At 41.5% G+C, this 61119-nt stretch overlaps 3 protein-coding genes across 5 annotated transcripts; 1 reads left to right on the plus strand and 2 right to left on the minus strand.

Annotated features, from left to right (window-relative positions):
• The first annotated feature begins 2665 nt into the window (after window positions 1-2665).
• tlx3b (T cell leukemia homeobox 3b) lies at window positions 2666-8385 on the plus strand. The gene is made up of 3 exons (XM_030793050.1): window positions 2666-3119; window positions 5745-5982; window positions 8172-8385. Exons 1-3 carry the CDS (start codon window positions 2666-2668, stop codon window positions 8383-8385), a joined length of 906 nt encoding a protein of 301 aa, XP_030648910.1.
• A 2248-nt stretch (window positions 8386-10633) lies between these two features.
• On the minus strand, window positions 10634-15650 carry npm1a (nucleophosmin 1a). Its single transcript, XM_030792452.1, is given in 11 exon segments — window positions 10634-11472; window positions 11589-11663; window positions 11861-11980; window positions 12128-12208; window positions 12329-12391; window positions 12480-12521; window positions 12810-12904; window positions 13451-13544; window positions 13763-13882; window positions 13990-14069; window positions 15569-15650. Coding segments are annotated over 11 exon segments (861 nt in total). The 5' UTR covers window positions 15609-15650; the 3' UTR covers window positions 10634-11421.
• Window positions 15651-18792: 3142 nt separating this feature from the next.
• On the minus strand, window positions 18793-43372 carry kcnip1b (Kv channel interacting protein 1 b). 3 transcript variants are annotated; one of them, XM_030792572.1, is made up of 8 exons: window positions 43285-43372; window positions 21087-21211; window positions 20434-20503; window positions 19809-19879; window positions 19592-19699; window positions 19240-19344; window positions 18998-19060; window positions 18793-18840 (listed from the first exon to the last, which is right to left on the minus strand). In XM_030792572.1, exons 1-8 carry the CDS (start codon window positions 43370-43372, stop codon window positions 18793-18795), a joined length of 678 nt encoding a protein of 225 aa, XP_030648432.1. The 3 variants fall into 3 exon arrangements, with proteins under 3 accessions (XP_030648432.1, XP_030648434.1, XP_030648433.1); XM_030792574.1 differs by lacking the exon at window positions 43285-43372 and adding an exon at window positions 30906-30963; XM_030792573.1 differs by lacking the exon at window positions 43285-43372 and adding an exon at window positions 28050-28107.
• Between the last annotated feature and the right edge of the window lie 17747 nt (window positions 43373-61119).

Raw genomic sequence — 61119 nt, forward strand, 5'->3', positions numbered from 1 at the left:
CTTTTATATGTAAAACATATAGAGATATTGCATTCTTTTTATATATAAATAAAAAAATGCGAATCAAGTGAATAAAAAGTTTAACTCCATTCTCAAACTTGTGAGACACTCTCTTTCGAAAGAAATCCTCATTCTCTCTGCCCTGCATGGGTTTAACTCTCTCTCTCTCTCTCTCTCTCTCTCTCTCTCTCCCTCTCTCTTGCCCTCTCTCTTGCGACAACACAGAATACTTAATGCAGTTACGTAAAAAAATGCGAATTTATGTTTCTAAATATTCTCACAAAAATCCTCGAGGTAGGCTACATGCAAAAGAGGGGAGCCAAATACGTGCTCTTTGGTCAAATACAAATAAAACGGGGTGACGTAAACGTCTACAGCCACTGGACAACCGTTTGTCTCTCAAGGGAGTAAGGCTTTTTAAGCATCAGCGCTCACTAATGGTCTATTAAAATATCAACTACTTCAAAGTAAACGGATTTTCTCCTCACCAGCTCCAATCCCCTGAAGCTAATCAAACGCAGCGGCTATAGGCCAAAAGAGCATAATCGTTTTTATGTGGCGGATTACAAGGAACCACTTAGATCTGCTGTCAGCAGATCGGGTGTCCCAACGCTCCTGATTAAGCGCATAGAGTGGATAGTGTTTTCCCGGCATGGATGAACAGTGGCCATTTTTATGATACGCTGCAAAACACCGAACAGAACACGGGTTTAGTGTGAAAACACACGAAAAGCTTCAAATTAATTCAGAACAGCAAGGGACAAATCTATAGCAAATATAAGTGGGAAAGGTTTGCTATCGGCTATAATCCCGGACAGATTAGCAGCTGTTGGTCACGCTTTATTGCAAATATTTGTCAAAAAGGTGCAACAAATGACATAAAGGTTACGGTACTGCTACAATAGTTAAGAAAACCCCTTTATCAGGTAAAACATATTTACGCGTGTGTCTTATGAGCTGTGTATGGAAAACATCATTTAGGATAGGTGCACTATCTGCAAAAACCACTTATTAAAATTCAAGAACGTCATTAGTTTTTCTTAAACATACGCGCAAATCAGTTTTAATACAATAACCATCAACCTTTCAAATCTATCAAAAATATTTTTCAGGAAAATAGAACCTTTGGATTTCTGGGGAGTTTTGAAACCTTTAAATAAATGCAGTTCTGTGCTACACTGGGCCATAAGAACATTATTAGCAGATCAGGCTACTAAAATGACAGTGGTGATGGTGACGATGATGACGGTTATTATTGCTATTTTTGCTATTGTTGTTATTATTATGAATATTACTATTACTGTTACTACTACTACATATACTACTACTATTGATACTACTGCTGCTATTATTATAATCATAATTATTATTATTATTATTATTATTATTTATAGCGTTGGGACTAGTAATGGTAGTAAAAGTAGCCTACTAGCAGGAATATGAGTAGTGGTCGTAGTATTGACACTGTTGTTGCTTTTGTGCATTTTATCGCTATAATATTTTGATATTTCGATTACTTTATCACAGAATCAGTTCATTTTAATAAAAGACATATAACGACCTGATTCTGATATCAGTCATGTAAAAGGGCAGTGACTGAGTGACAACACTTTGAAGGTAGTAACCAGTAATATGGTAATGAATTTATATACGTTTAAGACAGTGAAGCGGAGTTTCAAAAGTTCACAGATAGCCTATATTAGGAAAGAGGTCGAAAATGGGCATCCCTGGTTTCGTTGCTAGAGGCAGGTAAATTCTGCATTGCTACATCCATAGATGACTAATGCTGGCGCTCGTTTTTAATACACACCAGCTCAGCTTTTCAATGAAGATCAGCATCTAAAATATTAATACTCGAATTAACATGTCCTCAAAAGAGTCCCTAGCTCAAATATCTATTTGTAATATCGATGAGGTTACTGTTTTCCGGTTATGCAATAAATAAGTAGGCCAATAGTAAGTTACAGTTTTATTGAATGCTTATGTTCACATATTCAAATCGTGGAAAGCACGCAAGAAAATGTACAGGGGGCGTCCTGACAACTTATACATTATGGCGTTTTGTCAGCTGGGGAGCCATTTATTTGGAATGCATTATTACAGTAATTTCTGCAGCAGCATCACGTAAATGGCTAATGAACAGAGGATAATATCAATGCCGAAATCGATGTTTTAATAATGAAGAGATGGGTTGTACTGGCTGGACAAGACAGCTAAGAGAACAGACACTGAGGACTTGTTAATGATGTGCGCTTCATAAGAATGATGTCACTTTGGAATGTGATCTCTGTTTCGCCGGTTACAATAAAATATCAGCCAATGAGAAGAGAGGAAACAGTCTTGACCAATCACAACAGGGAAGAAGCGAGTTTGCTTTCTGTAGCTGTGATCAGAGATCTGTCCCGCAATGCCACTGTCCAAAAGATGCGAAGTCCTTGAGCCAAAACTTTTCACTGACTGACTAATCCGTCTGGAGAAGAATTTTCTTTTAAGAAGAATATTTTGTATCACGGGAGCCTGTAGGCTACTTCAGATAAAAAAAAATTAGAAAGATATTTTTAAAAGTTTCATTTAATAACTTCATCGCCCTTGGTTTTTCAATACTTCTGTCCAATACATCCAGAACGTGCTTGCGATAGAAAGTCAGACGGAACAGGGCGCGAGGATGGATCGGGCCTCAAACACAAGTCCTGGTGACAGCAGCGGTACTAGTCAAACATCGCAGCCTGCTCAACACGAGCCCATCAGCTTCGGCATTGACCAGATTCTGAGCGGCACCGACCAAGACAGCTCCCAGCAAAACAATACAAGGAACAGTTCGGATACAAGCAGTAATACGAGCGGAGGTAGTTATCATCTTGGAAGCCCATCCGGAGCGAGTGCAACGCCTTACACAACACTGTCTGGCTCTTTCCACGGTATTGCCGCACCTTACGAAGAGTCCAGCTCGTATGGGATGAATCTAACTCTCGCACCTGGAGGGGTGATACGTGTCCCAGCGCACAGACCCCTGGCTGCAGCAGTGCCTCCACCTATGGCCAGTGCTGTACCTGGACTCGGAAGCATAAGCTTCCCTTGGATGGAGAGCAGCCAACGCTTTGCTAAAGACAGGTTCGCAGGTAAAGAGGAATAAACAATAGGTAACTTTATTTGGCTGGTGTGGGGAACAAATGGGAAGGTTTTACAGTGGATACCTTGTTTCGCTTGAAATCGATAAATCATAGATTCAAAGGGATAAACATACCTCTCAGTGTAATTAAATGCTTTAACCAACTTAAACTGTGATGAAACCCCGTTATCCACGACAGAACTGTTGCAGCTGTAGCCAGTAAATTATAACACCTACCATAGAAATAAATGCCATGAGAAACATTTTATTAAACTTCACAATATCGGTCAAAATATTTGTAATACACGTTCAACTTTACGCTGATAAGAGAAACTGGAGAAGAAGACTAACTTTAACACTTTTCAAAATTACATATGTTGCGGGTTTTAGATAAATATGAAAGGTCGTTTTCATTCTGGACTGAGACTTTTTAAAGTAATTTTAAAATGATTTAATGCTCGCATCCATTGAACCGATCTCTTAAAACATGTTAAATTCGACAGGAATATGACTGACAGAAGAATAAGACTATTTTGAAAAATTGACTCCTTTTTATGATCTTTGAGGCCGAAAAACAGACAGCTGTCTAATGCAACGCTGTTTTTTAAGACTCACATATAGTTGAAACCTAATAATTAATGCGCATGTTATTTTTTTTTTTATTTTAAAGTGCCTTTAGCATCATAGGAATAAATTGTGTAATATACAGCTAATACAGTATAATATCCATATTCATGCCAGATAACATATTTTGCACTGATTATTTTACAAAAACAAATAAAATGCGTTCGGTAAATCTAAGCTTCCCGGATCGTCGAGGATTGTCACGTGATTTTTTTTTAGTTTAAAGTTCACCAGATTGCTCGATTGAAAATTGAGTTTGTGGTGGCCCAGTCAACAGAACAAAGGTGAAGACTGTAAACGCAACGTACTTTTTACGGAGTACAAACGAGAGCCAAAATTAAAACAGTAAATACTCAGAGAGAAAATGAGGATTTGAATTAAGACAAAAGCTTTTCCTCCTGCCGTTCAGCATAGCCTACATAACATTTCACAGATGGCTAGTCTGAACTTTGCTGCATTGCTGAGTTGTAATGCAAATGTTAGTTCTGCGTCTCCTTCGGAAATAGCTTGCTGTATCCATCGCAAATAGCTGCAATAAAAATAGAAAAAAGGTTCAGTGCTAGTTTATGCAATTTAATACTTAACCATGTCTCATATGTGGCGTATGGGCCTACTTTCAGCATTTGTCATATATGATGTTTCTTCATGTGTGCTCTGTCGATGTAGAGTGACAAATTTGATCAAGTATCTCAATCTTTCCGACGTAACCGTCTGTTTCAGAAATTTGATCCAGTTCAGTCACTTCACACAGCAGTCTGTTTGTATTATGGCGAGGGAAGCACATAAGAAACAAAGTAAGTAAGAAAGAAAGAAAGAAAGAAAGAAAGAAAGAAAAATCAAAAGGTGGAAGTAATGAATTCGTCGTCTACTCCAAAGAACTACGTTTTTAAAGCCATTTTGCAATAAGAATGCAGAAGCTTTGTCTGTGTCGAAGTAGCCTATTCATTTGTAAGTAAAAATGAAAAAAAGAACAGAAATGTACAATGTTCATTCAATTCTGTAATATTTTTGTGTATAACTTCACAGACGAAGGGTAAAAAACTGCGTTACTCGATGTTCCGGGACTGACTGACGCTTGGCTAAAATATGCATAATACGTGTGTGTGAATAATCTTTTTAAAACCGTCAAGTCACCTGCTCTCGAGTATCTGCTCTGGTAGAAGAGCTGTCACATTTATCACGAGCCCTCTTTATCCCCCAGCCAGCAGAGAATGCAATGCAGTTATAAAGTGACATCAATATTTTAGCAGGGTTATGTATGACTGCCTGTGGGGGATTTCTTTGGTCCCAAGACTTCAGTGAAGAGACTTTCCCTAAATAAATAAACGACGGATGCAGCATATTTCTCTCATTAGCCGCATTCATTTTAAAATTTATTTTGAAACCTACACTGGAGTATGCGCGTAGTGTCAGCCCTGTGAGACATTGTCAAGGGTCTGAAATGGCATGTTTTATCGAATGGCATTCTTTAAAAAAGCGCACCTCCAGTAGTATCAATAAAAGAAAAATCTCATTAGGATTAAGCAGACATAGCTTGATGTTTGAAATTTGTAATTTTAAGGTTAACCCAGTTTACAGTCACGTACTTTGGTTTTAAGTAAAGTTACCTCTGTGCTGAGATTATTATTTATATCCATCAATTATTAACTTATTTTAAACATAAAAATACTCTTTATTGTAATAATACAAAAAATAACATCATACACTGGGGATGATACTGAGGAAAGAACCCTAATATTTGCTTCTGTCATTTAATCTTGCATAATATTACATGAATGTGCCTCCACTTTTGGTGAGGCGTCTGAATTATAGAAAATATTTTTGAAAAGGGTAGAGATACCATAAAGAAAATGCTTTTTGCCTTTATATCAAGCAATCTCTTCTTTTTACACGGACCTCTGAAAAATTCTGAGTGTGAGACAATGGCAGTCCCATGAACATGTTCTTATGTTCTCTTTTCTCTCTCCCTGTCTTATTTTAACCCTCTTCCCTAACCCCAAAATGCTCTTAGCTGCTCTGACACCCTTCACAGTCACGAGGCGCATTGGTCACCCCTACCAGAACCGCACACCACCCAAGAGGAAGAAGCCTCGTACCTCCTTTTCCCGGGTGCAGATTTGTGAGTTGGAAAAACGCTTCCACCGACAGAAGTACTTGGCCAGTGCGGAGCGTGCAGCGTTGGCCAAAACTCTGAAGATGACTGATGCACAGGTCAAAACCTGGTTCCAGAACCGTCGGACCAAGTGGAGGTGAGACAGATAGACATAGGGCAGACACACACACACACACACACACACACACACAGAGGGAAAGAGAGAGAGAGAGAGAGAGAGAGAGAGAGAGAGAGAGAGAGTCAGGATATATGATATATGGATGTGTTGTAAAGCAAACTGATGGATAATGGACTTCAAGTTTATCGTTGGTCTTACATATCTCTTAAAAGGCCCAGAGGCCTCTAATGCTCTCTATACTTTACCTTAACTCTGTTTATCCATCATGTTATAACAGCCACAGTAACAACGGTTGTTTCAAATGTACTTTCTGTATCAAGTATCTAAAACCAGTCAACCAACAACGTGGTATTATTTAATACAAACAAGTATCAGTGGAACTACTCTTATATTAAACCATATCAAAAAAATTCCAGCTATCCATCTCCTATTTCGTTGCTTCTAACTGACACAGTGAGATTCACTGGAATAAGTAACATGAGTGTTGTTTATTGTGCAGTAATATGATATTGTAAACTTGAAGCATAGCTGGTGTTTGATGATTTCTGCACTACTTAACGCCCAATTAAACTACGCTTATGTCTGAAATATTTTTTTTTTCTTAATTTCAGTAACGTTTTTACATACCCAGGCACACGGTTGAGTCTATCTGATAAATACAGTGGTCAAATTAAGAGATTGGTCGCTATAGGAATTTAGACCACCCCCGAATCAATTACGAGATTGCCCGTTGTACTGCTTAATTCACGATACCAGCTATAACAGTTAGGCTCGCTAATGTGTGACTTTGAACAGCAATATTTCTGTCAGCCAGTTTCATGACAATAACGATTAAATCAAGGATACTTTCAAATCGAAGGTTTCTTTCAAATCAGTCTTTTATCATTAATATCATCGTTGATATAGGTTACACTAGTGCTACTGTTGACCTTAAAGAGCCAGCCGACTTATGACACATAGCCTTGCCTATGTCATAATGTTAAGTTCACGCTAAAAAGCTTATATCTTTACAGCTACCTAACTTTGAAAACAGCCTGTAGCACAGGTTTAAATAGCACCGTGCAAGCCCAAAACAGCTGCCGTTAAACGATGTGCTAAATCAGTATCGGTTTATATGAGCTAAAATATGGACTGGGATGTTCGTACCCAAAAGCAATAGATCAACCGAAACAAAGAAAACGACGTAATTTTACTGCGCAGAAGATTGACTATAAAATTACTTTACACTCACTCTCTCTCTCTCTCTCTCTCTCTCTCACACACACACACACACATATACATACATGCATACAAACATACACACACACACACACACATTTGTATATATATATATAACACTTCGCGATCCCAGGAGCATTGTCTTTCTCGTCACAATTTCGCGGCAACTATTAAATCAGTCTGAATTATGAACGACGAGCGAGTGTCTCTGCTACTGGTCCTTGTTTCGTGTGAAGTGGGCAATCCCCAATGAGCGACTATACACGTTTTCTAGTATCTTCTGGGAAGTGAGTGTCAGATATTGTCCATTACTCAACATTTGTAGATTTACAGCCTGCTTCATGACAAAGGCCTTATCTCAGTGTTGGTTCATCCTGAGAAAATGTAAACTGAGGAAGCTATAAAGATAAAATATTTTGCATCTATTACATTATATCCACGAATGTTCCTCTGATATTGTTGAATTGCATTAATACACGTACATGTTGGCTAAAATTGAATGACTTCGAGTTTTCTTGATTTGTGCGAAATTGAGGGCTGAACGGTTTTTGTAATTTTTGCCATCAAATGTTGGATGCGCTGCAATGAAGCTGTCCTGTTCACAAAGACACTGATTTTCCACCTCACATCCTGCTGATTTGAGTATGTTTCTATGATTTCACTGGATCCAAAGTGCAAGCAGCACATTTTCCATCATGAGTAAACGATAAAAGGGCTGGCTTTAGCACCAGGCCTGACCAGTCTCATCAGCTCAACCATATTCTCTACGTATACAATGAAACATCTTGAACCGGGTATTTTTCATTGTGAGGTTGTGGTATGCCAGTTGGGAGGTATTTTTTTCTTCCCCCTCCGTGTCATGGTTCAGACTAGGAATGCGACTCTTTAAGCAGCTTGTGTTATAGAGATCCCACTTGGTACTACCTCTAGGCGAATAAATCTCTTGGAATGATCTACATCCTGTTCTCACTCCTTTTCTCCCCTGACAGACGACAAACGGCCGAGGAGCGCGAGGCAGAGCGTCAGCAGGCCAATCGGCTCATGATCCAACTCCAACACGACGCTTTCCAGAAGTCTCTGAGTGACTCGGTACCAGCCGACCCGCTGTGCATTCACAACTCGTCGCTGTTTGCCCTGCAGAACCTGCAGCCGTGGGCTAGCGATGAAAGCAACAAGCTTGGGGGCGTGACTGCATTAGTATGAGTGACGGATCCTGGAGAACACACACTCTCTCTCATTGGTTTGGCGGCGTAATGGTTGACAGTGTCTATATCTAATTATGAGACTTTTGTAAAGAGATTGTAAGATGGCCCCGAAATTTAATGGCATCGGCAGAGATTCGCAGCTGATTTTGATGCCCTTTTATACAAAGGCTTTCATTGTGCGTCACATCGAGTCAGGACGTTATATAGAGACCTACAGAGAGGCAAAGGTCAGAGGTTCTTTAGCTGGCTTCTACCTCTGGACCAACATATTGGCCAACTGATGGTTCACAGATTCGTTGATCTGCTCCCTCCCTCTTTCCATATGTCTCTCTTTACCTCTATCGCTCATCTCTCCATCTCTCTCTCTGAGCACCAGAGTGCAGATTTCATGAAGGGGTGAGAAATAATACAAAAGATGTATTATTCATAACATGTGCTGCATGAGCTCCATGACTTGTCCCTCCCTTGACATGCACATGGTATGACAATGGTAATGCTGGCTATAAATGTTTGCATACTGGTGGAGGGGCAAAATAAGTCTTCAGCAGTCAGTCTAACCAAGATCCGGTCTCCCTCACGCACAGGTCAACTTCGGTTTCGGCTTGGTCCGACACCTTCATTCGGAAGACCTCACTTACACCTTTATTACTCTGGGTGTTGACGTTTACATGATTTAAATAAGGTTTAAGGGCTATTCTGCTGCTTTACAGTAAACATGTACTCAGACGTTGAGTATTATCACCAAGAATTTTGCGTGGAACACTTGGAATCAGCCCGTGAAAGTGATGAAGATTACCTTAGCCGTGAGTGTCAGTCGCTCAAAGAAGGAAATCACTCGAGTATTCAAACGATCAAAGAATTTTTCGCAAGTACTTACAATCTGTCTGGGATCTGACAGTTGAGAGAGGTTAAGTTTATGACTCCTTTCAGATGTTTATGACTCCATCTCTCCAGGACTCCTATGAGATAGGGGTGCTGTTGTGTTAAAATCCATGTATCATACTTTGTATTTAATATGTAAATAACAAAAAGTGTAATAAACATGACCATTTTTGGCACACATTCTGCCTGGTTTGCCTTCTTTTTTAGGGGGGGGGGGGTGTTTGAAACTTTAACGCCTCCCTTTCCCGACAACGCAGCGTCACCCTGTTACAAGCCTTTAGTGTGTGAGAGGCTGTGGTCTCGGCATGACCGGTCATACACAGACAGATAAACTCTCACAAACATTGAGTTGGTGTTTGAATGTACACGATTATGCCTGCCACAGCAAAGAAGCACTTAAGTCTTCACAGAGATAGATGAGAGATCCTGTGGGACCATAAAAATGCCTTTATGCCCTCCGCTCCCTCATCCCCTCTGAGTGCTGACTCTTAGGAATTGACCCATTTTAAAGGGCTGGGTGGGGGTAAATGGAAGGTGTCCATTATAAAGTGATTTAACATAGTCCTTCACATTATAATACTTTTAAAGCTTCCGTAGGTGAACCTGAACGACCAGCTCGGGTCTGTTCCTGAACCGTCTGCCGGCTCTGCTTTGTGCCAGTTCCGATTTTTCAGAACTAGCCAAGAGGCAGAGGACAGCAGAAATAGCTTGTTTCTTTACTGTACAGATGGCCATTTGGGAGAGCAACCATTAATAAAAACTCCTCCTCAAGCTAATTGATACAGGAAATCTACTGACCTCCTGGACTCTCTCCAAGTCTTTTGGGAGGATGACATCACACGAAGCACAGCATAAAAAGCTTTTTTGCTATGAATGAGTGATGCATCAGCACCATCTACTGTATGGAAGGTGTAACACCACCTACATTACCAATTCCACTAAATGTTCCTCAGTCATCTACTTCTGCTTGGATCAACTGACCGTAGACACAAAACGCAGAGCGAGAGAGTCTAGTGTTTGTGTTCATTGAATAAAATATGAAAAAAAAAAGAATCTTTCTACAGACATTCTAGTACAGAGGAGAGGGACTCTCTCGAAACTCACCATTGTACTGAACTTTAAGGGGGAAATACTACGCAAAACTTTGTTTTTCCTAAATTTTTTACAGAGGATATGCTGACTCACCAATGACTTAAATTTTTGCAGAATTAGGTAAACTAAATGCACCCTGGTGTCAGTTAACATTGACATGAAGTTAAAAGTGACTAGTTTCACCTTGTAAAACAGTGCCTAAACCAAAAACACTAAGCAGAATGCACCATTAATCCTCAGAGTCACAAAGGTTTCCCAGTTCACCATCGCGCTAAATTTACTGCGACACTTTCCGAAAACTTTTATTGAAATGGGTGTGGTGGGAGAACAAAAAAGCACAACGTGCTTTCAAATTAAAACAGAAAGGAAAAAAAAAAAAATCAAAGTGGACAGAATAATTTCTTATTCTAGCTGGTACACCCTCGACCAAAGCATGTACTAGCACGAGCAGAGACACTTGAAACTTGGTATATTACACCTTATGCACAATTGCAGTTGGGATGAAACTCATGACAATTTAAGTACAAAAATACAGCAGGCCCTGAAATTCTCTTTCAGTTAAACTGCAATCGTTTCACAACGTTGAGTTACATGTTCTTTTCCTTCATGTGGCTCAACCCCTGACTAGACACACCAATGAACAGAAGTTTTGCTGGACAGATAACATTTAACATCTCGCTAACGCAGAGCTGTTGTTATCAGCTATGTGCATCTTCACAAACAGAAGTTTAACAGTTTAAACAGGCATTATTCCAACATTTGTTGACAGTGGAATCACTTCTATTGTCCTTGAGTGTACAGTCCAATGGGCTGGAGATACATTCTCTCCAGGGCGACCGGGCTGCCAATCAAAGCAAACCGTTCATGGGGGTACGGGAGGGAGGGTCAGAGGTATGTTTGTTACCGCGGGGACAGAGCGAGTAAGGTAGTCACTTTTGGAATGGCACGGATTGACACTGAAAAAGTCCAAAAGGGGTCTCCAAAGAGAAGCAAAACAAAAACAAACAAAAAAAAGAATTAAAAAATAAGAGCTAATAATTTAGCAAAGTAAAAGGCTCGATCATTTCTTGTCCTGCACGGTCTGCCTCCACTTCCACAGTTCCTCGATAGTCTTTAAAAAAAAAGAAAGAAAGAAGTTTTAAAACCTTTGCAAACCTTCTGTTATTGTAGGCTAAGAAATGAAACAGAACTAAAAAAGAAGAAAGACTGTCCACTTAGTGTCCATACCTTAGCATCAGTGACTTTGAAACCATGTTTAACATAGTTCTCAAACTTCTGTTGCACTTTTGGTAATGACATTCCCTAAGGGAAGAGAGAGGAAAAAAAAATTGCATTATCTTCAAAAGCATTATATAAAGCCAACTTTTCATTACGCAGGCTGAAAATATGATCACATATTCACAAAAACACACACACACACACAAATATATAAAAATGCAAAGATGAGATACCACAGACATGTGTCAATGCTCTATTTAAATGCCATTAAAGACGCCAACCTTCTCCACCGCAGCCATCATCTTGGCCTTCGCCTCCGCTACAGAGAGAGGGGCTTTGGGTGTCTGGGGCGTTTTGGGAGTCTGTGCCTTCTTGTTGTCTTTGTTCTTGGCGTCAGGTGTCTTTGCCTGAGTTAGCAGATGGAAAAAAATAAAATAAAGCAAACAGTTCTCATCATAAGGAAGGCTGCGTTTGGTATGATAAAAGGAGGGATTCTGTTAAAGAAAGGTTGAGTGAGAGAGAGAGAGAGAGAGAGAGAGAGCGCGTACTTGTTTTGCCGCTGGGGTACTGGTTTTGGCGCTCTTTCCATTCTGAGCGGGAGTCTGGGGTTTGGACGGAACATTCTTGGGCTGAAAAGTAAAGGGATTTCAAACGCATGTGTCATTACGTTCACACTCAATGCCGCGCCACAGTTTAAATGCATTTTATCCACTCAAATGCAACGCGGGGAAGGGGCAACCTCATCCTACCTTCACTGGCGTCTCCTCTTCACTTTCTTCATCTTCCTCATCATCTTCATCCTCATCATCCTCCTCATCATCCCTGGTAAAAAAGCACATATATAATCCCTAATCTGGCCATTATTCTTTGATCTATCATCAATGTGCTTGACAGTCATACTTACTCATCATCCTCATCCTCATCTTCCATCTTCATTTTTTTCTGTGGATCCAAAAGAGAAACATTAGCATTTGATGTTCTTAGTCAGAAGGGGTTTGGTCAATAGAGGAATATGGTCTGAACAGTTAATTTGTTTTGTTTATCTGTCATCTAATTGCAGCCATTATAGCAGGTTTTAAAAACATTTGTAATAATCACACTGCGTTATTTTATTGTTACGATAAAACATTTAAGAACTGAAACAGAACAGAATACGACGGCCTAGACCATAATGAATAATAAATGATTTCGGAAGATGCTCTGGAGAGCCTGGATTACGTAGAGACTTACCGCTGCTTTCCCGTCAGCAGCTGCTGGCCTCTTCTTGGCCACTTTCATGTCTTCCTCATCTTCGTCTTCATCAAAGGACTGGTCTTCCCCCACAACTAAAACAAGAGAGACAAAGTTAGACTGATATCACATAAAAAGCATGTCTTATTTCAGAAACAAATATAATGGTTCGTGTACTCAGGAATACTGAAAACAATTACAGAGATGCATTTCTCAGTCACACAACTTGAGCTGAATTGAAGTCGTTCAACGGAAAAACAGCTAAAGAAAAATTCGATTTGATAGTCTAGACCTTTGCCTCCAATTATATGACTGATAATCCTGCTCTGTGGAATTTCCCTCATCCTCACAAAAGTAATCGCTGAATAAGAGTGGGCGAGTGCGTGGGTGGGGGGCAATTCAAAAACATGAAACATGGAGATAATCAAATTGGACCCTGAAAGCCAATTATAACTAGAAAAGCATGCACACAAGTATCACAGCAAGAGTTCCACTCTCCTGAGAGGCATGTATGAGGTCATACCGGGGTACTTGCACGTAGTCCCCTACAGGACGCTGTGATGAGTATAGTTGTGTATGTGCTATAGTGCTAACACACAGTGGTCTACGGGACACTGTGCTGAGTGCAGATGTGTACTTACTGACGAGGTGCTGTCCACTAATGTGGACTGGACCTGAGCCTGACCGCAAGCGGAACACGACGGGGGGTGTGATCTCAAAACCACCAAGGCATACCTGCACAAACCAAACACACATACATTTTTTATACACACACACACACACACTATAAATACAGAGAATAAAACAAACACTTCTGCCTTCTGATTTTTCATTCATCTGCCTTGGGGAGGTTGAACAACATACTCTTAAACTGTCAGACATTTACATAAACAACTTCATTTCCAGTAGAATAATTGACAAAGGGAGTGTGAACAAAGTTCCAAAAGACTTACACTTGGCAAGGAGGAGGGCTTCACTGTGGCTAAAACAGCCTTGACCTTTTGGCCTTCTGAGTCCTGACCCTCGACCTCCACAATGTTCAACTCGTCTTTAGTGCTGGGGTCAACGCATACCTGGCAAAACATGGTACTGATTGGACTAATATATACACACAAATGTGTGTGTACACACACCTGATGTGATGGGGGAAGTAAAATATCGGCAGTGAAACAGAACATACCATCCGGAGGGAGAGCTGGTGGTCAAAATCATCGTCTTCTGGGTTGAAAACGACATCCTTCCCAGATTTCAGTTCACAGCCTAGGAATGAAAGATTTTTTTTTCAGAATAACAAAAGGCCAAGAATGCACGTGGTCAAAAGTCAAAGAAGAAAACACACATTTAAAACAACTTAATCAAAATACTGAAGTGAAACATTTGAATTTACATATCAATTTCAAACATTCAGCTGAATGAAAATGCAACCAAACCATGTGTACTGTTTTAAGAAATGTGCTTGCTACGACAAAGACAATGGTACCCAAAAAAAAAAAAAAAGTATATATTTCCCAAAGACAAAGAAATAAAATCAGTTCAGTGCAGTCCTCTTGAAACGTGGTTGCTTCAAGTCCGGATCTGAATGACTCAACGGGTCGTGTAAGGTAAACTGGCAGGCCAACACTTCTCAGGTTACAGCCACGTGCTGATCTAGCGTGTAGCGGGGCATGCCGCGGGCTAAAAGAATAGCTTCAGAACTGAACCTCTGAATCTGTGTTCTGTGAGTAGCTGACAACTTTACTTACGAGGACAACGGGGCAAAAAACGATAAATCAGATTTTAAGTGAAATATCAAGTCGTGGGGCGGACGAGGGAGCCCCCAGACACGTGAACACCTACCAAAATTGAACTTTAAGTTTAATTAACTTTAGCTGCTTGACTATACCACTACTTTCCAGAATTTAAAGTAGAGGGAAACCTATATATCACGGGTTAAAGGGGAAATTGCTGACCGCCCTTTCCCTGAATCCATTCGCTGATTACAGTAATTTAGCTAACATAACTTGAAATTGACAACACAGCGTGCATGGCTAAATGTCGTTCAAATACACTTTTCAAAACTTTGATCCTCTCAAATCCTGTATTAAACTCAAAAGCAGTGAATAACATTACAAAATTTAAATGCCATTTGCATGCGGTCATAGCAAAATGACGCCATTTTGACGGCTTCAGTCACACGTGTTCAGACAAGGCTGCACTTCGCTGGAAGCGACCGAGTGCTCACATGTGACAAGACTTTTCCTCTCATACAAGCACAGAAACATCAATCGACAAGTAAATAAAAGACAACTTACTGACGACAAGCGTCTCATAACATAAGACTTAAGTGTAAGCTAAAACACACAGAACTCCCCCCAGGTAGCTAGTGCTGTTACAGCAAACCGGTTAGCAAGCATGGTGATGCGCCCACTCAGCTTTGTAGCACACGTGAAAGCTACTACCCTTTAATATGTGTGACTGATATCACGGCAAGAAAATGCTACTCAAACGCTCCCCAAATCAAACAGTTGATGCTAATTATCCAAACTATTTTAGGTGACAACAAATTGGAATCAAGTTATTCAGATAATGGTAGCTAACCTGGGATGTTCAATATTTGGTCACTTAGCCGGCCAGCTAGTTAGCTAACTAAGCTAACTTTGCTTTAAAACCTTAATGCTGGCACACTGGCCCAACACTTTTACATACCAAACGCGCTAACATAAACAGATTATCATTCGTTTTTGACTCCATAACACGAAACTTAAAGTTAAAAACCCTACCATAGAGGAATGTCTGCGGTCCCATCTGTTCAAGATCCATGTTGTCAGCTCGCGTCTTTCTAGAAAGCGCCGGTGTACTGAGATGCACTCTGAAGCACGAGAGACATACTAACCCGCCCTAAGGTAGTCACGCCTCTTACACGAGGAATGTGGGATGAACCTGATTTCTGTCCAATGATTAAAGGCTATCCAGCTAATATGCGACAAGGGGGCGGGCTAGTTGGTTCAGATAAACGTATCTTGATGATTGACACGTCCCCGCGACCCTAATTAGGATAAGCGGCTTTGAGAATGAATGAATGAATGAACGACACACGTCTGCATACTATTAATAAATGACAGCAGAGCAGAAATGCACAAATTTGTACTGCTCATAGTTTTTATTTTTTCTTTTCTTCTTTTTTTCTGGATCTTGTTACTTGTATAAAGCCAAAAAACAGATTTTCTACCACCTAGCCAAACTGTCGTCAGAAGCTGAATAAAGCTTTAATGTACCGGAAAAGTCTGTAACAAGGACATTTCGAAATGAGTACTGCATTTTGAACTCTGAATTGAGTTTCTCTAATCAAAACACGATGGGGTCCAGGACTGGTTTTCTGATGAATTCGCTCATGATGACTATTCACTGTCAGCAAAACAAAATCTGAAATTACTGTGTGGCGCTATACAGCCCATATCCGCATGTGTGACTGATTAAATTAATATCAAGTGTCAGTAGGTAATAATATTAATATTACTAAGTATATATGTTGGACATAGGGAAGAACTAGAGAAAGTCATTCATTTTACTCACACCAGCATCTTAATGGGAGCCAAAGGCTTTATGATTTCTTGGATAAAACCTATTTTTGTAACAAAATGTAACACAGAGGCAGAGCGAATTATACAGTGACAATCCTGGGGAGGGGGGGGGTGTCAACTTCTTCTCCAGGGCTATATAGCATAGGATATATACATTTTTTGACCCCCCCCCCACCCAAACCATTATTTTTACCTCTTTTTTTGGGGGGGGGGTGCCAAGTTTTAATTAGAGGGGGTAATTCGAACCCTGCACAGAGGGGGAAAGAAACATTTTAGGAAACCATCTGCAGTAGGATCAGTGTTGTGCACAATTTTTTTGTTTGTTTACAATTCATATTTTTGTTTATTGTCAAATATGTTTAGCATTATGCAACTTAAAGTATATCTCCATCTTCCAGAGTCCATTCTGTATGTTAGTCTTTCTGTTCCAAAGGAAGTTTTAAGATGATGCACCAGAATCGTTCTTCTCTCACAAGTGTGATTGTGTTTAGATTACAGTCTTCACTGGTTATACCATTGCATTGATGTATCCAAGAACTTGCTTATTAATTAACAACATACCTTTTATTAGACATTGAGTGACCTGGCACTGACTGAACATATGACATGATTTTGACTGACATTAATCTGATTTCCTAATTTATTTACACTTGTGCAAATGACACATCAGAGCAAGTCAGATGGAGAGCTTCAACTGACACTAATTGAGTATCACTAACATATTTATTGTTTTTGAATTATTCCTACCTCCATAGCTCTTATACGGATGCCCATACAAATGCAGGCTCACAAATGCATGCGCACACATTCTTACATATTTAAACCCACTCACACACATATCTCATTTTGTTCAAATGTCCATTTTCACCCTAAACAATTTGCCAGAAAGATGGTGAACTCAAGCCCAGTTTTGCAGACTGACACGAACCTGAACGGACAGCTGACAAGCAGCAGTAACAACAATACAACAACACGGTCATGTCAACATAACAAATTACGATACAGTACAATAAAAACAAATTTCTCAGTTCAGGAGATAATACATAGATCCCACGTGTATAAGATAAATAAATTATTAAATGCATCAAATCTATAACTTTATGACATATTTAATGTACCTACACTCACAGGCCAAAGTTGTCCTCAAGCAAATTAAACAGCATATTTCCTCTGGCTAAATCATGCAGGTTCTTTTGGCAAAAAGAAAAAAGAAAAAAGAAAAAAAAAAAAGAAAGAAATGAAATGAACAGAAAAAGACTCTTCACAGGCAGCGTGCTGCTTTCCGCTAGCCTCGTAGGTGCAGATCCAGAAAAGGACAGCTAGAGGGAGTCCTTGAGCTTAAAGTCCATTTATGGGAGTTACATTTGCACTCCATTTTTGCACAAGGAATAGGGGTTGACGAAAAGGTTATAAGCAGTGCCCATCTCCACAGGTGGACTGGCCTGTAATTCATGCGCTGATATTAGACAGACATCGATGAGCCCAGTCTTGTGTTTATAGATATGTTTTTTATAGAAGCACAGATAGTTTTCAGTGGGCAGGTCCTTTCATAGTACACACACGCTGGACATATACTGCATTACTCCACAGAGTGGAGAGAGAGAAACAGTGAGCCCTCACCACACCCACACACCTACACACCTACACACCCATACACCTACATCCGCACCCATTCACACACCCACACCTACACACCCACACACCTACACACCCACACACCTACACACCCACACATCTACATCCGCACCCATTCACACACCCACACACCCACACCTACATCCGCACCCATTCACACACCCACACACCTACACACCTACACACCCACACACCTATATCCGCACCCATTCACACACCCACACCCACACACCTACACACCTACACACCCACACACCTACATCCGCACCCATTCACACACCCACACCTACACACCCACACACCTACACACCCACACACCTACATCCGCACCCATTCACACACCCACACCTACACACCCACACACCTACACACCTACACACCCACACACCTACACACCCACACACCTACATCCGCACCTATTCACACACCCACACACCCACACCTACATCCGCACCCATTCACACACCCACACCTACATCCGCACCCATTCACACACCCACACACCCACACACCTACACACCTACACACCCACACACCTACACACCCACGCCTACATCAGCACCCATTCACACACCCACACCTACATCCGCACCCATGCACACACCCACAACGACAGTAGTGTAAAATATAAAGCATATTTATAATGTATATAAATAAAATCTTCTCTCTCTCTCTCTCTCTCTCTCTCTATCTGTGTCTCTCTCTGTCTCGCTCTCTCTCTATTGCTCTCTCTCATCCTTCCAATGGTCCTGCTTTTCTTGTTCACTCTCCCCTGTGGTGTTGTTTCTCTACATCACGTTTTCAAAAAGTTGCATGGACCTCATCATGTTTTCATCCTAAAGGAAACAGGGGAAGAAGGAAGACAACGTAAAATCAGAAATCAGGCATGTAACTGGTGCAGTTCCTTCAGTACACCACACGATGTCAGTGTTGCATACAGATTCAAATCGAAACATAGAAAAAACAGCAGAAACAGATATTAAAGACACATACCTCTTGACATGCGGTAATAAACTCTTCTAATGTTACTATTCCATCTTTGTTTTTGTCCATTTTCTGTTGGTCAAGAATGTACAGAACATGTTGTGGTCAAACAAATTTGCATTCAGTTTTCATCTTTACTAATATCCACAGTGTTTCTGTACGTAAATAAAGCCTGTATTTGTTATGGTATGAAGCACATCCCTTTGTAGGTGGTGAAGTGAATGGCCTGCTATGAGAGGGGACATGCTAACCTGGAAGAAAGCATCCACATGCTGCTTTGGAACGTCACCTTTCAGCGCTGGGTAAGTGTATTTGCCCATCATATCATAAATGGCTCGTACTATCTCTGTCATCTCCTGTCACACATAAACACACACACACACAGAGACACAAAAAAGAAAAAGTACTGTTTTAATATTAACAATGGGTTCAGCCTTAACACACACACACACGCATGCACGCACACACACACACATGCGCGTGCACACACACACACACACACACACACACACACACACACACACACACACACACACACACACAGTATTTTCAGTACTTTAGTATTAGTTACGGCCTCAACATTCACACAACAGACACTGGTACCTCTTTGTTTATGTATCCATCTCTGTTAATGTCATAGAGGTGAAAAGTCCATTCAAGTTTCTCTCTCACTGTGCCTCTCAGTAAGGTAGACAGTCCCATCACAAACTCCTGAGGAGGAAGGAGATGTTTTCAGAGTTGAAATAATCCCAACCCATTGCTTCTCAGTGAATGTGATAAACTCATAACAGGCATGGGATTTCTCTATGGGTCGTCATACCTCAAACTTTATAGATCCGTTATTTGTCGTGTCAAAAGCATTGAAGAGATAATGTGCGTATGTGCTGGCATCTGTAACAAAAGGGGGAGAGTGTAGGTTTGTTAAAGGGTATTTGTTCCTTTTGATGATTAGACCCTGAGAGGAGTAACCTTTCAAAGACCTGCAAAATGCAGTTTCAGCAGCTGTGTAAATGAAAGTGAGAAAATACAAAAGAGCCTCGTCTTTTGAATCATTGATTGTGTAATTATGCAAGAAATACACTAATGGGAATATGAAGGAAGAGCAAAAACGTCTGCAAAATGCTAAATGCTCACATTTAGACAACAACGTCATTTGTTAAGTTCTCAATGAATGCAAATGGCAAGCTTCAGTGTCCATGTTTCATAACAGCCGATTTTTCCAATGACTCCATAAGGTTGCTTGATAGCTGCTTGCACAGTGAAGCAAAGCAATTTTAGAATATATGCCATATCAAAACGCCATCACAAGATGTAGAGCTCAACAGATCCTGAAAGCGAGCGGTATACCTACATAAACGTATGTAAAAATAACATTTCTACTCTTGAGACAAAAGCAAAGAGGGAAACGAACATTTACTCGGAATTATTTGTTTATCTTGCCGTACCTCCGTGGGGGAAAAACTGTGCGTAGATGTGCTTAAACGTCTCTTCATTTACCACGCCGCTCGGACACTCCTGAGAAAAGAGACATAGCGGTTAGTGTCGTTTTCACGAGTTTCGGTTGACGTGTGAGATCACATTTATGTCTGTCCATTCACATTAGTATTTGCATCTCCTACTCTGGCGTACATCCATTATTTATGAGTCTACATATGCCTGCGTGTCTGTGTGTAATTCAGCATGTAATTGTTGGCAATATGGAAAATGACAAGTTAGGTTGTTTCTGCTTGAAGCGTGGAGTGGAGTCAGATTAGTAACACATAAGCTAATGTTTTATGGCTAAAAGGGGTGTTCACATATCAAAGAGAGAGATGAAATGTGTCACATGTCAGAGTAATTGGTGCCGCGGCACAAGGAAAAGCTTTACTGAGAAGAGGCAAAAGAAAACAGCTAAATAAACAAACAAATAACAACAACAGCAAAGACACATTACGCACATAAAAGCATGTCAAGATATTATATAATATTACAGGAGGGCTGAGCGTTGTTCGGAGACTAATATTTGCGATGAGACACAGGCCAAAAAAAAAAAAAAAAAAAAGACAGCAGAAAAGGAGAGAAAAGCGTTGGGTAGATGCATTTAAAATGTTATACGTACATTTTTAAAACCACGGTACAGGACTTGCAGCTCCTGTTTACTGAAGTTGGTCTGAGCTTCCAGCTGATCCAGACCCTCTGGGCGGTGACAGACCATGGTCATCTCCAACTCATCGTCCACCTTATCTACACACACGCACACAGACACACACGCGCACACACACGCAAATAAAGAGAGAGGGAGGGAGAAAGAGAGTTCGTGAAATTACCAACTTTATGTGGCTCTCACCCAAGGGGGAAAAAAAAATCTGTTCAACGTACAGCTTAAAAGAGCATGCTATTGCCACCTCTCACTCAGAACACAGGACATTGAATTTACGAAGCTGAACATATGCTGGTATTATTTTTCAGTAAATCTCCTGGTCTGACAGTAACTTGTGGTGTTGACTCCTTTGTGCTAGATTTACACTCAGGCCCTTTAAACAGCTCCAGTAGAGTGACAAAGGTTAAGAGAACATACAACGATTTATTGGGTGATTTTTGCCAGCGCAGGAGAAATACTGGGAAACACAAGGTGATGCAGGAGAAAAAGAAGATGTGAGAATGAATTAAAGGTGAAACAGAGGGGAGAGTGAGAAGGACAGGTCAAACGCAATTTTCCTTTCTCTTCTCCAACACTGATTTCACATCCTGTAACTTCCAACTTAGTGTGCAGGTTTGGGGGAGACGGAAGGTCTCTCGGTTGTAAGGCGTAGCAGGCGAACTGTCTCAGATCATAAACAGGAGAATATTCTGCTAGCGGCAACCCTTCAGTCATTCAAATCTGAGAGGCTAGGACACACACACACACACACAGACACACATACACATTAACACACACACACACACGCACACATGCACTCACACACACTCACACTCACACAAACACACGCGCGCACACACACACACACACACACACACACACACACACACACACACACACACACACACACAGCCCTGCAGGTCCAGTTCCAGCTGTGTCAGCTCCAAAAGCAATGATGGACTTGAGGGGAGAGAAATAGAGATGAGGGATGAGAGGACTTGGCAGAGAAAATGAAATCGGCTGAGAGTGATTCACATTCACGGAGTGAGAGAACCTGGGTGACACAACCATCTTTCACACACGGCACTCTCTCTCTCTCTCTCTCTCTCTCTCTTTTTCAAATCTTCAACACAGTCCAGCTCAACATCAAACCGCTTCCTATTCCAGTTCCTACTGATTTGACTTTGCATAAATGGATTAGAACTCTACACACTGAGTCCCATTGTGACTGAATCATTTTCATAAACTCTGAGTGAATCATAACTTGGACAATGGGTTCTAATCAATCCTCAGTCTCACAGACTCACCCCATTGATTCTATAATGAATCACTGCTCACTCTGTGCTCCTTCTTGACGGTTTCTACACCCAGAAGCTGTTGCTTTCTTTGGCTCTTATGTCAATAGCATTAGCGGTTAGTTCCACTTCTAAATGAATATTTAACCATGCAAATTCTGTGGATGGAGTAACATTTTTTCCCTCTCTGTCTTTGCTCCCGGGGGAGCATACTGATGTTGAGGCATTTAATTCTGTGGCATTAAAGTCTCTTCACAATGAGGATGTTGGCAGAGTGAGAGAAGAGCTCTGCTCAGCTAATGCTGATCATGCTAATGTATTTTTTGTCCTCAGGGTTTATGCTAATCAGCCTTAAGACAGTGAACAACCAGACATTTTCCGCACAAGTGAGCACTTTGGTAAAAAATTTCAAGTGCAAACATTTAAGAGCAAACCCATCTCTTCGGAAACTGGAGTGTTCAGTTTTTTGAAGTTGTTTAACTATTTTGTGTTCAGACTGCCCAATGGCCATATCTCTTTGTGTTGAATTCCATACTCTCCTTCCCTCCTCTTCACCCTGAACATTTTAATTTTCCATCCCTCATTTTACTGTGCCCTTAATCTTCTCTGCCCACTGTGAAAATCTCTGACATTTTCAGATGGTTTCTGTTGTCATGGAGACAGCCAAATCACCTACATGAGTTTAAATCAGCTGGTTCCAGAATGTAAATAATAAAGTAAACAGCAAACTAATAAACAAACACATCAACTGAAAAGGAATAATGAAGCTAAAGCCCTTTACAAAGTTCTTGTCATTGTTTTGAAGGTAAAGTGAACATGCGGCAGCATTGCAGATATTTGAAGATCGTGACTGAGTATCCTGTTGAAATATTCAGAATAATTTTAAACCAGGGAATTCACATGAGGATACCTCTGCAATCAACACTACTGCTAGGGTACAGGCAACAGTGCTGCTAAGATACAAGCTTTTAATCAACACTTTAATTATCACTTTTTCTTAGTCATTAACACATATCAGTGCAATCTGGTAATTACCAAAATGAGAGAAAGAGAAGAAAAAAAAATCAAGAACATTCAAGAAAGTGAGGAGAAGGGAGGGGGGGGGGGGGTGAAATATATATATTAAAAAAATAGCAGGCCAAATGACAGATGACATGCATTTCCTGGAGGGAACCCAAGGTTGACTGATGGACTGTGGAGATTTAAGATCATGAAAAATTGAGATCAAGCAGAAGATTGAGAGCCAGATGCAACAGACTGCAGCAAGATGCGGAAAGGGCATACTCTCATTTTTTTTTTTCTCTTCCCCCACTAAACCTCAAAATAGAGAACAAGTCCCTGGATGCTGGAAGAGCCTAAATAGTGGAATAAATAAGTCTGAGCATACATCAAACCTTCAACAAAAGTACAGCATCTACACACACAGCCAAAAGCTGAACTCCAAAGCCATGAACCAATGAAAAATACTATATTCCTACTCCATTTAGCTGCAGATACAGATTAGAAACGAAAGGATAGACCTATGGCATGAATTTGTTGTGCAACGATGCAAATATTTTGTGAATGGAACTTTACTAATGATCAGAATGCTGAGCAGTTGATTGGTTAAAGATACCATTTAGAACTAGACCTTTTTTCTTACCTGACAGTAATGGCCAACCAGTTTGTTGAGACACCTGACAAGAATCTTTTCACAGGTCTAATGTAACTCCCTTTCAATTTCGAATAACTCATTCCAGACCCCGTGTAGCATATAAATAGCATTTCAAAGATCTGGAATGGTTGATTTAACATAGCTTTTTCACATAACCTCACCGATTTCATAGTTATAAACTATATATCAGCGTGACAACCTCAGCAATAAATGTCAGATGTACTCGCTTTTTTTTTTCTTCTTTTTTTTTTTTAATACAACAAGCACAAAGCAGCAGGAGCTTTCATCTGGGCACTTGAGTGTATTTCATGTGGCCCACTGCATTTTCATTTCAATGAATTATGAGTTGCTTACATTAGGCTTATTATTTCAGAAAGATGTGCTCACAGTGCCTTCGGTCTAATTTTCGTGCCTTTTACAGACTTTTTATGGAAAGATGTGTTCGACCTCACCCTCAGATGGCCCTGATATCTGATTCCTTAAAAAAACAAAACAACACAAAACAAAAAAAAAACCCAACACACACACACACACACACACACACACACACACACACACACACACACACACACACACAAAGGAAAACTGTAGAAGCTCAAAACATTGAGTCTCTATGAGAGATTTGTTATACAGTGAAATGAGAAGATGGATTAAACCCATCTGCATGCGTCTGATATAAATGCTATCCTTTGTGTTTATGTAATTGGAAGATGTTCATTCCAAAAAAGACTGGCCAAAAACTGCTTGGCTGATTTATATACTTAAGAGGCAGGACATTAGGCTGCACTTGTGATATAGGTTTTGGAAACTTTGTCAAACTATATATATCTTTATCAACTTGCGAACAACCATTTATAACTAGATCACAATACAATATAGAGTAACTATTTGTTCCAGTGCTTTCGCAGAGACATGAACCATTTGTCAAGTCTGAATCATTTTGTGCTCTGGTACCTGTTCAGTGTCTGTAAAAACATACTTGTTGTAGCTGCACTCTGTGTGAACTCTAAGTGACTGATAAACTCAAAGTTTTTGTAAAATGGTGTTTTGTGTGAAAAAAAATGAGAATGACAGTAACAGTAGACAGACTGTACACCGCACACAACAGCACCACTCTTTCTCACACCTGCATTTGTCATGTCTGTAACCAACAAAACTTCACCAGAGGAATGAAGCATAGTAAAACAAGAGATTCAATGCTCTGGTCTGTTGAATACTGCCACTCTGAAAGTCAAACATCGGTGACGGTAGAGCACGAGTAAACGCAAGAGTGAGTGAGAGAGAGAGAGAGAGAGAGAGAGAGAGAGAGAGAGAGAGAGAGAGAGAGAGAGAGAGAGTGAGTGAGAGAGAGAGAGAGAGAGAGAGAGAGAGAGTGTTGTAGAGAGAGTGTTGTAGACTTGAGTTTTCATGTGGCAGTTGTCCACACCCAGATTAAACTCAGACCCGGGGCCAGATTAGCAATGATGTTAAGGCCACTGTGTCATGAATCTGTGCCATCCTCTACTTAACCCAAATTCTCCGGAAAGATTTTATGTAGCGAGGTATCGAGTGTGTAAAGCCGCTAACAGCAGGAAGACTGATTTTTCCCCCCTTAAATCTCTCTTTCATGCTCTCTACTTGTAGTCAAATATGTTCTCAACTTCTTTTCACAAAAGCAAATGTATCTGTTTTGTGTAAAAATGAATTGTTTCTCACAATGGAGCACAAAGCGTATAAGTAATCATATTACATTGCCAAAGGAAAAGACCAAGTCATTAATGAAACAGAATTTGACCAAGGTCAAACTAACGGTGTCTAAAACCCCTTTCACACCTGCGGCTTAATCCATAAATGTTCCGGCAATTTCTCAGAACGGGGTCACGTGTGAGCGTGAGCTGTAGCACATAAGCGGCTCTCCTCTTTTTGTTTTTAATCTATTGCATGCATTTCATAGAATCTCAGTGATCTACAGAAATACATTATGTTGAAAAAGAATAAGAGTTTGCACGACACAACTGCAAAAATGCCCCAGTATCTAACAAGCCACATTAACCATGTTTGCCACTGTCAGATAGAAATCACACAGAGATAGGGCCAGGAGTTCTCGGATACTGGCAGTGGTTCCTCCTTCGCAGGAGCACTGGTGATTAGGGCTAAAAGATTTAATAGCCTTTGGGTGAATGAATATGCATTAGCACCTGTTTTGAGCCATGCTCTACATCCTCATGAACAAAGTGATAACAAGTGACTCTACTCGCTCATCAGAACTGGAAGCTATGACTCACTCAATTCTCGCTTCTCGATAGGAGCCAAAAACACGTCTGACCGTTTAGTCATCTGTTCAGATCGGTTTGCAGAACAGTGAATCTGGATCCTTCAACTGTATCACAGGATAATTCAACCTGATAAGTAAAGATATGCGAGCCAGGGCTTGATTTCTGGCCCTCATTCGTTTGTAGACTGTTCTTGAAGAGTGGAAATAACGACTGAACAGACAGCACGCTCAAATGATTTTAGTCTCTTTTTTTCACGTTTAACAAGACCTGACATTCGTTGGACAGAGCGCCATGCCATTGATTTATCTGTAGTATTTCTTGCTAAAATGATAAATCTTTTGTTAACCTCGTGTGGCCCAAAATGATGTGTTCCCTGTCAAACAGATATATATTTTGCCACAGGGATGTATCTCTTTGTATGTATCACACTGGCTTGCTATGATTCAATCTGATTTGCTTCACGATAAAGAAATTTTATGATGGTTTTCCTGCGATTTCCCTGAGAGCAGTTGTTTTCGTGCACTGCAGCAGTATGTAACATGTGTGGATACATCGTGTAGTTTAATGGTTGTGCAGCTCCATCCCATCAGCATCAGTCACTATTGTTCCTGCATCCCTCTCAACCCTCACAAACCTGTCTCCATGACAACCAGCCTGTGGAGCATGTGGACAGGAAGAGAGATGATATGTGAGCAGAGTGTTAAAACACCCGCTCACGTACTCGTATGCCTCACATACCGCGCGCGCACATACACACACACATACACACGCACGCGCACACACAGACATACACACACATGCACACACAGAAACAGACACACAGTCAGCACATCACACGCTCTCTCTTAAGGCACACACACACATGTGCGCGCGCACTCACACACACACACACACATGCACGCGCACACACACACACACACAATTTGGTGACAGCTATGACACTGAACTGCCAAGGACGTATTTGTGTACAAAAAAAATCACAGGCATCCATGAAGCTCAGCAGTATGGAAACATGGCTGCTGCGTTTTCTCAAAACCCTCACCCTCAATCTTCCTTTTTCTTTTTTTTTTTTACCTCCCCTCTTTTCGTTTGCTCGTTTTCTACCGTTTCCTCCCTCACCATGACACCCCTTACGTCTATAATTAAGATAAGTCCCCCTCTGTACTCAGCTTAACTAAAAAACAAAAAAAACAGTCTGATGCATAAATATTCTGTAATCATTATTTCGAGATTTGAATTCATGATTTAACTTATGAAGGAATACTTTTAACATTTAACCTATGCGCTGAAGGTCTAAATGTTGGCTTTAATGATTAACACGTAATACAGTAGTTGCACTGTGTTTACACAAGTAATTACCACGCAACTAAATTGTGACAAAGCTGTTTCTGAACTGAACATGATTTACGATCGTCTCTCTCTCTCGTTCTGTCTGTGCTTGACTCAGTCTTTCTCTGTTTATTGCAATCTGTTTTTCTGTGTGTTGGGTTTTAACTCGTGCTTGTTGCTCTGGTGAACGAGTACTTTGTCACACTCTGAATCTTTCTCTGAGTCTCTTTCCGTCGTTTCTGAGACCGCATTGTTTACATTTTTAGGTCCATAACTCTTACAAACCTCCACTTGCTTTTTTGAATAGCTTAGCCATTCATTAAAAATGAGTACAAAGCAATTGATGGATGCATACTCTCCCTCTCTCTCTCTCTCTCTCTCTCTATTGCCCCCCCCATGTTCAACATACCTTTTGACGGTCGACTCTGCTTCGTCTGCATGGTCAGCGTGCCCACCACTGCACCCATGTTTCCACTGTGGATACAGACGTTTACAGACAGTCCACTGTGTAGTCTGCCCCTCTCTCTCTCTCTCTCTTTCGTCCCCCCTCTCTCTCTCTTTTTTACCTTCAGGCTCTTCTCTTGTTTTCTCTTTGAAAATTTCACATGTGCTTCCTCCACAGATTAGCTGGTGTTGTCTTCTTCTCTTCACTCTCTTTCTTCCTGTCTTCCACTGAGTGTGAATGAAAACTAGCTCAAATTTTCTCTCCCCCCCCCCACCTAAATGCATACAGCCGGGGTGCCTTTTCTTCTCTTTGCCCCTCCCACCGATCTCTCCCTCACTCTTCTGTGTTCTGTCTCTTTTTCTTCTGTCTTTCTTACTCTCCTTGTCTCCCTCTCTGTCTCTCTCCTCTGTCCCGTTGTTATGCAGCGTAAGGAACTGTTGCTGTGCCGACAGCCCCAGAGTGCTGAACCAGAGCGGTACTGATCGTGTGCGGTCTCATGCTCTCCACAGACCGTGCCCCCCTCTCTCTCTCTCTCTCTCTCTCTCTCTCCTCTTTCCCTCCCAGAGACACACTCCACTGAGCCTATGGTAAATCAAAAGATGATTGCCATGATGCCCTACTTCCTGTCCTTCACACAGACACAGGCTACAGACACAGACACACACACACACGCACACACACACGATATCCAGAATACATGGTAACAACACAGAGCACTAAATCATATGACTCATTCCTCTTTGTCTGTGTTTTTCTGTGTGTGTGTGTGTGTGCATGTGTGTGTGTGTGCATGTGTGTGTGTGTGCATTTGTGTATGTGTGTGTGTGTGTGTGTGTGCGTGCGCGCGCATGTGTGTGTGTGTGTATATATATATGTGTGTGTGTGTGCATTTTGTGTTGTGAGGAGGAGGAACAAAGCCATTGTCCTCAGTCTGATGTGACAGCCATTAGAGACTAAAAGGCCAAGCTCAGACCTGTGTGTGCGTGCGTGCATGTTTGTGCATGAGGACACTTCATGACCATTTTACTGAGGTTTCCGTCTCGAAAATTTTAATGGAATACAAAGCTGAATAAATATATAAATAAAATAGCCTCATGCTTTCGCTCTTGTTGTTTGTCTGTTGTTCTCCCTCATTAGTTTTGTGGTTTGAAATGACTCCATAAACTTCTCCTATTAAAAAGACGAGGGCAGAGACCAAAAAAAAAAAAAAAAAAGAGGGAAACACGCGGTTTGGACATGATATAACTTGGGCCGTACGATTATAATATTGAGATGATATAATACAGAATATGCCACAGTTCACGGCATAGTTGCGTAATCTCATTAATAATAGACCAATTCAGATTGGAACATCAGAGAGACGTTGAGATTTTGACTCACGCGGTGAGGATGAGGAGGAGAGGTAGCTAATGAAGATGAATGAAGGGATTTAAATAAATCATTCCCGACCTCTCCAAAAAAAAAAAAAAAAAAACCCCAACGCAAACCAGATGCCGTCTCTGCCTTGAGAAACATTAGCGAGGCTTAAACCGGTAAGCGAGCGGTCTTTCCGAGACCTCCGCGGACCCTCACGACACGGGCTTTTTACTTTTTCCAGGTCCGCGCAGAAGCAGCATCGCCTCACGTCTCGGTCATGATTAAGGCAGTGATCCGTACAGCAGCTTACTGACAACATCTCTGTCCTTATGAAAACCTCTCTCTCTCTGTCTCTCTCTCTCTCTCTCCCTCTCTCTCTCTCTCTCTCTCCCTCTCTGTACGGCTTGTTGTGGTGAAATGAAACAAAGCTGTCATAGTCCCAGGGGGCTGCCCTTCATATGAGTCAGACCCTTAAGTCACAGATACACAGGATGAGAAACTCCAGGGGATTTAAGAAAAGACTTCAAACAAGCTCTGTCTTTGCCCAGAACTCCTAATCCTCTTGGCTGCATTCCCTCTCTGAAAGTCTCCTTTCTCTCTCTCTCTCTCTCTCTCTCTCTCTCTCTCTCTGTATATGTGTTGCGTGTGTGCAATTTTATTTTTTTTTGTGGGCACATGCACACAAATGTGACTGCGGTTTTGGTGCCCCATTTGCTAAGTTTGTTTTGGTCTGTTGGAGGAGTATATGTATATATTCCTTAGTATGTTAGAGCCAGTGGGAACTTTGCATATAGTAATGCTTAATTAAACATCAAGGCATGAATAATCATAGATATGTAACAAGCCGCCTCCTCTCCCTCATTCTCTCCCTCCATCTATTCTGCTTATCGCTCACTTACAGCCTCACCCTTTCATTCTGTCCTTTCTTTTTTTTTTTCGTTTTTTTTTCGTTTTTCAATCGCCCCCTTTCCTTCTTCATTAAAAAAAAAAAAAAAAAAAAAAAACTGCTTCCAGCAAATTGTAAGCATGAAGAGATAATGGTGTTTGAAGAAGATGCCACACATATACGTTTTATACCCAGAATGCCTTGTACACAGAAAGACCCTTATCTGTCACATGCTAAGACATCTCCATTGCCCACGCATGCAGGCCTACATGCACAGAGACACACATACACGTGCACACACACGCACACCACACGAACACAACACGCACTCCACACGAACACCACACGCACATACATACAATTGCACGTACGTTCACAAACAAACAAATAAACCCAAACATACAAAACTATTAAAACGACAGTAACAAGCACCAAATTATAAGATCACCTACCAGCTCTTGAATCACACGAACAGTTAACACAAACAAGTTCACTGAATCACTGTCCAGAATATAAAATGTCAGAAGTCAGCACCCAAAGCACGTTTGTCTTTTTGTAGAAAGTTTTGGAGTTCCTACCTCTCCTGTAGTTGACCTGTTTGGTCTGAACAGAAAAAGTTCCCAGAACCATGCCCATTCCCTCAAAGTCTGTTTCCAAATCTTGTGTTTTCTTTTTCTTTTCTCGTTCTCTCTCACTCTCCACCTCTTTCTTGCTTTTCAACGCTGAAATCTTACAGTGTTACACCTGCCTTACCTCTATTAACTGTCTGTTTTGAGTGTTCTTCACGTTTTTTTCTACTCTCTCTCTTTTTTGTTTCCCGACTCACAACGCTACCTCTCTTGTTTCTCTGTCTTTGCTTGCTCTCTTTCTCCTTTCTCGATCTTTTGCTCACTACTTTTGTTGTTCTTTTTGCTTTCACTCACTCAAACCTGCCTTTTGTCTCCACTTTTTTTCTCTCTCTCACTCTCTCTCTCTCTCTCTCTGTCATATAGATTTTGAATATTTCACATCACTCAGGCAGCTATAACAGGGAGCCAGAAGAGAGGGGGTGTTAGAGAGAGAGAGATTTGGGAGGGAATTGAGGGAAGTGATTGGAAAAAGAAAGGGTGTGAAAAAGGTACAGCCAATGGTACGCGAGCAGATAAACAGAAAAAAAACCCAAACATGTTACACACTGTATGTGTGCTATTCTGCATATAACTCAGTGTACAGTATGGAACTGAAAGCTCCGTGACAACTGTTGGCAAAAAGCGGTTCATTTGGAATTGGTGTGTGACAGACAAATGCATATATCTTGTGCATATACCTTGAAGTATGTAAAATTTAAGACGATTTTCAGCCGTTTATGGCTTGTCGCAGAACTTTTCTCTTATTATCACAGGAGTACTACAGACATGAATCTATTTGACCCCCTCCAAACCTTTTTAAAGATTTCCAAACCTAAAAAAGATCTCTCTTTATCAACTTTCTGTCACTTTTCTCTAGTCTGTACCTCGAAATGCGTATGCTTTAATGTTAGTGGAGTTACTTTTTTTTATCTATCTAGGTTAACAGTCACCCACTGATTCATTTTGGCCAAAAGCTGTTTTTCAAGTCCACACACCGACAGAAAAGGGAGGGATAAAGATTCAATTAGGCCTCCAAATTGCAATCCAAAAAAATCCCACTACAGCAGAGCAAATCAGAAATTCAGAGCAGAGCACTGAAATCCACCCAAATACCACAGAGGAGCTTTAGTAAACGGCTCTGCTGGAACAGGATGAGACCAATTGGAACAAAATAGTACAAAACAGATAAGAGAGAAGCCGTTTGGAAAAAGGAGAGCGGGGAACAACCATAAGAAATAAAACGCTGTTCTGCTGAAAAGAGTTTGGGAAGACTTCGAGTAGCGGGGAACGGAGAGACAAGGAAGAAACACACAGAGCCTCGTTGCTCAGACGTGGTGCCGTATGAGGACAAGAGAAAAGGAGAATAAGGATAAAAGAAAAAAAGACGGGGAGAGAAAGAGATAGATAGACAATGAAACATGAGGAGTGGGAGAGACATGGAGAGAGAGAGAGAGAGAGAGAGAGAGAGAGAGAGAGAGAGTTGTTAGGGAAGAAGAGAGCCTGAGGTCAGGGGGAAAAAAGGATGAGAGTTTTTTAGCTTAGGATGTTCTTGCCTACGTATGCAGATGGATCTGTCAGCTCTCATCACTGTAACAAGACTCACTGTAAAAATCTTCACCGCTCTCCCCGTAATCTGACCATACAAAAAACCTCTCATCCTTTCATCTGTCCATTCCTTTTTACTCTTTTTGTCTTTCACCTCAACCTACCCTCTCCTTATCGCTGCTTCTTTCAAGAAGAAAAGATGTGGTCGTATTGGTAATGAGGCGACGAGGCAGGTGAGCTGAGGTAAACATCCAACAACTCTCTGCCTGACCCCGAAGGATCCTGTTCAAACAGGCACGACACAGCAAGCAGTCTGAAATCTTTTTATTTCACCTATGGTCCGCAGATTTCAGTCAGTTTCACGTGTTATAGCCAGTGTTTTCTGATTACACAGTGGAAATTCTTAGTTTAACCACCATTAAACATTCTTTACCTCATTGTTACTTTACATGGAAGGACCTCTTCTAGATCCTGTTTTTTTTCTCAAATTGCTTTGGTTTGTCCATTTGAATCAGATCCACAATCTTTTAAATGAAAAGCACCTTGAATTTACTCAAAGTCGTTATAGTTTTTTTTCTTTTTTTTCAATCAGATAATGTTGAAGGCTATTCCGCTTGAAGCACTGCTTGCAGTGTGTGTTTTTAGTAAGCTCTAGCCAATAGAGTAATCTCTTTGTCATAGTCTACACATAGCCTTTTTACAGCCTCAAACATTTATTCAACAACTGTCCTCTCTGTTTCTGCTGCGCTGTTTTCTACTCTATTACTCCTGCCCTGCCTGAGAGACTCTGTCACTGACTAAACTAAGTCTCTGTAATCTGCAGAAAACTACCAAAATAAATTAAACATTTGAGTTTATGAGGGGGTATAAAGTTTATTAAAGGCAGGTGCTTAAACTCAGGCGTGAACTAAACACTTTACACCCCATTATGCTCAGGTACGAGTATAAAAATGCAGATTGGGCTGAGCAGCCCATTATTTTGGTTGCCGTGGAGAAAGGCAGGGATTGTGACTGATTGTTGGACCATAGTTTGCAGGAGCTTGATGAGGACAATTCAAACCCCCCACCCCCAGACGTCTGTGTATTGTGCCGGGATGCGTGGCGAAACAGACAGGCATCGGTAAATCAGTTACGAAATGATCGATATGGGACACAAGGAGGCGGTTTCATCACAAAGACGGTCCGCCGAGACACTTCAGAGAGAGAGAGGATGACAGGGTTGAACGGCAATGCATAAAGCTCTTATTACTGCAGAACATGAACGTTTGCACATAAAGTGGTGAAAAGGAAAACAAGCGATAGTCTACTGAACAGTAGAAAACAAGTCACGTGGTTTAGATGAATCATTCCTCGCTTTGCTCTCAACAACGGACGAGCACATGTGTGGTGAACGACAAAAAGAAAGCAAGAGACCAGAGGGTTTGGTTCCCGTAGTGAGGGGTTCTGGCGGGCTCTGTTACGGCGTGGGATGAATTTTTCAGACACGGCTCAGGTCCACTCAGACCCTTTGAGCAAAAAGTACATTTCAATAAATATGAAACCACTTATGAAACCGTGTCTGGTGAAGCATTTGCATCCTAATGGGAGCGGTCTTCTCCAGCATCACAATGTTGCCTTCAACAGGGCACTAGTAGTCACCGAACAATTTAATGAGCATTAAAACCACGTAAATCACATCCCGTGTCCCTCTCAATCGCCGGACCTGAACCGAACAAAACAGTTAGAGAGAATTCTAGAACAGTACCCAAAACAGTTTTTTTTTACACCACCATCAACAAAGTGACAAAACATGGAAATTCTCGAGGAGGGATGTGAGAACAACCCCTCTGACGAGTTCCAGACACTATCAGTGACTACGCTATGGCTCAGTGATACTGCTGTAGTGAGTGTGTGGTAGTCCAGTGCCCTGTTAGGACACTCAGCACTGTCCCCCATGTTTAGGCCATAACCCATACACGTTTGATCACTGAGATCTCCTATAGAGATAAGGCAGTGCATGCAGAGATGGCTAACAGTGTGGATGGATTGGAGGGTTTAGGGGTAATGTATAGGGGTCTGTCGGCATCAGTGAGATCAATTACGCGCTCCCCTCGGGATGTAATCTCTTATCAGCACTGAGAGAGTGGAGAGGTCTGCTGAAGGTGAGGCCCCTCATTCGTCACTGCAGAGGGGACCGCAGACGCCCGCACGCACGCTCTGTATATAACTGTATCTCAGTTTCTCTTCTCTGTCATAAGAGCCATATAGCTTTGTCATGACACAATATGTTGCCATGGGAACGCGGCTAAACACAGACCCATTCAATGCCTGTCCCAACACATACGGTTTAGATATAAATGCTAACACACAGCCTGGCCTGCGGATAATGCAAACTGATGTTTCACTTGTGTGGCAGTGCGCATCTTACAAAGCATTTCTAATGATGTTTGTGATGTCTTGTAATGACTTTAAGTCTTCTTGTTTTCATTATACAACAGATAATTAATCAGACACCGATTCTGTGCAGTTAGCGATGAAGTTGAGTGACACACAGAATGAGTATCAGGTTTGATTTTAAAAAGGCTATTAAAACGTGTCCAGGGGATGGATGTGTGGTTTGATCATTCATTTCTATTTTGCTCTGTGCTGTGAGAAGATTTGAAATTTGTTTGCTATAGTTGAGACATGGCTGGAGTACAAACGGTGGGAGAAACAGGAAAGGATTTGATCTGCTCAGTTCTTACCCAGCAGCCAGCTGTGCCATTAATGGTTGTGTCTCTGAAGAGAAGTCAAGCGTTGTCTGAGAGTTTACAGAGAAATGGAGACAGTCTGCCCTCTAGTGGTGATACATATATGACACAGCTAGTTCAGAAAGAAAGTGATTTCAGTTGTTCTTGTCTTTTAGCCAAACCAAAAATTGTTGAACAAACATATGTGTATGCATCCACACACACACACACACACACACACACACACACACACACACACACAGGGGTGATATCCATGAATATACAGTAGCATCAGCACTTAGGTTGGGCAAACAGAAGCAGGAACACATGGAAAGGGTTTTTTTTAATAACCATTAGGAGGCACTGTCCTGCAGTTAATGAGTCCTCCAAGGGAAAATCTCTTACAGCAAGACCTCTGCTGTGCTGTCTAACAATCTTGGCTTAGTTACCTGTCAGTAAGTCATTTAAATCATGGGAAGTTAGGATAGGTCAATGAGCACATCTATGGCTACAAAGACACACCAGTCAGAAAAGCACACATGCATACAAACACACATCCACACACACACACACACACACACACACAATCTTACAAAACATTATGAATTATTTACGAGCAGTATTGAAATATCTCTCAAACGCTGATAACTGCTTAGGTCATAGCAATTTGTCATTTTCCATTCAGTAAATTAAAAAAAAACCCAACAACAACATAATTTGAAATGTTTTACTTTATACACTAACAGTTCAGTTCAGTGCATTTTCCTGATAAATCCAATGAATTATGTAAGAGATGCAACAGCACTGAATTAAATATCATGTAAAGAAAGCTCTGCTGTGTTTGACCAAGAAAAATGTCCCCTCCATAAACCTGCATTATGACATCATGTCTTAGAGTCGGGTATGAGGCACTTTATTGACTACGCGTGTATGTGTGTGTGTGGTACAACTGATCGAGAATTATGTTTATTCTTCCTATAATTCTAACAGAATTACTTTTCATTTGAGCTTTTCTTGGGGTGTAGCAATTCATATCGATTTATTCATTAATTTTATATGTGCATCCTTACAGCGAAACTATACCATGTAAAAATATCCAACTGTGAAGTGGTACTGCAAGAGGCAGTAGTTTTGACAGCTGAGGCCAGACCCAGAAAGAAAGCAACTCCAACATGGGCCCCAGAGAGCCAGCTGTGGCCATACCTTGTGTCTCTCTCTCTCTCTCTACCTCTCTCTCTCTCTCTTTCTGTCTCTCTCTCTACCTCTCTCTGTCTCTCTCTACCTCTCTCTACCTCTCTCTGTCTCTCTCTACCTCTCTCTGTCTCTCTCTGTCTCTCTCTACCTCTCTCTCTCTCTCTCTCTCTGTCTCTCTCTACCTCTCTCTCTCTGTCTCTCTCTCTGTCTCTCTCTACCTCTCTCTCTCTCTCTCTCTCTGTCTTTCTGTCTCTCTCTCTCTGCTGTGGCTGTGGCTGTGTTAGTAAACCATGGGTCTGAACACTAGGAGAGAATGGAGGAGAGGAAAAGGAGGGGAAAGATGCGGGAGATAAAAATAAAGGGCAAGGGGAAGGCCATTACGTAAAATGGGAGGAGAAATGATTTAAAAATTAAAGGTGAAGACGCGCACTGTCAGCTTCAATCTCTTCTAGAGAGAGAGAGAGAGAGGGGCGAAAGACTGAGACAGTGAGAGAGAGAGGGGGGGGGGGGGGGGCGAAAGACTGAGACAGTGAGACAGAGAGAGAGAGAGAGAGAGAGAGAGAGAGACAGAGAGAGAGAGAGAGAGGCGAAAGAGTGAGACAGTGAGAGAGAGAGAGAGAGAGAGAGAGAAAGAGAGAGAAAGAGAGAGAGAGAGAGAGAAAGAGAGAGAGAGAGGCGAAAGACTGAGAGGGGGTGGGTGGAGACTGGGTCAGTAGAGAGATCGAAGAGTAAAAAACGTAAAAGACAAGATTTTGTTCTGTCAGGTGGAGACTGATGTGATACAACAAAAATGTGCCTCTCTCACCTCACCTCAGTGAGCTCTAAGTTTAACCTCTACAGTGAGAGGAGGGTTTTTTTGTGCTGTGCAGTTTTTTTACTGAGAGAAAAATGAGAAACCATTCTCCAAAGTGTGTGTGTGTGTGTGTGTGTGTGTGCATGTGGGTGAGAGAGAGAGAGAGAAATTGAGGTATTGTGGATTCAGCCAGAATGTAACTGGGTGAAATAAAAAACCTCTAATCAATGTGTGTGTGTGTGTGTTTGTGTTTGTGTTTGTGTGTGTATGCGTGTGTGTGTGTCTGAGAGAGATAAGAGGAGCACTGTCGGTTTATGCAGAAATTCGCCCAGTAAAAATGACAGCACGGCACGACAACACAAGCCTGTCTGCGTGCACGCGAAAACATGTCTACATACATTTTTATATGTTTGCGTGTCTACATCTACGTGTGTGCATGTGTGTGTGTGTCAGCATGTGTTTTGTATAAAATACCAGCTGCAGAGAGAACGTTAGTGCAAAGCATTAGAGGAGAAAACAGGACGGCAGAAGGGGGGAAGCTGAACTCTCCCCAGTGGGAAGAGAATGCAGGTGTTTCAGAACAAAGTTCGGCGAAGTGTGTGGCAATGTGCGTGAGTAACCCATCGGAGCAAAGGGGTACGAGCGGCCGGATTTTCTCCGGAGAGCCTCCGAACGTCACCCAGCACGCCGCAGGAACGGTGGTGGGGGGTGGGGGGGGGGGGGGGGGGGGCAGGCAGGGGGTTAGCCAATGACACGCGGTTTCTCTCACACACGCAACAACGCACATTTTCTCACACTCTTCATTTACTCTCATTAAAAGTCAATGATAGAATGATAAAGCAGTTCCTAAAAAGGGTATCAAAAGTTAATGCTCTTGTACAGGGTTTTGTACTTTATATTCCGGTGCCTATGGAACCGCAGTATGGTTCCACAGTATTTTGGTCTGTGTACGAGTTATTTTGGTCTGTGGACGTGTTATTAACTTTCCTTTACAGCTGAGCTGATTTAAATGACTGACAATTTGAGAATGAAATAGTTGCTGACACTAATTAATCCAAAAGACCATAATACTAAAGGGACCAGCCAAAGGGCTAGACTCATTTCCACTGCAGTGCTGTTCAGCACACTGCAGTGAGTCTGTGTATTAGGTCTGCAAAAGGTACACACACACACACACACACACACACACTTATACACACACACACACACATACACACACACACACATATATTCGCATACACGCATATTCACATTCACCCACATGCGCATTCACATTCACATGCTCTTACAAAGGTCACAGTGATAACATTAAGATGATACATGTGTCAGAACTGGAAGGAACTGGAAGGGAGCAGTTGCAATTCCAGTTGCCATTTCCCTTGCTCATTCCTTTTCTCTCTCCCTCTCTCTCTCTCTCTCTCTCTCTCTCTCTCTCTCTCTCTTTCTGTCTCCTTTCTCTCTCTCTGTCTTTCTGTCTCTCTCTCAGTCTCTCTTTCTTACTGTCTGTCTGTCAGTTTGTCTTTCTATCTCCAAAATGAACTATGTACATGAGATGTACATCAGGTCCCTGAGCTCATGTGGTTACCCCACTGCAGAGGTCTGTGCTGGCATCAGAGGTCGGCTGCTGGCAGGCATCACCAGGCGTACACAATTACACACACGCACACACACACACACACACACACACACATTTCTTTTACTATGTGGGAGAGAAAAATAGAGAGAGGCGGAGGAGGACGGCAATAGCAGATCTGAATAAATTTGGGTTTGTGTCATTTTTTCTAATGTTACATTTACATAAGATACCATTGAAGACTACTTGGTACCGAAGGCATTGCTTAATAACAAAAGACAAAAAATAACACGGGGGGGGGGGGGGGGGGGGAGTGCCACAGTGCATGCTGCATGGAGAGTGGGTGAGAGGCAAAGCAATTGGAAGGAGAAAATCTTTGGGAGAGGAAGTGGGAGAGAACCGTAATCCGTTTTTCTGTCAAAGAGAATGGATGAACTGTGATGCCAAATGTGCTCTTTCAGATGACAAAAAATCCAGTGGACTGGATGAAACCACTCGAAAAGAATTCAGCAAGTTCAAAGGCTTTAGTGCCTCCATACAGAGGAATCCACTCTATATTAAACTGATATATGAACTGATATATGAAGTCTGAATATCTCAGATCACCACAAAGCTATATCATTGTTATTATTATCATTATTATCGTCATCATCATTATTATTATTATTATTATTATTATTATTATTATTATTATTATTATTATTATTAGTGGTGGTAGTAGTAGTATTAGCATCATCAGTATTTTTAATTCTTGATGTTTTTGCTGTTGGTATTATCTGTTCTTGTTTGTGCCGTATTTGTGGGAAACTCTACAGGCTAGGCACAACACGACTGTAAGAATATGGGGCATGGAAGAGACAGAAGATGAACTGCACCTGTAATCACAGTAAATCAGGCCGTCCTGCACCCCAGTCCTGTCAGAGATGCTTTGGCTTTCTTTCCAAAAGCGCCCCCCCCCACCCCGAAAACTCAAGTACAAGACTTAAATGAACTCACTCAATGTTTCAGACTTTAGCAGCACTGTTTCTGTGTTCCTGTGCTAGAGATACTCTGTGTTTTTCTTTAATACATTTTCTACACAGCAGTGACAGTTATGAGTTTTCAAATGCCGCTGTTGTCATTTACCTCTCACATTAAATCCAGCCAATTAAATTTAATGCCAACCAGTAGGAAGTGACCAAACAGTGACAGTGAATTATGAGGTAGGACTGTGAGGAGCGACAAAGAACTGAATTTGAAGTGAGTCATAAAGATAACTCACAAATCCTACAGAAAAAGGCTTAGGGTTAAAACTCTCAACTGATCTCAGCATTTACAGGCCAGCAAAGTGTTCAGTGTACCATGTAAAAAAAGCCTACGGCCTGACTGACTGTCTTCTTTGGTCCCATTCCCGTTCAAATGACTGTCCAGACACAAGAAGTGGGTGAAACACTGCAGACTGGAATGAAAGAGTCACTGACTTAAAGAGAAAGAGATGCTCCCTTTTTTCACGCCGCCGTGGATTCACACGTATGGCCCTAAATAAGTGCAACGGTAGCGCATGCACACACAGTGAGACGCGTGGGAGCACCCACATGCTCATTTAAACACGTATGTGCTGAGGTATTGCTATAAGATGCTGATGGTGCATCCGTGCAGTTATACACGCTCGTGTGCAAATTATACTCATGCACATTCAGAAGTTCGCTATTACACATACGAACACTGACATGTGCATTCACACACGCACACGCGCACACACACACACACACACACACGCACGCACACACATGCGCGCGCGCACACACACACACAGTCTCTCTCTCACACGCACACACACACACACACACACACATACACATTCTCTCTCTCTCTCTCTCACACGCACACACGCGCACACACACACACACGCGCACACACACACGTGCACACACACTGTCTCTCTCTCTCTCTCACACGCACACACACATACACATTCTCTCAATCTCTCTCACACACACACACGCACACACACACACACTCACACATATGCAAGATACTATGTGGATACACACATTTACAACACATGTACACACACACACACACTCACACACACACAGGGGTAAAAGGTGCTAAGGGGTAAAAGCGTTCCAGTTCTACTTCATGCTTTCCTCCCCAGAGCAGAGGGGAAGTGGTTTTACACCTTCCCCAGGTCCCTCCAGAGTGCAGGCTGGGAGACTGATCGTCCTCATGTTCTTTTAAAATGTCAACTGCTTTTTCATTAGCCTCCAGAGGTTACTTCACTGAGCTGTTAAACCAGATGGTAAATACAAGAATCAACTTTCCTTTCACTCTCCACTAAACCAGCACATGCTTTACAGGTAAAGCACAGGGTCAGTAAACGTGCTACTGCTGTCTGCAACAGCACACACACACACACACACACGCGCGCGCACACACACACACATCATATATTTATGTATTCAACGTCAGTTCAAGGCAAAATATGTCATCCTGAAAACCTACAAAACCTCTCTAAGGTACCAACACAATCTGGTTATGCAGCAAAATACAGACAGCCTCACATACACACACACACATGCACACACACAGACACACAGACACACACACACGCGCACACACACACACACACACACAGTAACTCACCATCACACACGCACACACAGTAAATCACCATCACACACACACACACACACAAATATACACACAGATGTTCACACACTGATATAAATATATACAAGTTATGTACATCCTGAACAAAGCCTGGGGTAAAGACAGAGAGCACTGTGAGATTCGCACCCCATTACTCTACCCACTTCCCTGCAGTGGTGAAAGGTCAGACTGAATTTGGTGAGAAATATGTAGGCAGTCATCTGTAACAGTGCAAAAGGACATACGGGCCGTCTTTTCTTTTATTTCATTTTATTTCATTTTATTTTATTTTATTTTATTATCTCTCTCTCTCTCCTTAGCAGCATACTCAACAGTCAGCAAATATTTCATTTATGATATTAGCCCGAAAAGTAACGATATGGTTAATGCGGGCAGCTGCCGGAATAAATATCTTGTGTTTATCACCAAGACAACCAAAAAGTGACTTGAATAGTGAAAAAAAAAAAACCCCAAAAAGACAAACGGCAGATTCTACACACTGCAGTGTAAAACCAGTACAAGCCATGTCTGCTTTTTAAGCCACTGCTCACCACACTCTTCCCCAGGGCTGCTGCATCTCTCTTCTTTTAGCTGCAGAAATGAAATCAAATTTGACCTCAAACTCAAACCCTTTTATCCTTTTTTCATTCAGGACCTTTTATTTTTTTCATTTTCCTTTCATGGCTTTTACCTCTTCAAGATTACAAGCGATGTATCTCCATATATTCCCAGCCAAATAGTCAATTATACAGCTCAATCTAATACTGACCGCCAGGAGGATCTGCGTGACATTTCTAAAAGTGAATTGAAAAGGGGGTTTATCGTTAGTCAATATGTCGTCTTAAATGATAAGATGTCGAGTTAAAGTATCCATCTAAAATGATAGAAAAACAAAATGACTCGGTAAACAACAAAGCCCTGTGACAGGTATTGCCCCGATGAGCTCAAGACTCATTTCTCCATTACCTGAGTGGACAAGCTATTGATTCGATTGAATTCTGCAGTTTCAGCTCAATAAAAAGCCTCTTTGAAATGATCTATTGCCCCCAAGTAAAAGGACAGGCTCACGCAGGTTTTACTAGATGGCTGAGAGTGTTGTTCATTGCCAACATGTTCTTTGGTAAGATCGTAACACACACACACACACGCACACACACACACACACACACACACACACACACAAACACAATGCGGTCTGGTTTCTCCTCAGATGGAGCTGTCAGATAAAGAACTAGCATGAGTTTATTTCGGCATCTCTGCGGGCTCTGTCGGCATGGAGACTATGTCGTGCAGTGTTTTTCTGCTGATGTGACGACACCAGGCCCAAGACAAAACAAAACAAAACAAAACAAAACAAAACAAAACAAAACAAAACAAAACAATGAAATGAAAGTGTAAAATGATGTAGAGACAGATTAAAAGACAAGAGAACAAGTAGAAAAGGCAGATGTTTGACAATCAGGAAGAGGTGTATGTTTACAGAGGTTACAGTTTGTAATAAAAGATAAAAAAAAACAAAAGCAAAACGAGTATACCAGCTTGATTTGGTGTCAGTCTCTCTCTCTCTGCTGATTGCATTGCACAGGTGAATGTGACCTAACCCGACAGTGAGCAGAGGAGAATAAAGCAAAGAAAACCTCAGAGACAGTATTTACCATGAGACATACCACAATGCAAACTGTCCAAACAATGCAGTGTGTAGACAGGTACTTGTTGGATGTACCACTTTGCTCAGTGTGCATGTGCCCAATCAGAAACACTCTTCAAAGACAGGAATTGTCAAGATCTATGTGCCTTCCTTCATCCTTTCTCCTTTCTTTCTTTCTTTCTTTCTTTCTTTCTTTCTTTCACATCACTTTAGAGTTTTCAGAACGAGAGAAACACTGACACGTGAAGGGGCATTACCTTTGCTGAGAGTACCAGAGACGAGTCTCCGTAGGGACTGGATGAACTTTAGCACCCCCTGTCTGCAGCGACTGGTACAGCCTGCCATCCTCAAACACGGGCACGGGGCTCGGAACCAGCCCCTCCAACGGCCTTCTCTAGTGACAAGAGAGCCCCCTCTTCAAAAGGACAAAAAAACCCCCCCAAAAAAACACCCCCACAGAAACTTGTTTTCAGCAGAAAACAAAGGGGGAAAAAAATGCTTTCTTCAAAGTCCCTGATAGTCTTTAGAAGAGCTGCATTCACAGATCCTTTTTTGTAGTGCAAATGACTCCCAAGCTACTTGAAGGTGAGCAAGAGTTCCTTTCATACGGCTGCTTCAAAGTGCTCCATCCTCTGAGAAGATGTGTTGTCCTTTCAGTCACTGTGGAAAAGTGTCCGTTTCAAGACAGTCTTATTTTTTGGGGGGGGGGGGGGGTCATTAACGCGCCGTACGGAAACACACTATCTGGACACGCACAAACACATACTCAACGCTCTTCCTGACAATCACACAAACACACGCGCACACGCACACCCACTCACTCACTCACACACACACACACACACACAAACACACTAATTTGCAGAAGCCTCTCTTTCTTTATGACTGCTGTGTGAACAGCCCAGAAGGAAGAGGAGAGACTCACTCAGACCGCCGCTACAAAACTTCTAAAAGGAAAAGTTGCAGAGCGCTGGAGGATGGGAGAGCAGATAAATTATTGAGGGAATGGTGAGTGCTGACGACGCTACGCCCGGCATAGTGAGCTCTGCTTCGTGGAAGCTGTGTGTCCATGGAGACGGAGAGTGGCTCTCCTCTCCTCTCCTCTCCTCTGCTCTCCTCTCTTCTCCTCTCCTCTCTTCTCCTCTCCTGTCGTCTGCTCACCCTTCCTCTCCTTTCTGTGCTGAGGGCAGCTGCTCCCACTGCCCTGGGAGGGCGCTGGTTTTGGTTTGCTGTGATGGTTTCTGTTCTGTGGTTTGCTGTGATGGTTTCTGTTCTGTGGTGATGTGGTGGTTGTCTGAGGGGCTGCAGCATAAGAGCCGGCTGCTTTGTTTTCTGCTCCTAATATCTGCGCTCAGATACTGCGCTGTTGGACAGATCCCTGCAGCGTTAAACAAGAGTCCCTACTGCTCTCTCTCTCTCTCTGTCTGTCTCTCCCTTGCTCTCCCCTCTCTCTCTCTCTCTCTCTCTAACTCTCCCCTCCTTCTGGTGCTCTCTACCCCTCTCCTGCACACCTCTCTCTTCATCTCTCTCACGACTCAGCTACATTAATGCTTGTCTTGGCTTGTCCCTCCTTCTCCCACCCCCCCCTCTTTCTCTGGGTATATTTTTGGGCTCCCCTAATCTTGTCAGAGATTTCAGCCCCTGGCTTGTCCAGCCAGACAAAGAGACAGGAGTCAGTCATGGAACTGATGGCTGACAGCTCAGAAATCTTGACAAGTTGACGAGACAAACAAAAAGAGACAGATTGAGAACGGACAGGCATGCGACGTGCGATAAAAATGACATTTGCACGGCGGGATAATGAAATCAGTGTAGGATGATGTTGCATGATGATATAGCTATGAACTGTTGAAGTACTTTTCTTCTCCTGCCTGTGCATGTTTTCTCTCCTAACTGTAATTCTAACATATAAAGCAGTACTCTTATTCATACGCACAGTGAATCTACAGCGGCTCAGAACCAGAGGCCTGTGGCGACTGGACTGGAACAGAGTTTGAAATGAACACAGATCTATCACAGTAACAGGATGTAAATAGAATAACCAGCCCCGTACGCGATCGTAAACGTCAGCCCGGTACCTTCTTTTTATCCGTATTTTTATCTCATGCAGTTTTACTCTGTTGGATACTAAATCCAAATGAAGTGGAAAAATTCGAATAACTGATGAACCGTTGTAAAAATATACCCACACCTATCTGTGCTTGGATATCAGCTCTGAGACTGTCTTGAAGAATTTCACTGTCGGTTCGTCCCTCAGCCCGTGGATAAAGACGGAACTCCACGCTTCGGTCTTGTGTTAACATTTAACAGGGATATTGAGACATTCAGACAGCATTTCTAATTTCTTTTGTTTTCCTAACTTTCTTCTTGCCCACCACAGACAGATTTTTGATGCGATAATGTTTGTGAGAACAGGGCGGATATTAATATTGTTTTGTCACATGTGGGTGGAAGGGATAGAAGAAAACATTCTAGCTCTGATCAAAGTGAGAAGTTAATTATTTACCATGCCAAAGAGATATTTATGATATTTTTTTGTTTGTTTAATACAAGTATGAACACATTGTAGGTGTAATAATTAAAATGGATGTTCAGAGGCATTGTTATCCAGCGTACAGAAGCCTGCTCTGCTCATCAGCTGAGAGAGTATACATTCTGTGGGAGGAGAGGCAGAAGGTCTATAATGATTAGAATGGGAAAATGGGAAAAATGATTCTGAGAAGTATTTACAGGTATTTACATAATTACACACACTTCTTATATAACATAAACATAAACAAACAGAACATAAACGGTGACACGGTCCCAAAGGCACTCATTTAGGCAGACAGACGGAGAGAGAGAGAGGGAGAGATAGAGAGAGAGAGAGAGAGAGAGAGAGAGAGAGAGAGAGAGAGCGCAATATCGTTTCATCGGCAGTTAATTCAGCTGTGCACCCTGGTAACAACCTGCTTTTGAAGATAAACGCCAGACACAGGTACGGTAAACAAAACCAAAGAAAGGAGAAGATAGCAGGAAAAAAAAAAAGAACAGAGCAGCCACATAAACATACACATATTTCCTTCTGAACAGACCCTGCTTTCCTTTATGCAGAGTATTAGACTATCTGAGCCCTACACAAATGAGATACTGTTGTATCAGTGAAGCATTAAATCTAATTGCATTCGAGGGGGTGGTAATCCTAATAGATAGAGATAAGGCATACGTGTGTGTGTGTGTGTGTGCGCTTATGTGTCCGCGTGTGTTTATGTTTGCATATTTCTGCACGAGCTTACATGCTTGACTGTGTTAAAAAAAAGGAAAACAGTATGCATACATACTGTGCGTTCTCCCTGTCATTCTGGAGCAAGGCCAAAGGGATTGATCCATGATGAAAAATAAACTGACATTAATGAATAGGCTTGCCATTGTCTTACAGATCTCTATAACGTAATGCAATGCCCTGTCATTTGGAAAACAACATGACTGTACATTCGAGGATTCCTCTCTCTATATGTTGATGGCGCCTCATTTATATGTATATGTGTAGTTAAATTATTAGACACCTGAATGCACTAGTTTATTATGTTTTATTATGTGTCTGCTGTTGAGTTATGGATTCCATCATTATTCATGGACTCTTATATTAAAACCCTACACCAAAAAAAAAAAAAAGAAAACAAAAACTCATAAAGGATGGAAGCAGCTGAAGTGTAAAAAAGAAAGAAAAAAAGGACTCCATCTTACGCAAGTTTTACTGCGACCCTGCAATATATATTCTTGCCAAGAGATCAAATAACTCAAAAAGACAACTAAGCAGGTTGCCTTTGTATGAATTGCCTTTTTCATGGTGTGGCTGTAAGTGAGAACAAAAAAAAAAAAATGCCTTTGTTATACCTTTTTTTTAACGCGTGCTTGTACATTTGTGGAACAGCATACATGGGAAAACATCGTAAAATACATAATATGAACAGATAAGTCTATTTCTAAACAACGTTTTCTCTACATCATCTCAACGTTGCTGTCACTCAGGTCTCGTGTGGTCAAAAAGTCTCAGGTAACACGGAGCATGGCATGGTATCTTTTCCACTCTGTTTTCATTCCTGTTTTCAAAGAAAAAAAAAAATCCTGGATCATAAATTCAAACCCAAACAACCGCGGCAGCGACATTAATAAGAACAAAAAAAATAAATAAATAAATAAAAAAACAAGACATAAAACTACTTACAACCATGAAATGAGGTAGCACCCAAGTGGTCAAAATTACACGTTCATGCTAAGCCGCACACAAGATGTTTCCAATGGCAACAGAGGTATTTTATTTTAAGAATATAGTCATGCTTTAAATAACCGCTCACTGAGGCCGGATATTTACATGCAGCACAGCGCCAGCATAACAACGCTGTGAAACTGGTGGAGAAAAGGCCCTCGCAGCAAATGACCTCAAAGCGTTTCTTCTACATTCTGGCAAATTCTCCGCAGCTTAACGCCTGAGTGGAAGGTCACTAACATATACATCATTTGCCGTTTTTTTTTTTTTTTTTACTAGCGGCTTTTTAATGAGTTTTTTCCCTGTTAGATTTATGTCCAAAGAAAGGAAACGACGCCCACTAGCAAAAGCTTTCGACCCTTTTGCCATCCATCTCCGGCATTCCGCGTTCAACTTTGCTCTACATTGCGTTTTACATTCGGCTTTTGCTTTCTGCCCAGCCCTCTTCAGACCGGTGAGACTGCGGCCGGCTACCGCGTTCTGTTTCGCGGGGCTCTGTTTGAGCTGAACGGCCAGTGCGCGAGATAACGTCTGCGGGCTTAAATGGAGCTTAATGCGGTTATCATAATCAGTCAGAAAATAATCTTAAAGAGATCAACCAAGGTTCATTCTCTGATCCCCTTTCCCACATTTTCATAAACACGGGCATGAATAATGAATGACATGACATCATAGGAGTGTAAAGCACTATGATAATAGCTGACTTTCCATTGAACGTATCTGTGATGGTTACATGGAGTTAACCTTTGGCACTGTACAAGATAAGCACAGCAAAATTGCCACATATGATCATACTGGATTCTGGAATAAAAGGGCAAAAGGAATTAAGATAAATGGATGCAAATACATAAATGCAGACATATATACAGACACAGATACATTATTTCAGATATGTATATCTTGGCATGTATGATACAGGTATGCAGCTCTCTACAGCATGTGCATGTGCTCTCTCTCTCTCTCTATCTATATCATGTTTTGAAAATACACTGTTTCCACAATTTGCTTAGGGATACAAAATGTAACATTTTTCTCCCATGGTAGTGACGTTGAACTGAATCAGATTGAACAGAGCTGAACTGAGCTGTGTGTGTGTGTGTGTGTGTGTGAGAGAGAGAGAGAGAGAGAGAGAGAAAAACAGACAAAAACAGAGACAGAGACAGAGACAGAGAGATAGAGAGAGTAAAAAAGAGGGAGTCAGACAAGAAAATGCACAGAGAGGAGAAGCTCACAAAGGGAAATCTGCAGGTGTTCTGACTCAGGGTCAGTGTAAGGTAAGCTCACATTTTGAATTGACTGAGAGAACCTGAGGGTACGACAAAAAAAAAAAAAAAAATCAGCATTTGCCGCAGTGAAAGACAAAACAGACACAGCAGGCTTTGCAGTCGTTTTCACTATCTGCTCACTCAAGCCAAGCTATAACTCCGCTCCCTGCAGGCAGAGAAAACAGAGTCCAGCAGCATTTCACTTCCATTTTCACATGCAGACTATATTCACACTGGACCAGAGAAGACATAAGGTGAGAGGCTAATCATCAGAGTTGATTAGCAGTCATCTCGACAATTAAATGTGGACTTAATCTGGGGGTGACAGGTCCTGAGCCACTGCTACCTCCTTTTCTCATCTCTTGTACTCCATAGAAACAGCCTTTTCTAACGTGGCAGCGTGGCAGACTCCACTAAAATACGCTATTACCCCCTGCCTTACGGTGCAAGACCTCACTGAATGAACATTAATTACTTTGGTGATTAACTCACTTCATATTTTACTTTGATAGCAGATCCAGCGTAAGAATTAATGGAAAGAAGGAGAGAGATAGATAATGCAGGAAGCAGACAAAATTTCTGTCCTCAAGTTATAACAAAGTAATGGGTCATTTTTTCTTTCTCTCTCTCTCTCTCTCTCTCTCTCACACACACACACACACACGTACACACATACACACACCCCGCTCCCTCTCTCTGTCCCTGGAGGCCTTTAGTTTAATTGGCTGAGGTAAGCAATGAAAATTCACTTGTTATCAGCAGAAATTAGACGGTGCTTACATGCATTGACACACACAAGAACACAACTTCAGACAAACGCATTGGCACCCAAGGAGCATTATAATTTTAGCCGTAGGATCTAACTGTAGGCTTATGTTAGTTGGTTGACTGCAGTAAATTTTACAAGAAGAAAAAAGATCATTTCCTTACTTACTAACATGGGGCCCATACCTGAAAGATGTAACATGTCTTAAACATCACGGACTTTGTTTCTTGTGCACTGTGCTCATGTATTGAATTTCAAAACACAAAACGCAAATTGTGGCTGACTCTCTGACGGTCTCAAGAACACTCGAGCTGGGTTAATCATCTTGCAGTATATATCGTTTTTCCACGTGCTCTTTTAACTTGTGCGTGTACTTGTTGAACTAGAAAATGATTATGCGGACAGTGAACAGTCTACATTTCTTAACAGGATTCTGTCATCTCACATCAGAGACATAGAAAATAGTCTCCGGCTTCATCGCCTTACGAGAGATGACTTCAGAAAGGTCTGACATACCTCAAGTGTGATTGTTCTGCATTTATTGGTTCATTATGTAGAGTATATCAAGTGGAGAACGTTCAAATGTACAATATCTGTTAGTAATTTTATGTATCATATCTTTCATGCATCCTGGAACCCACTCAGTCCTCTACTCAGCTGTAGCCTATGCCTAATTTCGATGTAACCCGTGACGCATTCTGTTCGGTAAGTCAGTACCTAAAGCTATCTAACGCTAGATATGTTCTGTTGTCTTCTGCTCTCTTCAAGAATGTTCATGGCTTTTTTCTGAAACAGGCCAAAGGTTAATTTAACTGGGCTGTGTTCGTTCTCTGTCTCTCCCTCCAGCGTTGTAACATAGCTTTACATTATTTATGCCAGACATACAATATCACTCACATTCAGATACATTCAGGCAGTTATTCCCCCCTTCCCCCCCTCTCTTGCTCTGTCTTTCTTTCTTTCGCTGAAAGAAAGCCTCACATGCCTGGTGTGTTCAGTGGAGTACAAAGCATCACATCAGCATGATAAATGAATGTATTAGTTCTGCACTGCAAAGGCATATGAATAGTTCGTTATTTTCAATTAGTGTAGTGATTTGAAGGGGGAATATGTTATTAGAGTTCTGTTGTAGCTCTGCTCTTGGGCATCACACTACAGACTTCTCCTTGGACTTAGTTCTGTTACTATTTCAGAGAACTGGTCAAAGGATACACTTTGTGCAAATCAAGGGCGTGCACACACACACACAAACACACACACACGCAGGTGATCCATGAATAATTTATGAATACGGTAAATGTCAGGTTACTTTTGTTTAGGTGTTATTTTTTTTTAGCCATGCAAATAAGGACAGCTTCCTTGCCATTCGAGTCTGGTGTCTGAAATCAGCGAGTGAATTTACAACTGGGTATAAGTCTGAAACCTCTCAGGGATTGGTCCATTAAATCATGTCACTGCAGGCATCATATCAGTGGAGTTTTTGAATCATTAATAATGAAAGATCGCATCAAAATAGTGGGAATTCTTTTTTCAGGGAGAGAACATCATTTTTTTGGAGAGCAGCGTTTGGCAGTCATTTACTCGGATGATCGTAGTGTTTGCACTCCAAAGGAAGGGTAAGAATGCTTTAACTCAATTATTATTTCAGCAAGATCGCATGACTTTAATAACTCAGTAAGGCAAAGCAAAAGCATTCCCAACAAAAACACACCCACACCCACACGCACCCAAACACGCGCACACACACCGCTACGTTATGTAACCTTAGGCGTTACAGAGACAAATGCCTTTTAGACCACTTTCTGTTTCTCACTTTACTGATCCCAGGTCTGTCGGTCTGTCTCTCTCTTTCTCTCTATCTCTCTCTGTTAATCTAAATCTGCTCAGAGCACACAACCATGTCTGAAACAACAGTGATGGCAGGAAAATCCATCTTTATTGTGCAGCGTAATGTCATAGAGACAGAATGAAAAAAAAAAAATGGGGAAGAAAAAGAAACAGCGTGATTGACAGGTCGGGCTGCGAGTAAGATTTATTACACACGCATGATTCCGGTTGAGATCATATAAACTCAAAACTCAAAAAGCTTAACAGCTTTCTGTGACTTGCTTTGTGTTCACTGTGTCTGTTTGGTGATTATACGTTGACCTGAACACCATGAGCTCACTCATATAAGCTTCATATAAGCAAACAACATATGAGAGCTCTTTAAGGCCCTGTGTACAACAGCACATACCCCTCCATACAAACAGGGAAAAAACCCCATCTGTGCTATCAGCTCTCTCTCCCTCTTTCTTTCTTTCTTTCCCTCTTTCTCTCTCTCCCATCTCTTTCCCTCTCTCTTCCTCTCTATCCGTCTCTCTCTCTTTCTCCTTCTTTTGCTCTGCCTGTCTCTCTCTCTCTCTCTATCTAGACAGATAGATATAAATAAAGATAGACAGTAACTTCTATGATCCTCCTCACTGAGTGTGTTCAGTTCTGTCTCCTCGTAATGCCTGGACAGCTTTTCCAGAAGTTTCCGGTGAAATATGCGCGGCCTTATGGAAAGTGACAGGAACGTCGGAGGAGTGAGACGGAGATGAGGGGAGATTTCTGAGTCTGAGGACTGTGCAGCATTATGTCACAATTTATATGTGTGTCAGACAGGGAAAACTTTTTATGGAGTTTTTTATGATTATATCTTTCAGTTTATATGGCAATACCTTACCCCAATTTTAAACCCCCAACTAACCCCAACTTAAATCTTGAATCAATTAAATCTTCAATCCCAATGTAAATCTCAAATCATTCAACCATCTTCATTCAACCCCCTTTTCTGTTTGATTCTTAAACTTTGCTCAGTATACGTCACGCAAGTTAAACCCAAAAGACTCAAGGAAACACTAGAAAGCAACGTACTCGTGTAGAGAATCAATACCAGTCCGCAGCTCTCGTGTACGGAGCACGGTGGGATGAGCAGGGCGGCGGATCGTCTTTCCAGGATCAAGGCTTGAGGAGCAGGCTGCCTGGGGGGACAGGCTGGGCGTAGGTGCCGTACTCCAGCAGGAGGGCTGTGGTAGACGGGGTGCTGTTGAGAGACTGTGTATGAGGTGAAGGGGGAGGGCACACCACTCAATATTTCATGACAAAGGGCTTGCTGATTCGTACTATAAAAAGGTTGCATGGTAAAAGAGAAACAGAGAGAGACAGAGAGAGAGAGAGAGAGAGAGAGAGAGACAGAGAGAGACAGAGAGAGAGAGAGAGAGAGAGGTGTATGCACAGTATGAGACCAGGTTAGGCAATCCGGTCTCATCTGGCCCACCATCAAAGCATAGATGAAAACATCTCAGGTTCAGAGTTTAACTCTGGAGCTCCAGGATCCAAATGAAGAGGATCAGACAGAACATTCTCAGAAACAGACTGCATAGACCAGCATAATGACAATTTTAGTTCAGATTTGTGTGTGTGTGTGTGTGTGTGTTTGTACGTGTATGTGCGGTGCAAGGTAATGTAATTGTGCTACAACACTGCAGCTCTTTCATAAGCGGAACTCAGCCTGGCCCTAAACAGCAGTAATAATCATTTATTTAGCTGTCCTAGCTTCCATCAGGACACCATAACCACACCATTCTTTACTGATCTTCTGGCCTCTTTCATTTTTTATACACTGACTTTAATTGCTGGAGAGACACCCTGAACAGAGAGAAAGGGGGAGAGAGAGAGAGAAAGAGAGAGAGAGTTGTTAGGTGTGTGTGTGTGTGTAGGGCAGCAGAGACAGTAATAATAATGTGGAAAGGATGATTCATTCAGGAATTTGTAAGGAAGCAAGCCAATAAAAAGGCTAACAGCATTGCAGAATTCTGTCATTATCTTAAAAATTCCAACAATGTGTGAACAGCACTGTAGAAGGTAGCAATAGCAGGTAGAGCAGGCAAGCATGAGTGAATGGATAAAAGTAATTTCACCCAGAAACAGCTCAGCGAAAAATGCAATCTGCACCGGTATTGCTTGACTGTTTTCTTCAGCAGACAGTCTCTGTATCTCTGGTCCCACCTTTGGAGGGATGAAAATGTACTCTTCCTGCATGCCTGAGAAATGATATCTTAGCTATGGGGATACATCTTCTAATTCTTTCCTTCCTGTAATACAGGTTATTTTTGTCCGTAAGTTCTGCGTTTTGAAAGGTTTTGTGTTCAATCTTAATGGAAGAAATGACAGGCCAGGATAAACCACCACTTCACTGAAAGTATGCACAGAGAACCATTGGATACTGAAAAGCTTCAGCAGCTGGGAGTTGCTGAAGGACATTTCCTGTGAGCTATTAGAGGAAACAGACATAAGCGATGTAAACTAAACTTTCAGCCAAATTCAAAATATACTATTTAAAACTAAACAGGAGTAATTCATCATTGAAGCTCAAGTAGCCTAATTCTTTAAAGAACTGCTTCCCATGCTTCATTACAACCTTTCAGTAGGGGTGTAACAATTAGGGTTGCCACCTGTCCTGGTTTTCCAGGGACTGTTCTCTTTTTTGAGCGACTGTCCCGGAAAATTAATATTCCTTCCCGGGACACGAATTGTCCCGTTTTTGGTGAAAATGCACCTCTAATTTCGAATTTCATGTTTTCAAATAAACCCTCATTTGCTTTCCTTCTACTGCCATTCTGTTTTCGGTTATGGAAACATCCAATCCTGTGTCCTCAAACAGTTAAAAACGGGCAAAACACAGCGACGATTGGACATGTCTATACTTTTAATTGACTGGTAGCAGAAATACGAAAGCTTTGTGGGCCTTCGTAATTGTTAGCTGGGTTACCTTATAGCCTAACAACTGTCGGGGCTGTTGGTCTGTCGCACGCATCCTCTTCCACGACCCCACAGTGAATTCAGTTGCTAGCGAGAGGTAACATTAGTTTTAAAAAAAAAACAACTTTCTATTTATTTTGTCGGTTTTGTGAAATGGGGGGAGAGACAGACGAGGAGGACGACGAAACAGAATCGGACGAGCCGCCAGCGCCAAAGAAAAAACGATCTAGAGATCTTCTCTGAATGGTTAAGGCCCACCCAAGGAGACCCGTTCTCAATAGGCAGTCCTTCAGCGGTTAACATAGTATATTTGCTAATATGGTGTAACCCCCGGAATATATTCGGAACTGCAGCTGCACCCCCGGAATATATTCGGAACTGCAACTGCAGTTGAAGTTGAAGCTGGTTCTGTCGCTGTCCGCCATGTTTTTAAAATTTTCTGACAGTTGGAAATCACCGCGTTGCTTCATGGGATGCAGTAGTCGGCGAAGTGAGCTCGGGATGTATACTAGAAATTTTCGCCAATGTAGTACATCATCCGGGTAACTGTCGTGTACTGCAAAATTTTTATTTTTCACGTACTGCATACTACTTACTACTTTTACGTCATTATTAGTATGCGAGTAGTATGTAGTATGCCATTTCGGACACAGCCATTGTGAACTATCAGAGTTCTCAACTGCTGCCCGAAAATGTCGACATGCTGATTTTCTTAAAAAACAAACAAACAAACAAAAACATGTAATTGTTCTAGACCAGAAATATAGATGAGTTCCTGTAAAAACATTTAAACTGGGTTTTGTGGCCTGGCCATCTCAGATGTTTTGTAGCTTGGTAATAATGGCTTTTCAACAAAAGCTCAGACATTCGCCCCTAATCTTAATGAGGACATTGTTTATACATTAAGGACATTCTGATTTATTTGTATTTTTCCTTTTGGTTTCAAGAAGGTAGGGATCTGCTTGTTAAAAAAACAAACACTTTTTTAAAGAGATTTTGAGATTTTATTTTTGCATTTTGCACTGGAGTCTGCAGAATAAGGGAAAAACTGCAAGAAAACAGTGGGTTTTTTTTTTGTAAATATATATGTCTAAGAAGGAATAATAAGAACTGTGAGGTCTCATTTTGTTTTCAGTCGTACTTTGTTGAATCACGATGGCTCAGTGGTTAGCATTACTGTCAATGACCAAGGCACTGGCTAAAAGACCTGGTGTTGGTCTCCAGGCGCTGGCGACAGCGGTTGCCCACTGCTCCTCGCTTATAGTGTGTGTGTGTGCTAACTGGTGTTAGGATGGGTTAAATGCAGAGACTCCATTTCACTGCTCACTGCTCGGTGTGTGTGTTTGTGACCAATAAAGTACTTCTTCTTCCTCTATTGTGAGTGTATTGAACCGTGAGCCCTGAATTGTGTATCGAATCAAATCATGAGTTGACTGTGTCATTACATCTCTACCGTTCAGTTTTACGAGCTCATTGTGAATGAGGTCAAACTGGTTGGTGAAGTGTCTGAAGCATTGTTTATGAACTCACATTGTGTAGTTACAGCTGGCTTCATTAATGCAGTCTGGTACTGTGCGTGTCTGTTGTATCTTTTGAGCTGACAAAGCTGAGCTGCTGCTGTCTGGCTCCGTCATATTCAACTGTGGAGTTGACCGCTCTTAGGGTCATGATTTCATGTGTATTTATCTCTTTTTGTATGAATGGTCCTCTTATGTTTGTCACTGTGCATGCAAAAAGAATGATCAGTTTGTTTCCCTAAGCTGCACTGCCATCTCCTGGTTCCATATTTGATATGACTGTTTTTGTGTGTGTGTGTGTGTTTAAGTTTGACAATGATAAAAAAAAGAAAAACATGAGAAATAGACAGCTATGTGTACAAGTAATCAAAAGTGAAGCCATGTGAATAAATAAACAAATAAAAATAAAACTTAATTAGTCTGTGGTTGCTGTCATAGGAAAAGCTGTTGTATTCTCCGTAATTCCTCTAAGTCAACATTTTGAACAATTGTTGGTACATTGTGTGAGTCCATGACCTTCACATATAACAATGAAATGTGTCTTTTCTTTTTTCCTTTGATGTGTTCTTAAATGAAAACTTCAAAGGATTTGTGACAGATCTCAGGCTTGATGCAAGGAGAGAAAAGATGAGGTGAAATCTTATAAGCCCTCTTTAGACTTTGTTTTAAAATGCGCTTTGGGCGATCGGATCACAAGTGGACAGCCGAGATACACTGCCGTTTACACCTGTGTCTATCGTGCGTCTCCAAGGTGCCCAGCTGACCACTTGGGTTCGGATTCCGTTACTGTGATGCCACTTTCGGTTATTGCGTTAGTCTCTGTCGGGGACGCATAAGGTCGCATTAGCGTTTATGCTACAAAAGATATGTGGTCAAAAGCGTCTCAGACCACCTGGGTGATCGGATCACAATGCGTCTTGGTGGCCGTTTACACTTGTGTTTAGCGCTGTCCACTTGTGATCTGATCGCCCAAGACGCACTTTAAAACCAAGTGTACACAGGGCCAATAGGGCTCTACAATAATGACAGCACAGTGTTTCATAAACATACTCTCTAGTAGTGGCAACTTGTCAAAACAGTCCCTGGTGTGGAGTTTGAAGTATCATATGGAGTATGCAGCTTAAAGTATGGTAAATAATTGAGGGAAAACCAAACAAAATCACTAGATACAGTAGACACCACATAGACAGTGCATTGAATTCCTCACATTGTTATATTGATCGTTTTAGGAGTTTTCTTATCATATTTAGACTGATAGGAAAAAAGTAACTGAATGAACAAAAAATGGAAGGGAAAACGAGGGAGGGAGGGAGGGAAGAGAGAGACTCGTCTCATTGGCCTGTTTAAGGTTCACCGATGAACTCAATCAATGACTCCCTAGAACACCCTGCAGCCAGAGTGAGACTGCAGAGAATTTGCACATCTTCTACTATTAAAGTAGTGAACTCACTCCCCTTTTGTAGGTGTGAACTATAATACAGTATTCAATTTATTTACAAAAGTTACACATTTGAAAACCATAAACTTAAGTTTCTGCTAGGGCTCAGCTCTACATCAGACTGCTTGAAACACATAAAAAAAAAATCAGGTTATAACTTAAGACCACAGATCGCAGTTTGATTCCTGAAAATAAACACACACACTTAGAAAACAAAAAAACAACAAACAAAAAAACCCTATAGAGTGTTCTAATGACCAAATAGTACATTATACCAAAAAAACACCAAATAGTACATTAAGTACCTCAGTGCTTATACGTCAGACATATTTGCAAGTGAATTTTGTCATAGCACACGAACATTTCCCCTTTTAACTTAAACTGAGCACGGACGTCAGTAACATTTATATTTCCCAATATGTAACCTCTAACAGAACAAACAATCCAAACACATCAGTTCTACAATTCCAGTGTTCGTTCGTGAACCTCCCATACAGATTAAGAGACTGTTTACGATAACTCAGATCAAAGTTATAACATTAACATTGTGTGAATCCACCTGTCACACCATAATTAGTGAAAAAGAGTGCTTTTCAGTCCATTATTCAGTTCAGTTAGAAGTAGTAAAGCTCTCAGTTCATGTGGCAAAAAACAAACAAACAAACCATAAACAACTGGCTGGCCTTAAAACAACGGATAATCCAAATTGCAGTTGTAACTGTTACATGTACGGAATTCCTTTCACAAGAGAGTTTGCTTAACACTCAGTCAAAAAGCTGTCAGTCTTAGCCCAAATGTCACCTGAATTTTACTCGCAGCTGATTTACGGATACCGTCAAAGGGTCTCTGGTTGGCAGGGAGATGCTGACGTGAGTCCCGAAGCAGCAGGAAGAATCTAATGGAGTAGCACCCAAAAACGTGGCTGAGTTTGTCTCAACTCCCTGTCTGCTCTAAACAGACTGTCTTTCTTATGAGGGGGCTGATGGTGGAGAAGATCTGCAATGTGGATTAGGACGATTTCTCTCTAGAGTTAATTTGGGAATCAAGTGTTGCTATTGTCACCTTTAATAATCCAAACACTAAGTATTCTGGTAGAGTATCTTCTTATTCTCGTAGAACACCTTTGTAGGTCGGGGGCCTCATTTATAAAAAAGTTGTGCACAAACCATCCAAGATCATTTCTGAAATGTGCGTGCGTGTGATTCAGAGAAAAGGAGCATACACAAAACACACATCTATAAACCGCAAATGATCCTGAAGAGAAAAAATTTTGGCGACGCCAGAATCAAGGTCCTGTTGATGGAAGTGCAGATATGTGCAGGGACACTGTTTGGGAGCCTTTCAGTGGAGTTAACACTAAAACCAAGTATGCGGCCTGGCAGTCTGTAGCCCAGGCTGTGAATGAGGTGGGGGGAGGGTCAGCAAAGGTTGCTAAAGGACATAAAGAAAAACTGGTCAGATTTAAAACTGAGGTTGGAAAAGCGTATTTCACACCATAGGGCCAGTTTGCAGGCCACGGGAGGTTGAAGTGTCACCCCAAACCTCACCCCAGAGGATGAAAGAATAGCTGCCCTTGTTGGGGACAGTGCTGTTGCTGGCATGTATTACGAACGCTGACACGGATCTTTTGATTGATGCAGCTTCAGATGGTTACGTTGGCATGTGGTTAAAAACAAGTATCGTCGAGTATAAATAAATCTTGCAACGTTGTTGTAATTGTGCAGTTTTATTAATGCGGATGAACTAATCCAGCGAAAAACGGCCCCTGGTAGACCCGTCTCCCACACAGCAGCAGTAAGAGAGAATGCTCCCGCACAGGAGGAATCTCCCCAGCCATCACTAGCACCCACTAACCCCACATAGGAATGTCCCCGGCCCTCGCCAGCATCCAGCAATCAGGGGAGGGTCCTATAGGAGTCACAAAGAGATCTGATTCATTCAGTTGTTGAAGCGGTTGCCGAACTTAGGCAGATGAACCCATGACTATGTCAGCTTTTCTAGACTGCATGGAGAAATAGTTACAGTGATCAGCCGCTTATATGGATCAAAAATCACTCCTATACAAGTACAGTACTATATAATCTGTTTATAGTGATCAAGTAGTCCGCTTACAGTGTTCATTTTGTGTCTTTTTATACATGATGACACATGGATAAAAATTAAAACTATGTTAGCACTTTGATAGGCCTACTTTGTCTCGCGGGAACTCGTCTGCTTCTGACTAGCCACTTGAGGCTAATGCTGCGTGCACAGAGATCATAATGGGAAAAAGAAAGTAATTTTCTCAATACTGTACTGTATCGTAGTGTATTTGAATTATACACAGTTCAGTAACTTAATTTGTACAGTACTGTAATTTGAAACAGCTTTAGGCCTTCTGTATTTTGAAAGAATCCATAAAATTCTGTAAACAGCGATGCTGTCCGTTTCATTTCTTTATATTCATGTAATAAATATACAGATGTCATTTAGATGATAATCTGCATGATAAATAAAGAAAAAGTAAAAAAATCGGCAGTTTCCATTGTATGTTAATATGTATAAATATTTTTAACAAATTATTTAAATGTTACTGGCGTTTTGCTCACTAAATTGTTATTTGGGTAACTTATGTCTTACCGCTTTTCAGGCAAAATAATATCAAAACTGCTTTTCTGTCTCTAAGGTCTTATAGTAGCATAACATTTGCTCCTAAGCACAAAGGCTAACAAGCTAAAGCTTCTGCTAATTTAGCTGCTAATTTATGTATTGTACTTACACTGAGCTCCTGCTGTACAGTTAAAGCAAGTGGACATTTCGAACACAGCTCATGATTGGTTGTCAACGCTAGCAAACCTGAATCAGGCCAGTAACTTCCGGGTCATACAAATAGGAAAAATTAAATATCAAAATCAAGTTTGGCCGGTGGCCCGTTTTTTCACTTTCCATTTTTAGGACACAATAATGGACACAATAGGTTGTTGAGATAAATACACATTGTAGTATGCCACAGCCTCTCTGTGACATTTACTGCTTTCATGTTTCTGAAAAGAGCACACAGTGTTTTTCCAGTTTTGGAATCCAAACACAGAGTGAGCATGTTCCTTAGTTTTGCTTAACCCAGGACCCAGCTGTTTAATGTCAGCCAATGGAATTCTTTAAACCACTGTGGTTGAACCGACTGGGTTTTCTTTGTTCCACCTTGTACACGTTTTGTACCTGAGAGAATAACTGGGTCGTCTGGTTACTGGGACTTCAGATCCCACCAACACTCACTGGCAGACTGGCTAGCTGGAGCAGCAGCAGATATGGAGCTTTGTTCTGAAGATTCCTCAAAGGGCTCGTGGTCGGCTGGAGTGATAGCAGTCCTCTCTCTAACTTTTGTTGGCATTGCCCTGAAAAATCTGTTATTCATTTTTGTCATTTTATTTCATTATTCAGTAAAGCTAACTAGATAACCAAGGAATGAAGTGGCGGTTTAATGTTAACTATAGGGAGCAGCATTGGTGTGTGAAAATTCAGTTCACATCACAATATCATAAACCAATACATTTTTAGATAACAGAATTTATTGCTTTCTGACAGGCTGTGTAGGGGCACGCAGGGAAGTAGTGTATGATACAGGGGAATTTCTAGGCATAGGCAACGTAAGCGGTAGCCTAGGGCGGCACCTGCTGTGGTGGCCCCGATTGGGCTCCCCACACCCCTGCCAGCTGCCCCTTAAAAATATGTATATTTGGGGGGCAATTCAATCTATTATGTATTTTTAATGATTATAAAAATAAAACGAATAACACAAGCATTCAGACCTATTTCTTTTCCATGAATGAGATGACGAGAGAGGCGGTGGGGGAGTGCACAAGTTGACAGTTCATGGCATCTGTTGAAATTCTCTGCTGGTATGTCTGAATGAAAATAGTAAAGCCATTGGGGTGCAGTTTAGAAAGACGAGGAAAGATGGGGAGGAAAGGAAACAAAAGCATGGAGATATATTTTTGATGGACATTTTTAAAAGCATCTGTCTGTCTCTGGTTTTAGCTATTTGAAATGTAGTGTGGTAAGCTAGCTAACTAGCTAAGCTAGAACTACATAG

Source organism: Chanos chanos, chromosome 15, assembly GCF_902362185.1.
Source record: "Chanos chanos chromosome 15, fChaCha1.1, whole genome shotgun sequence".
NCBI classification, from domain to species: domain Eukaryota; kingdom Metazoa; phylum Chordata; class Actinopteri; order Gonorynchiformes; family Chanidae; genus Chanos; species Chanos chanos.

Excerpts from the sequence above, each read along its gene's own strand:
- kcnip1b (XM_030792572.1), bottom strand. The coding sequence starts at position 43,372 with ATGGCAGGCTGTACCAGTCGCTGCAGACAGGGGGTGCTAAAGTTCATC. Across the intron at positions 19,880-20,433 it reads ACAGTTTTTCCCCCACGGAG|ATGCCAGCACATACGCACAT; the intron begins GTACGGCAAGAT and ends CTTTTGTTACAG. Across the intron at positions 19,700-19,808 it reads ACGGATCTATAAAGTTTGAG|GAGTTTGTGATGGGACTGTC; the intron begins GTATGACGACCC and ends CTTCCTCCTCAG.
- tlx3b (XM_030793050.1), top strand. The coding sequence starts at position 2,666 with ATGGATCGGGCCTCAAACACAAGTCCTGGTGACAGCAGCGGTACTAGT. Across the intron at positions 3,120-5,744 it reads TGCTAAAGACAGGTTCGCAG|CTGCTCTGACACCCTTCACA; the intron begins GTAAAGAGGAAT and ends AAATGCTCTTAG. Across the intron at positions 5,983-8,171 it reads AACCGTCGGACCAAGTGGAG|ACGACAAACGGCCGAGGAGC; the intron begins GTGAGACAGATA and ends CTCCCCTGACAG.